The sequence below is a fragment of the Lactuca saligna genome, chromosome 9 (genome assembly GCF_052625555.1).
Source record: "Lactuca saligna cultivar CGN05327 chromosome 9, ASM5262555v1, whole genome shotgun sequence".
Classification (NCBI taxonomy): domain Eukaryota; kingdom Viridiplantae; phylum Streptophyta; class Magnoliopsida; order Asterales; family Asteraceae; genus Lactuca; species Lactuca saligna.
The window spans coordinates 59924989-59997077 of record NC_136425.1 but is presented as its reverse complement, the minus strand read 5'-3'; the positions used below and the strand labels follow the sequence as shown (position 1 = coordinate 59997077).

The 72089-nt window shown below is 35.1% G+C and overlaps 4 protein-coding genes across 5 annotated transcripts; all 4 read right to left on the bottom strand.

Annotated features, from left to right (window-relative positions):
• Positions 1-14591: 14591 nt before the first annotated feature.
• Positions 14592-16414, bottom strand: LOC145015838 (short-chain dehydrogenase TIC 32, chloroplastic-like). The gene is made up of 7 exons (XM_078974314.1): positions 16104-16414; positions 15750-15981; positions 15436-15669; positions 15275-15353; positions 15089-15185; positions 14953-14999; positions 14592-14870 (listed from the first exon to the last, which is right to left on the bottom strand). The coding sequence occupies exons 1-7, from the start codon at positions 16225-16227 to the stop codon at positions 14697-14699; spliced, it is 987 nt and encodes a 328-aa protein (XP_078830440.1). The 5' UTR covers positions 16228-16414; the 3' UTR covers positions 14592-14696.
• A 1869-nt stretch (positions 16415-18283) lies between these two features.
• LOC145018415 (uncharacterized) lies at positions 18284-19206 on the bottom strand. Its single transcript, XM_078976305.1, has one exon. It carries the CDS (start codon positions 19170-19172, stop codon positions 18432-18434), a length of 741 nt encoding a protein of 246 aa, XP_078832431.1. The 5' UTR covers positions 19173-19206; the 3' UTR covers positions 18284-18431.
• A 12202-nt stretch (positions 19207-31408) lies between these two features.
• Positions 31409-35931, bottom strand: LOC145017369 (C2H2-like zinc finger protein). The gene is made up of 10 exons (XM_078975412.1): positions 35756-35931; positions 34529-34709; positions 34299-34435; positions 34100-34144; positions 33961-34014; positions 33741-33845; positions 33449-33661; positions 33285-33370; positions 32353-33209; positions 31409-32224 (listed from the first exon to the last, which is right to left on the bottom strand). Exons 2-10 carry the CDS (start codon positions 34707-34709, stop codon positions 31962-31964), a joined length of 1941 nt encoding a protein of 646 aa, XP_078831538.1. The 5' UTR covers positions 35756-35931; the 3' UTR covers positions 31409-31961.
• A 6869-nt stretch (positions 35932-42800) lies between these two features.
• LOC145015332 (U-box domain-containing protein 32-like) lies at positions 42801-46445 on the bottom strand. 2 transcript variants are annotated; one of them, XM_078973797.1, is made up of 8 exons: positions 45872-46445; positions 45574-45695; positions 45312-45433; positions 44900-45209; positions 44686-44832; positions 44078-44608; positions 43268-43990; positions 42801-43176 (listed from the first exon to the last, which is right to left on the bottom strand). In XM_078973797.1, the coding sequence occupies exons 1-8, from the start codon at positions 46059-46061 to the stop codon at positions 42994-42996; spliced, it is 2328 nt and encodes a 775-aa protein (XP_078829923.1). In that variant the 5' UTR covers positions 46062-46445; the 3' UTR covers positions 42801-42993. The 2 variants fall into 2 exon arrangements, with proteins under 2 accessions (XP_078829923.1, XP_078829924.1); XM_078973798.1 differs by lacking the exon at positions 45872-46445 and having other exon boundaries at positions 44900-45216; positions 45574-45694.
• Positions 46446-72089: the final 25644 nt, after the last annotated feature.

Sequence of the window (72089 nt, the reverse complement as noted above, 5' to 3'; positions counted from 1 at the left end):
GTGCCAAAGTCACCTTCTGAGATCAGGAGCTTCCTTGGGTTGGCAGGGTATTATCGGAGGTTTATCAAGGATTTCTCCAAGATTGCAGTGCCACTCACCATATTGACCCGGAAGGGTGTTACATTTTTATGGGGTCCCGAGCAGCAGACCTCCTTTGAGACGCTTCGCCAGAGGTTGTGTGAAGCTCCGGTATTAGCTCTTCCGGAAGGGATGGAAGATTTTGTGGTATTATGTGATGCATCGATTTTAGGGTTGGGAGCGGTGCTGATGCAGAAGGGACATGTGATAGCATATGCATCGAGGCAGTTGAAGCCTCATGAGACGAGGTACCCCACACATGATTTGGAGTTGGGGGTAGTGGTGTTCGCCCTCAAGATTTGGCGGCACTACTTGTATGGGGTTCGTTGTACGATATACACGGACCATAAGAGCTTGAAGTACTTGATGGATCAGCCTAACCTAAATATGAGGCAAAGGAGGTGGTTAGATGTGGTCAAGGATTATGATTGCGAGATCTTGTACCACCCGGGCAAGGCTAATGTGGTAGCCGACGCATTAAGTCGCAGGGCGGAGAGCACTCCACTGCGAAATGTATGTTTGAGATTGACCGTGATAGCTCCAGTTCTGGACGCCATTCGTGGGGCACAGGCCGAGGCTGTGCATCCAGAGATGCAGAAGAGAGAACGGGTCGTTGGGTTGGTTTCTGAGTTTGTATCGGATAGTCGAGGGCTTATGACTTATCAGGGCCGGATTTGGGTACCGTTTGTGGGCGGTACGCGTACTACATTGTTGGAGGAAGCTCACAGATCGAAATTTTCGATCCATCCGGGGGCTACAAAGATGTATTTGGATTTGAGGAAGGAGTATTGGTGGCCTTGTATGAAGAGGGACGTCGCATGGTTTGTCGAGAGGTGTTTGACCTGTCGAAGGGTGAAGGCCGAGCACCAGAGACCGCATGGCAAGTTGCAGCCATTGGAGGTTCCCGAGTGGAAGTGGGAACAGATCACCATGGATTTCATCACCAAATTGCCGAGGACTGCCAGAGGAGTCGATGCAATTTGGGTGATTGTGGATAGGTTGACAAAGAGCGCTCATTTTCTTGCCATCAGTGAGAGTTCTTCAGCGGAGAAATTGGCGGAGATTTATGTGTGGGAAGTTGTATCTCGGCATGGGGTGCCGATCTCGATTGTTTCAGACCGCGATGTGCGCTTCACTTCCCGATTCTGGAAGAAATTTCATGAGGAGTTGGGTACTAAGCTGCATTTTAGTACTGCATATCACCCCCAGACAGACGGCCAGAGTGAGCGGACGATTCAGACGCTCGAGGACATGCTTCGAGCATGTGTATTAGATTTTGGGGGTAGTTGGGATACGTATTTGCCCTTGGCAGAGTTTTCCTACAACAACAGCCATCATTCGAGCATCGGTATGCCGCCCTTTGAGCTGTTGTATGGTAGGAGGTGTCGGACTCCCATTTGTTGGGGAGAGGTTGGGCAGAGGGTAATGGGCAGTACAGAGATCGTGATCCAGATGACAGAGCAGATACAACAGGTCAGACAGAGGTTATTGACCGCCCAGAGCCGACAAAAGAGTTATGCGGATAGACGCCGGTCCGAGCTGGAATTTCAGGTCGGCGACTTCGTTCTCCTGAGTGTTTCTCCTTGGAAAGGAGTGATCCGGTTCAGGAAGAGGGGCAAATTGGGGCCCCGGTTTATAGGTCCATTTTGTGTGATTGCAAGGGTAGGCCGGGTAGCCTATCGGTTGGAGTTACCAGCAGAGTTGGGGCAGATTCACAACACTTTTCATGTATCGCAGTTGAGGAAGTGTATAGCCGATGAATCGGCAGTGGTTCCGTTAGAGGATATTCAGGTAGATGCAAGCCTGAATTATGCCGAGAGACCAGTGGCCATTAGGGATCGGAAGATCAAGGTTTTGAGAAACAAGGAGGTACCTCTGGTGTTGGTTCAGTGGCAACATCGGAGGGGATCAGAGATGACCTGGGAGCCAGAGCGTATGATGCAGGAGCAGCACCCGGAGCTTTTTTTAGAGCGAGACTTCGAGGGCGAAGTCTAGTTCTAGTGGGGGAGAGTTGTAACATCCGGACTTTTATCAGGTATCGTGTAAATGGTATTTTTGTTGATTTGTGAGGGGGACTCGGCGAGTTGGAGCTCAAACTCGCCGAGTAGAGATGCGGATTTGGACGAAGAATCGCGCCTGGACTCGGCGAGTCTGCGCTGAGTAATGAAACCCTAAATTCTCGGGTTTGAGACCTATTTAAAGGGCCTTATGGCCGTCATTTGTGCTCACCCAACCCTTAGAGAGAAACCCTTGAGTGCTTGAACGTTTTGAGAGAGAAAGGAAGCATTTCTTGACCTTGTGTGTGTCATTTAGCAAAGAAGGAGGAGATTCTAGGCAAGAGGAAGCAAAGGAGGTTGCTATACTGTGGATTTGAAGCTTATATCATCAATCTAGAGGTATAATTTCGGCTTATCTTCTGTTTTGTGAAGTATAATCGGATTTAGGGTTTTTATGGACATTATTGGGTTGATTTGATGCCAAATAGTTCCCTTCTTGTGTTGAGGCTCTGGATCTGGATCCATAGGGGTCCAGAGAGCCTCACTCATCAAGCTTTATGTATAGCAATGGATTTTATGACCTTGAGTTGTAGTATATGGGTCAAAAGCATCATATATGGTCATATAGAGATTGTATGTGCATCAAGATAGTGACTTTACGTGCTAAATGAGCTTGGAAGGACTGGATCTATGGGTTAATGGACTGGATATGACCTTATGAGCAAGTTTGAGTCATTGCATGGCACGGACTCGCCGAGTCCGAAGAACAGACTCGGCGAGTAGTATGAATGTTGCCCGACCACACAGCGAGTGGTCTTGCCGAGTTGGGGAGGGTTGACTCAGTGAGTCAGGGGGGAGTCAGAGTGGACAGGTGGACTGAGTCAAGCTGGACTCGCCGAGTTGTTCTTGAGACTTGGCGAGTTGAGTCGTGGTGGCCCCACAACTCATGCCAGGTGGAACTCGTCGAGTTAGGAGAATACTCGACGTGTCAAGGGAGGATTCCAGGGAAATCAGTGTATACGCTCAGACTCGCCGAGTCGCTATAGTGCACTCGCCGATTCCGGTCAAAGTTGACCGTTGACCGTTGACCAGCGTTGACCTAAGTTGACTTGTTATAGTGTAGTCAACCTTAGTTAGGAAAGTGTTAATTAGAGATGTATTGTGTTATAGGAGGACTATAGCTCGGCAGATCGAGCGCTAGTGATTTCAGATTTACGACTTACCGAGACACGCGAGGTGAGTCTTCTCACTATACTATATTACCTTGAGTAGGTAACCTGAGTTATGTAATAGAGTATTGTATGCTATGCATGTTATGTGTTGTACTGCATTGTTTCTATGTGATTTATGTAGTGCATGTTTATCAGAGCTAGAACCTGAGGGTTCACAGAGTTTGGGTGCACGGAACCACAGAGTTATAGCCTCGAGTGGCTAATATGTGTTATGGGTGGTATTTTGGGGAACTCACTAAGCCTTGTGCTTACAGTGTTTGTTGTTATTGTTTCAGGTACTGGTGACGACCGCGGGAAGGTGCCGGCTTGATCCGTACACACACACACGCTCGGAGTTTTGACATTATGATCTTGGGATTTTGTATTGACTTATTTGGATAATTAAAATGGTTGTTTGATGAATATTGATGGAATTATGTTTTATAAAAATTGAAATATTTGTTTTGAAATTTACGGTGTTACAGATTGGAATACCAATATATGCATACCTTGGGTCTAAACTCATAACCCGAGATCCAAAGAACCTACCCTTGCAGTCTCCAAAATCTTCTGATTCATGGAAACCCCTCATTAAACTAGGATATAAAGATTGCATTAACCGCCGCTGAGACTATCAGTCTCACACCTGTTCCAGTAACCAGGTTCCCAAGAACCTGGAAGACTAGGACATCCTAACCTAAATATCCTTTTATTACGTCAATCAGATCGACATTACATTTTTACTTGGAACTTGCAGCCCACACCACGGGCCAAAAGACTCTCAACCCCTTTTTACTGCCTCGCAGGGACCTAAATAATGTCCCTCTCAACACTAACTGCACCGCAAGGCAAAGAGTAAACCACACCCAATCCCTTTCATCGAACTTGATGTTACCCCTGCAGAGCCGGTGAAATCCTGCTCGCCCACAACCCAAGTACAGGATAACGGTTGCACCTTTGATCCAAATCAAGGGCTACCATCCAAATGAACCATGCGCATAATTCGAATCAAGCCCTAAATCTAACTTGTCCAGCCCACACACACTCACTGAATTACCACAATGCACATCCTTAGGGAACCCATAACCTCATCCAAAAGAGCTGAAATACCAAAGTCCTATCGAACGACGAACCTTAAACATTAACAGAAAACATCCTCATGATCGATCAAAATAAGATTCCATACTTGATTGAGTCTGAATAGGTTCCACCAATACGCAACCAAGTTGAGAAGACTTTTAATGTCTTCCTGACTACCACCCAACCCAAGCTGGCTATGAACTAAAATTCCATACCATTACTGAGGTTAACCATACCCAGAGACCTCAAGAGCATAAAGCATACTAAATTTGATGATACATTGGCACATCCATAGAAATCCAATTGCCACACTCAAAACATTTCAGAGAACCTTTACTAAATGTCCAAACGATGTGACCAATATCGAAACATATGATATTAAATCAAATGAACCAAAACCCTTGTGGGGCCAAACGCCCCAAATTCTAAAACTGATTCCTTGATCGATCCCTGCCCCAAACTAGACTTTAACTAGAAATTCTTACACCTAGATGACAATTTTTCCCTCTATCACCGATACTCAACCTGAGTAATCCCATCGGTTCTTATCTATTCATTGGCACTCCCAATAGGAATCAATATTTGCAACGAGCTCCTTTATCACTCATTTCCTGATGAGTGACAACACATGTGTCTCCTCCACACATGCATATGATCATTACCTACTATACCATTTCCTTGACCAAAACCTGAACCGATATTCCATATAATCACACCACAGATCCCTAAAAACCAATCCTCAATACCACTAACCCAAACAAATCGAAGATCCTCCAAGCAGAATACCCAGTTCTCCCCCACTTAGGGTTCGAACTACCACCCACGGGTGGTAAAACCAACTAATAACTCACCCAGCCCAACCAGGTACAAGCATCCCCTAACCCCGAAAATGAATAATACACACAGGATGATCTAACAGAATTTCCCAACCATGATCACTTACCACTAAGGATCCCTTACAAGAGTATAACCTAGTACTGACTTCTGATCCCAAAGCATAAACTCCTCGCCTGCACTTCCAACCTCCAGTCCAGTGCCCGTCCTGCTATAACTTAAGAACACAGACTCTTAATCACATCACAAGGCATCCATAACACATCAACCCATATGCACACTACCACGCTGACATCTTATCTCCAAACACCACGACCAACCGACCCCAAGTTGGCCTTACCTCCCAACCTTGAAGATCGCAAGCCTACTCACTTCTTCCATGAACTCGGAAAATAAAAGGGCCAAGTCTCCACCATAGATAGCAACATATCGATCAACCATTCTACTTTCAGCTGCAATCCCTAAACCGATCATAATGATCGATCCATCCTTGAGCCTCGCGTGACTCAAATGCATGGTCTTGAGCAGAACCCTTGAGACCTTAAAGCCAACAAGCTCATATATGCCTGCACCAATAAATCTGAACCAAAATCAATGCTGGGGTCGAACCATTTCTAGACCCAACCTCATGTCGAAGCAACCACAACCAAGATCGACAGATACGGAGTTACCGCCACGAATCATGGTACCAAACCATGCTAATCTCTCATGACCGGTATTTAGAATCCCCAAAACTCTCCTTGATTCGATTATGGATACGGGCCCAATACTACCTTCCACACCTATCCATACTTTCCTCGAGGATCATCTCAGGTCCTCTAAGACCTACTCATGATAATACTCCCAATACCAGCTCAACAACGAAAAAAACGCACTAAAATACTTCCTAGGCTCTCCTAGGATCCCCCATCTCCCTACCATCAGCTGCTGAAGAACTCCTTGTGATGTCAGTTAGCTACTTCATGAACATAATCACATGTAATAAAGCTCAGATAATCCTTCAAGTAAAAGACTCATCCCCAAAACGGTTGGACTCAGACAAGAGTTATGCAATAGGGTCAAACCCATTACTCTGAGATTATTCAAGCTTGCTTACATGTAACATTACAAATTCACTTAACATCTTACTCACATCACTAAAGAGTCCCACAAATCACAAAGCAAGCAACATTCGATCAGTGGAGTCAACAAGCACTAAAACATAATAAAATCAGACAGGTTCCCATACGAAGTTTCGATCTCTAACTCCCAACATCCCGAATACATACTAACATACCCATGCACTCCATCCTCACTCCCTAGATGAAGGCTAAACATATCGAGACTGGACGGCTGACCCCGCATAACTCATCCTACCGCCAACTGCCCCACGACCCTCCATTGGTGCTAGATAACTATCGCATGAACACTATCACATACTACACAAATTAAACAATATTAGGCTAAAAGATTCAATCTTGCAATGATTGGACTCAGACAAGAGCTGTGCAACAGGACCAAATCCCTTAACCTAAGGTCATTTAACTCATGCAGTATGTGACTTAGCGCATTCACTCAATAGTTAGATCACACAAGAAAGAGTCATACAACAATAAATAAGGAAATCTACAATAGATAAGGCATCATATGGTGCACATGCAAACCCTAAAGCTTTGGATCTAGTTTTTCTAATTGTACATGAAATAATCATCCAAATATTGTAAACCCTAATCTAGCATACAAATAATCAAAAAATCATAACTAAAACAAAGTTAAGATGTTGTCTTTCAATTGTAGCTTGATCTTTAACCTTTGAGAGCTTTAGTATCACAAGTGTAATACCTCTAATCAATCACAAACACCAAGAAGCAAGTTGGAGAATATGAGAGAGAGGGAGGAGGCTTACAATCAACTCTAGGATCCGTCTAGTGTTTCATGTAGCCGAAAGTATGATTTTAAGGGGTTCTTTATATAGCTGAAGAATTAGTGTTTCAGTCAAAGACTTAATCCAGTTGCTTAGGCTCTAAGCAACCCATAAGATCCTTCCAGCACATCCTATGGACGAATGCTATGTGGGCTTCCACAAGAATTTCATCCATCCCTTAACTTAAGGATCCACAGTCCATTTTGCAATTATCATATAATTACAATATCAGTCCCCTTAATTTAATTAATCTCTTTTGACTATAGAATTAATTCTAAATTAATTCTTGACCAATATTAATCAAATAATATGATTTCTATTTTAATATATTATTCACATCATATATTAATAAATCATAATTAACCTCTTTCTCCATAATCCATCCAGTCAAGTTGCTTTGGTGAAGGCAACCCAAAAGGACCATGCTACTATCGGGTCAAGTACATACCAAATATAGTTATGGGCTAAAACACCTAATACAACAATTTGGGGTCTACTTATTGGCTCTGGCTGATCGTACACATCGCATCCTCCTTTTTTATTTTGAAAACCATTTGAAAATCTTTTTTTTTCAATCTTTTTCTATAGTTTGAGACTGGATTCAAATGAGTGTTCCTCCAGTTCACTCAAATCAAGAATCTGATACCAACTTGTAACATTCATAAAATTCTCAAAAAATTTCAACTTTTAAAATTTACTTAATACCATCATTGTTTACAAACTGTTTTCAAAATAAGTTCAACATCGAAGAAACCGCAAAATCATGAAATAAAAACACGAGGAGGTGCACGATCACGCCTTCGCCTTCCCGCGATCCTCTGACGTACCTGAAATATAATCCAAAACTATAAGCCCAAAGCTTAGTGAGTTCCCCCAAAATACCAACACAACACAAAACCAGAATAATACAAGAAACAACATGCATACAAAGCCTTCAGTCTGATTCGAACTCCCCACTAGCCTACAGTCTATCTGGTACGCTCATAGAACCTACAACATAACTGATACGCTACCTCGGTCCTTCAACCTTTCTGGAACGTTCTCTGGGCCTTTGGCCTAACTGGTACGCCCCACTGGCCTTCAGTCTATCTGGGATGCTCTAGGTCTGTTCTCCTTCAACACAAAGCAGGACCGCCTTAACCCAACCACACATAACATGTCGACATATACATTAAACATAAACATATAACCAGGCAGCAGACAAACAGACAGATCTTACATATCACTAAGCATTACATCATCCTATCTACCAAGATACATATCTAAAAGATCACAACAATACTAAATCATGCAATAATCAGGATAACAATTCAAAAGGGCCAACCTTGGTGCCTTCGACCCAACAAGTACAGTGAGGAACACTCATCTCTCAAGTAGTGCAGAACTGATAAGGCTTGACTCCGAATCTCAGCTCCCGACTCAAATGTCTACAACCACCATGTGACCAATTCCACCAAAATCCAAATATACCTAAAATACCCTTAGAAGTCAAACTTGGTCAGTCATGGTAAAATCAAAGTCAACGGTCAAGGTCAACAATCCTTGTTGACCCAACACATCGAGTTTACTAATAAACACGTCGTGTTTCAATAGCAATCAGATGGACGGGAAAACCACAACCAACACGCTGAGTTTGCTAATAAACTCGTTGTGTTTGCTCGAGCTTAATACATTCAGCTGTTCCTACGATTCCAGGGCCTCCAAAACTCAGATCTAAGCTTAAATGCTATCAAAAAGGATAAAGCTTCCAACTTTATCCTTTAGGGCTAACCCAAGAGCTCAAAAACTCATCCAAAAGGCTTGAAAGTTCAAGGGCTTAACCAATAAGCATAAAAACCTTGAGATCTGAACCCCAACCTTTCCAGAAGAGATTCTATGTAACATCCCAAAGTCAGAATTAAGAGTTCAGGGGTAAAGTGTAAGTTTGGAAAAGAGGAACTCGGCGAGTAGGAGCTACAACTCGTCGAGTCTAAGCGTGTGCCTGGCACATGCTAAGTGACCGGACTCGCCGAGTCGGAGGCTGGACTCGACGAGTCCGTGCTGGAATGAGAAACCCTAATTCTCGGGGTTTGCACCCTATTTAAGGAGCCTTAAGCCCCTATTTCGGCCCCTTATTACCCCTCTGAGGACCAAAAGCCCTAAAATCATAAGAGAAGAGACTTGGGAGCATTTTGGAGCTTGGATAAGTGATTTAAGAAGGAAATCTTGAAGACTAAGGAGCTTGGATCAAGGAGGCTTGAGGAGATTTGGTTTACTCTTCAGTTGGAGGTTGTTTTGAGGTAAAGATTTGTCATCGTGGCTTTATTACTTCTAGATCCACCTTTTTGGAGCTTTAGGGTTTGTTTGGGAGAATTTATGTTGAGATCTTGATGCATGAGTTAGATCTGGAGTTGAAACTCCAGATCTGAGTTCCATATGGATTCTATGTGAATAAATCCCTTTGATTAGCCATGCAAAAGCCAACCCTAATGAGTTAAGTTCCATTTTAACTTGGTTTTTGATGAATAGTTCATGGAAGCACGTAAAGGTAGCAACTTTATGTTGCTAATGAACCATAGGGACCCTGATCTAGTGTTTGGAGTAAGGGAGTGGCTCTGTGACTCGAGATTATGGAACTTCACGTTGGACTCGGTGAGTCTAGGAGATGACTCGGCGAGTCGGACTAGAGATTATGCATGAGTCGCCTAGTAACTCGGCGAGTCACATTGGTGTACTCGACGAGTTGCATGAAGATAGGCAGGAACTCGATGAGCTGGAAGAACAACTCGACGAGTCTGTTGAAGATTGCCTTGGACTCGGCGAGTCTGGTCATGGAACCCTCACCATTTCTGGTTGAGTCGTGAATCGACGAGTCTTGGGGTGAGTCGGCGAGTTGAGTCGCGATGATATGGGAGTTTTCAGAGCATAGGGACTCGACGAGTCAGCGGGTTGACTCGGCAAGTAGAGTCAGTCAGGGAGTTTGACTTTGACTTTGACCAAGAGTTAACCAGTTGACTTCCAAGGGTATTTTGGTAATTATGGGTATTTATTGAATTCAGTCATTTGGTATTGATCAGTGGTGGAGTTCTTGTCGGAGGTTGGAGCAGCGTGATCTTATCTCTTCAGTTAGCAGTTGCGAGGTGAGTTATCCTCACTATATCGACAGGGTCTAAGGCACTAAGGCCGGCCCTTTATCGGATGGAAATCCGGGTAGTTGTTACGTTATTGCTTTGCTATATGTTTGCATCCTGGTAGTTAGGATGGTATAAGTTAGAGACCTGATTAAGGTCGGTATCCTGGTTTATAGGATGATGCTATGTTAGTGACCGGTTAGGTCGGTACCCTGGTTAGAGTATGTTATGTATGTGATCTGCTAGATCGGTTGATTAGTGATGAATTTCTATATGATTATATGTTTATGTGCGCATGGTTGGTTGACTGGGGTTGGGTTGAGGCGGGTCCTGCTTTGTGCTGTAGGCCAACATACCCAGGGCGCACAAGATATTCTGAAGGCCCAGCGAGCGGTCCGGATAGGTTGTAGGCCCCACGAGGGCAGACAAGACGTGCCGAATTAATACTTATGATGTAGTTCTGGGAAATACTCTGATAATAAATGAATTGAAAACCTTTTTGTAACGAATTAATGAAAATGGGTTGTTTTTGAAAAGTTTAAATTGGTTGAAAATTTTTGGATGTTACATTCTAGCATCAAAATCAACTCAAAGGTTGGTGTTTTATAGACATGCATGTCCAATGCATGTCTTGAACCCAAAATGGGTCAAAAAGGGGAAATATGACCTAAACTCCATGCATGACATCAAAACTTGGCTAAAGACCAGATCCAAGCCACTACAAGATCACCTTGACATGGAAATTTATAAAGTTGCAAACTTTATGAGGTCCATCCATTGCAACATCCAAGAATAAGGAGAAAAAGGGACAAAACTCAAGATCTAGCTACATAGAGGAATAAAAATCGGATCTTGGACACTTAGAAAGGTCTAGAAGAGTGTCAAAGTGAAGATGAAAGCTTTGATTGCTAGATCTTTTCTTCCTTCTTCCAACTTTCTTCTTCTTTTTCTCCAAAATACCACACTAGCTCACAAATGAGAGGGAAAGATGATTAGGGTTCACAAGGGCCAATATGGGGGTTTGGAGGTTGATAAAAGATCAACCCTAGGGACTTAAGGAGAGTAAATAAGGTGCAAAACCCTACAATTCAGGGTTTTTCATCTAGCTGCCAATACGCCGAGTTTCCCCTCACCAACATGTCGTGTTGGTCCATATAAATACGTGACCCAAAAGTCCTTCAACACGCCGTGTTCCAATGGAAAAACATGCTTAAAGAAATAAATCACATACCTGGGAATCGGTATGTTAGACATCTTGCACAAAAACTCATAGTCACTACTTTCCCACTTCATCATTTGTAACTTAATATTACAAAAATCAAAACACACGATTACAAAAAGAAGAACAACCGATTAAGAAAGCAGAACAAACTATTACATAAATCAAAAGTCGATTAATAAGCGATTACCGACTATACCATCGATTGCATTTTTACAGAACATCGGAAGTCTATTTTAGAAGTCGATTTCAGAATCAGAGGTTAATTACAAATATCATAAATCCAAAAATCAAATGTCGCTTACAAAAACGATAGATTAAAAAAAGGAATTAGAAGTCAATTGCATATTTGCGGCATAACATAAATCTATTTTAGAACTCGGTTTCAGAATTCTATTTCAGAATGAGAGGTCGATTACAAAAAGCATAAACAATAATCAGAGGTTGATTATAAAATGATACATTAACAAAAGAAATTAGAAGTCAATTGCATATTTGCAGAACATCAGAAGTCTATTGGAGTCGATTTTAATCAAGGTTCTAAATAACGTAAGACGTGGATTGGCGGCAATGTCAAGCCTCAAGCTTTTCTGAGCCTTGGCGAGCCACGTCGTTTGTAAGGCGTGACATAAAGCGACAATTTTGTATATAACTCATATTTTTATATGTATTTTCAACTATTATTTATTTTTATACACATATATAAGTAAAGACGGTGTTTTGGTAAAACTTGACGGCACATACAAGCCTTGGAGTCATGACGTGTCATGGCAGAGCCATGACGAGCTTTATAGAACCTTGATTTGTAATACATAACACACAATTGGAGTCGATTTCAAAGATTCTAAAGTTGATTATATTAGAATGTTAGAAAAAAAAACTGATTATGAATTGTGGTTTGTCGATCTCTCGATTGCAACCCTTTTCTTCTTGTTCTTGAATCTTGATTGAGGCCATTTTCTTCTTGCTCTTGGGTCTTGATTGTAGAATATCGATTTCACAATCGATTTCAAATATTATAGAGTCGATTATATTGGGACTTAGGAGTCGACTGCAATCAGCTTTGGATTAGGAACTGAAATGAGAAGTTGAAGTGGAACGTCTAACAGCCTAAGTGTCTAACTCCTCAACTTCTGCATGTGTAGCTTGATAATTGATAAAGGTATTATAATTTTATAACTTATAGTTTATAAATAATAAATTTATATTTCAAAATTAGACGGAACGGTCATAAATGGATCAGATCATCCATATCTGACCCTTTTAATAAAAGGGTTAACGGGTAAATATCGTTAATGGGTAAACGGATAGTAAAATATGTTCTAAACTCATTAATTTTATATGAGTTTGAAACGAAACGAACCAAGATCAAAATTCACTCAGGTCTATTAACAAGAAGTGTAACAAACACTTAAATACACTGCCTACTCTTGTTACCCCATCCTTTAGTATTGTACTTTAGGTTTATTATTTGTTGTATTTGATTCATCTAGAACTTCTGGTTACGTTTTTTCTTTTAATTCTTATTAAATCAATAATGCATCTAATCATTACAATCCATTTCATTAATATATAGCCCAAATTGCTTCTTACCTTCACATAATAAAATCGTTTTTTATTTTAACCCCCACCCGCCATATATATATATATATATATATATATATATATATATATATATATATATATATATATATATATATATATATATATATATATATATATATATATATATATATATATATATCGTTTTTCATTTTAACACCTCCCCCACACACACACATATATATATATATATATATATATATATATATATATATATATATATATATATATATATATATATATATATATATATGTGTGTGTGTGTGGGTGGTGAGGGGATATGTAAAATGCATAAAAGTTTTTAGAACCAAATTGATCTGATGGTTGAATAGGTTGACTTGTGATCTGGTCAAAAATTAACTTTTAAAATATTAGGTTTAACTATAAAAATATTTTTTTTTTAGTTTCCTCCTTCACCAATTGTATTTTTTTCATTAATAAGTTGCAAAAAAACAAATGTAAGATTTTTTTTGGTTAAAGGTGGTTTCAAAAAATAAAACTTTGATTAAATTGAGAAGAAAAAATTACTTGAGTGATTAAACTGTATAAATTATAAATTATAGTGGGTTTTTATAGTATTTAAAGTTTTATGCAGTTATTTTGTTTGTAAAAAAACAAATTCACAATAATTTAAATAGAAAATAATTCTTTCAAATTTGATCATACGATTTAACTATATTCAGGACTATTTTTAATAGTTGACTTCAATAAAAATGGCATAGCTAAACCTACATTTTAAACATTATCTTCCATGACCAAAACTCCAACAGGATTTGTAACATAATAGTATTAGGAATTGATGGAAATATGACCCCCAACTAACTTTAATTCGATAGATAAGTGTGTGATATGGTATTATGTATTAAAGATGTCGAATGCCAAAAAGAATGTTACGTATTCGATTATGTTCACCATGCTTTAGTATATTTAGATGAATCGGAATTTGGTAGAATTCGGTCAAAGAAGATACCAAAATCTCTTCAATAATGTAATAGTCATCTTGTATAATTGGTTATTGTTTACATTCCGTAAATTTAAAGTTAGCTAGATGTCATGATTGTGAAACCCATTGATGCCAATAACTATGTAATTTTATGTGTTCTAGCTTCACGTTAGTTTTCTAATAACATCTGCTTATCAATCAATTATTTAATTAGACAATATTTTAATCAAAAATACCAAATCGTACTTTTTATATATCATTTTCTAATAAAAGTAAGGTCGCGATAATCCACAACTCATGTTTCTTAACATAAACATTATATTTCTTGTTCCGAAAATATGGTTTACTTTTCTATGTTGTTCAAAACACATTGGTGGAAACAATATGACATTATAATTTTATATATTTTTCTTAAAAAAATAATAATATATATGGTTTCATGCCATGTGCCTCTTTTCATTTGTTTTGTTTAACCACAATGCCATGTGATGTGTTCATCATGTAATGTATTTTTATTTTATACTCGAAAGATATAAAATTATGTGACTAATAGCATAATAGCAATACAATGTATGGTTTATAAATATTTTTGTTAAAGAGTAAAAGAATGCAACTTTAAAAATTAGTGAAACTATATAATTGACAATCACAAATTAGAATGTATGGTTTATAATTGACAATACAATGTATGGTTTATAAATATTTTTGTATCTTTGAGATTAATTAGTAGAATTTTCGTTGATCAAATGTGTAGTGAAATCCCACAACTTCTTTCCCAATTCTTCATCATTAGCTTCTTTACTTGCTTCCTCTAAATTACAATCACCAAAATACTTGCCACTCATCCCCTCCACTTGCGGATGCAATGCCACGTAGCATGTAGTTGCTGCTCCCTTTAAAAATATAAATAACAACAAACAATCATATATCATATAAAATGAACACTCTTGACTTTCAAATTTCACAAATAATCACCTGTTGCACAGTTTTAAGCACCAATTTTCCAAACACGTTAGTAAGTCCTGCATGAATACCCACAAACAATAACTATTTATACATAAATTCATTATATATTTAAAAGAAAAAATGTTTTTTAGTGTAATTTGGTCACCTCTAAAAAAGGTGTGATGGCGGAAGATATTGGTGGGAATTGCTCCGGGATGAACCGAGTTTGCAGTTATGGGTGCTTCATCTTCATCTTCATCTTCCTGCTTGTGAAACCCTAATTCTCATTATCGATTATTATATTATACCAATTTTAGAAATTGGAGAACAGGTAATCGGTTGCCTAGAGTACCTTTAAGCGACGTGAAAGCTCGTTAGAATGAAGAACATTGGCTAACTTTGATTGACCATATGCAGATAAAGCGTTGTACCTTTTTACAAACACAGTCAAAAGGATAAAAAGATAAAACGAGTCGAATAATGAGAAATTATGAATCGAATTTTGTAATTTACCCAGATTGGGTGTTGATATTGTCGAAGCGAATCCCTTCGCTGTAAGATAACTGGTGTCTACGTGATGAAACGTTAACAATTCTTCCTTCTTTTCTACTTTCAAGTGCAGTTTTTTTCATGGTTTCGAGTAGAAGATTTGTTAGATGAAAATGGCCGACATGATTGGTTGCGAATTGTAGTTCTATGTTGTCTGTGGATAGCATATATGGGGTTCCTAAGATTCCTGCGTTATTTCTGGGAAAACGGAATATAGACTAAAAAGTCTTAGAAATTAACAATTTGAATAGCATTACGATGGGGATTATTGATCTTACATGAGGAGATTGAGCGGAAGACCTGAGGATTTGAAAGCTGATGCGAAGTTGTTTACTGATGCTAAGGAACTGAGATCGAGCTCCATGGTATCGAGTTTGGCAGATGGGGTTTGTTTTAGGATTGCTTCTTTGACCTCTCTTCCTGCTGACGTATTCCTAACAGCCATAACTACATGGACTCCACGAAGTGCAAGAACCCGTGCAGTTTCAGTCCCGAGGCCACTTGAGGCTCCTGAAATAGCACCATGGAAGAATCATAACGAAAATGGAGTTCAGTGAGTACTTTCATCGAACACTTGGAAGGCAAAATTGGAACATTTTCAATTAAAGTGGAAGATGAGGCGAGTTACTTACCTGTAACAATGGCAGTGAGACCCGATCCATCAATTCCCTGGGTAACTTCCTCGGCCGTTGAGAATCTTGAGAACCCAGATGGCCCTTTTAATCCAAACATCGTTCTCTGGAAGAAATGAAGCATCTAATTTTCTAATACTCGATCCAAACAACTATATCCACGTTATCAAATACAAGTTTACTATAATTTTGCTATTAAATTTGTTACGAAATTTTGTGTTAGTTGCTAAATTTCGATTGCCTTTTCCAATATTTAATTGAGAATTGCAAACTCCATTGGCACTTAACATGCAGGTGGAGAATCTACAAGGCAAACAAAATGGATTTGATTATAGGGAAAATGATTTTAGTAAGGTAATTATGTTTTAAAATCTTTAAAAAAATATTATTAAAATTTGTTATTCTAGGTAAGATATGTGTACAAAAACACTAATGAATTATACATTTTGTTCAAATGTTATCTTATGGTAACCAACATTTTTTTTGTGAGGGGTAAAATATTACTGATAAAAATATAATCAAGGAAAAAAATATCTCACGAGGGTAACCATGTTTCAAAATCGTTTAAAAAACAACATTCAATATTTAAAAAATACAATCCACATAACATCTTTGTACAAAAACCTCCAACAAACTTATGTCCTGTTGAAATGTTGCCCACCGGTAACCATCTCCCTGTATTCATCGGTGAAATGACATAACAGTTAATGACATGACATTAATTTATATATTCCTCTTTTGTATATCGATTTAATGCTATTTCATAAACAAATGACTTCTTCTCTTATGATCACTTATTCTTCAACTAAGTCAATGATCTCCAACTCAAGCTCACATAATTCGAAGACACCAAAGATATTTGATGATGCAAATCCTTATATGGCTCTAGGCAACCATCTCAAATTTGCACATCAAACACGAAGACTAATCCTGACAAAAAATTCAGGGTTTGTCCCAACATAATGGTATGTCTAACCAAAAGTTTTATCATGTCATTCTCCTATATATTTTCTTGGTTATGTGATTCATTTTTTTGAATACGAAGACTAATCCTAGAAAAAAGTTAATGGTTTGTCCCAACCAAATAGAATTCGAGATTAAGTAAACTAACTCAACCTATTGCACATTAGGTTCCAAACTAAATGGCCATTACTTATGCCATTTTGCAATATGCACCGATAATTTTGAACAAATTATGCAAATAAAAAATAACATTTGGTTCCGATAAGTTCGAGGTTTTACCAGTAAGTTATAGGTTCCTTTAGTTGTATTTATTTAATGTTTTTTATTAAGTGAAATACAAAAGTCTGAAATGCGAAGTACTTATCTGGAATGTAGTATAAATTAATATGAAAAGCCTTATGTAGGTAGTTATTTGGCCTTAGTAACTCCCCAATACATTAAGTGAAATTTTATTAAGTGAAATACAATAGTCAGGACTCTGAAGAGATTGTCTAGAATGTAGTATGAATTCATATGCAATGCCTTGGGTAGGTAGTTATTTATCCTTAATGTGTAGAACACTCCATTTTGGAACGCCATAAAGAGTGTGGTAAACTCAATCGATCGTCATGTGAGGCTATCTTCCGACAAACATGTTTCGAAAGGTGGTAAGATATCCATTTTAGGTGGAAAGAGACCCTTTGCTTTTGCATGATACATTCTGCAGAGAGGTTACAAATCCTCAAAGTGTTGTAGATGAAATGATTTTTGAGATCGGGGACTTCGCTTTGACCTTTGGGAGGAAGGAATTCTACCTTGTCACTCACTTCCAGTTAGGTGATTTTTTCATAGCCTTAGATGTTTTAAATAGATGATTTGTTTTGCATTGATGTTCTAAATCAAGCCTTGTTGAACATTATAATTTGTGCTTTCAAATGATTTTGAATTTTTGTGCATTTAGGGGCTCCATGAAGTTATCCACCTCATCATGGCGTGGTTTAGTTTGGGTAGTCTCTGGTTCCGTTTGGTTCGGTTTTAATAATGAAAATGAGTATGCATTGTTCACAATTCTATTACTATCGAACCTCCAGGTGAACACCCATGTCCTTGCCCTTGGTTTGAGGGATTCTAAGAACTCAATATTATCATCTTACAATATCACATCTTAACTAAAATTGTCAAAGTAATAAGCACAACTTACACTTATCAATCGGCAAATATCACCGGTCGGCATGACAATTCACAACACCACCTTTGTCTACCTAAAACCACATGCCCCATCAAGTTAAAGGTCTTCTAATTAGTACCCTATATATACATCCTAATAAAATATGAAAATGTATCATATATATGTTTGCAAAAAAAGAACCTTAATTAATGTTTTCCTCATCGATCTTTATCTTTGATCTTCTTGGCATCAGAGTAGTATCTCTTGAAAGCTCGAGGAAGATAAAATGGCAATAGAAACCCAAACAGGTTAAAGCTCCAGTACATCATATTAGCAATCGCCAACACTCTTCCAATTAACAACCTTCTTCTACTACCATGGAAATGCTCATCATCCACCTTTGATATCTCACTTCTCACCCATGACATCACCGTATATATCCTTGTCGAATTATACACCACAGACACCAACGCCCTCATAGGCAAAGAAAACCCATCGGAAAATGCCACCCCCTCCAGAAACAATTGGCTAGCTAACAAGAATACATGTGGAGTTGCTGCTTTGATACCCTCTTTATCTCCTTCAAGAATTCCTTCAAATATGTATCCCACCGGAAGAAACAGCCCGATGACAGCTCCAAGGAAGCAGTAGAGGATGAGGAGGCTGTTGTTATCGTCAAAAACAGATTGGTTGTGGGCCGAAGAGAGGGTGGGAAATGCGACCTTGGACATGAAGTACATGTAGAAAGAGGAGAGGACTACGAAGCTGAAGTCTTCAATGGCGACCATGCCGGAGGCGGAGAGCACCACCACCAGGGCGAGGGAGTTGAGTTGTTGGAAGGAGAAGATGCGACGGAGGAAATTGGATTTTGTTTGCCTTCTGGAGCGTGGTGTTTTTTGTTCGCATTTTGTTTCTTCTCTAACTACGTCATCATTGTTGGGGCCAACCCCACCCGACATTTTTTTTCCGGCGGCTTTTCTTTGTGAAATTGTGAAGAATTTTATTAAAAATGGTGGATGTGACTTGTGAGACAAAAATGAGAGTTTTGGCGTGAGAAAGAGAGTGAAAAATGGGGTTTGTGAGGATGAGAGAGATTGAAGAATGAGGATGGGTGGAGGTGGCTGTGAAACCTTGAGTTATGGCTAAGTATTACACATGGCAAAGAGGAGTTGGAAGTAGGAGGTGACGTGTGAAATATTGTTGTTTGATTTTTGCTGACTGATTTAAATAATCTGACTGATTCATCTAGTACAAGTATATCAACCTAAATTTTGATGATATTTCATTATTCATATGCCTTAATATATATATATATATATATATATATATATATATATATATATATATATATATATATATATATATATATATATATATTCTTGTTTTCTTTCTATTCATATTTATATGAAATCTATTATTTCTTTTAATTTGGACATTTGGATTGATCAAATGAATAGAAAAATAGAAAAAAAAAAATTCTCTATGTATTATAATAAAATCACCTAAAGTTGTTAAAAACATTTTTAAGCTAAATCAAGTTATAAATACTAAAGAAAAACATTTTTAAGTTAAATCAAGTTACAAATACTAAAGAGGTTATTTTTTGTTAATCGTTTTACTGTTAATGTACGTTTAAGTTTTGACAAAATAACATATGATTTCTACTTACACCATTAGTTCATATTTTTCTTTTCCACTGTAGGTTTAATTTTTTGTTTACAATTTTGTCTGTATTTCCTTTATTAAGGGTTGCAAAACAAGCAACGTCAATAACAAAAACCAGTGTATATATCCTAAAATCTTTCAATCAAACGAAGTATATTTGAGATGGTTACTCAAAAAGGCAAACATACGCAAGTAATTGAATTGAAGAAAAAAAAAAGCTTACATATGTATTAAGTGGGATGTATATAAATATAATACACATAAAAAAACTTATGGACCTTAAGTAATCAGTTTATTGGGTTTTAATGACATTAACTATTAATGACTTTATAACCCTTAAGGTCACTATTGTAGTTTTGGTATTTCTTTTTGTATATGCTTCTATTTATAGAAGTTAGAAAATAAGAAATCAGGTGTTATTTTAGTACAAAACTCTTCAAATCGACGACATTTCATCGTTTATGTGTACTGTCGGTGGCACCTAACAAAATTAAACTAAAAATATCAACTACTTAATTAACCGTAATAAAACAAATGTTACATTTAAACATAGGTCAATGAGGGGGATTTTACTAATTTAATTTTAAAATACCTTACAAAAAGAATAGAATAACATGAATCATGTTCTTTTAATAATTGATTGATTTTATTAAAAAGCTGACAAGAAGGTAACACATAATTACAAAGAAATAAACATCAAAAGTTGTTAGAAAACCATAACGGCCAAGGAACCTTAATCTTCTTGTTCCTATTAGAAAACCACTCAAAGTTGTTAGAGTAATCTTATACACGATGCTATTCTTCGGGAACTTAAGATGTTGAAAACTAGCATTGTTTCTAAATCGCCACAACATCTAGATTGTAGCTAGTTAAAATGATAACCTCCGAATCTTTTTTCTTCAACTTGGTAAGTGTCACTTGGATATTTTAGGACCACTAATAACTGTATATAAATAATGTTATCATTAATTTTATATTATTATGGAAATTATATAAAATTGTTGATGGATCGATTTTATTATTAAATAAAGATATACACTTACCATGTTTATCTTGTGGGTTGAGTTCCCGGTTTGACTCAAGATCTCCTAAATCCCTAATATCTCTCACATTCGGTTATATCTCCATCTATATAAATATGTGATGAGAGCAGATTTACAACAATACGAAAATACATACACATGCAAATTCGTTTAGGGTTTGCTGTGGTATTTAGAGAGTGTTCTTGAGATTAACTGGAAAACCTAACCCTATTTCTTCAGATCTGAAGATCATAATAAATCAGGTATGTAATCGTTCTTTATTGTTTAAGTTTTCTTTTAACTAGATTCGAGATTAAAGATCCAAGATTATGTTTCTGCGTTTTATGTTTTGGTTATGAAAATAACCAACGATTGGTATCAGAGCCTACCTGAATCTGTTATTAGAATATACATTTGAATTGTTTACTGTTTAGGATATGAAAAATTTTGGGTTGGTTTTGGATCTGAACATTCAATCTAAAACATACATGAACATTCGATCTAAAACATACATGTTTATGTATATTTGGGTTATTTTTTTGTCAGCATCATATTACTTGAATGTGTATACATAAACATCTTTTATTCTGTTTCCTTTTAACATAAGGAGCAGGATTTCTATTTTTTTTATCCTTGTACTTGAAGCACTTGAAGCAGACAAATACACGGATTTACGCATGACAATTGATAATTGTTACAAGATGCATTGTTCTCTAATTGCTCTTTTTGTTTTCTTAAAGTCAAAGAACTACATACTTTTGTCTTTTGATTTGTCTATTGGTTTATATATTTGGGGCTCATTTTAGAATAATTATTATGGCTTTACAAGTAAAGATTTAATTATTTGGTTTATTTATAGACGATTTGATTATATCAAATGTTTTATTTATTTTGAGCAATTATATGTTATACATATCTTTCAAATTTGAAAGTTATCCTTGAGATAATTAAGGAAGATTAGCTTGAACTGCAACGTATCCTAAGTCATTAGCTCCATAATGTTAATTTGAAGCGAAAAAGGAAGATTTGATCGACTTTCAATCGAACCCCAAACTTGAACTGCAACGTTACAAACATGAAAACATGATTTAAATCTTCTTGATTATTACCACGTGAACGACACAAGGAGGGGGCATCAGTTTCATGGTTGACCAAATTAGCTTGAGTCGAGATTCCATTAAGTAAGATTCTCCACGACTCTTAAAACTTTTATAAGATATATGCTCTTTCACTTGTTTTTTTACAACTCGCCATATTCATGTTTAAATATTTATTTTCATCAAAACCATCATTTTCCAAACTAGGAGTTATGACATTTACTTTAATAAAAATAAATCTGAATTTCATTTAATAAGATTATACCTTCAATGAGTGTCATTTTATCACAAATTCATTTATTTCAATCTTCCTTTTTATATTACACAATTACACATACATCTATACTTCTTATCTGGGTATTCAACTCTTTATAAATCATTTTTATTACATCAATCTCATAACTATGTTATAAATCTCTTTTATTGAAAAAGAAAAAAAAAAAAAAAACTTCACATACTTTTGTTTTATAAAACTAAAAAGATTGCAATTTTTCATATTTTTTTCTGTCATTTTCAAATTTCAACAACATTACTTAGCACATTATCTCATTTATTAGACCTTTTTTCTGGAGTTTCTATATAAAAACCCTAAGGTCACATGATAAGATTTAAACTTATAAATATATGAAGTCCTAGTGATAAACTACACCATCATCTATTACCGAGAAATGGGTTAATTCAAACTTTATTAATATTCTTTTCTTAGCCTAATCTCATATAATAACAAGAGTATAAACTTGATTACCCTCGTATATATATACTTCTTAAAGTTTAGATTTATATCACAGTCACAGGGTCGAAAAAGATTACGTCATTTGAGAATAAACATTATAACGGTATCACAAGGACAAGAAATCAGAAGCTCGTGAATCATTTGGAACATATTTTACAACATCAACAATACCAAGTAGATTAGGCACCAAAAGTCACTCGAATTGTACGTTATGGTTGTCACAGAAAGAGCCATAATATGGAAAAACGACATGAAGAAAAACTTGTGAATCAAGACGGTAGATATTTACTTCAAAATATCTTATAACGAACAAAATCTTTAGTTGTTTCTCCTATGCTTTTGAATTTGGTACTTCCCACTCTTCCTTGAAAAATAACCAATGGCACCAAATCCATGTCAATTACTTATTTAGGTTATGTACTTTCAATGCATAGCTCACTTATACCAATTAAAACCCCCCTCGCTAGGGTAATTTTAAAAAGAATTATAAATCATTGATTTATATCAAAAACGTTATGATCCCAACTTATGCAGAAAATATAGTCCTAATATAAACTTTAAAATAATTCAAAGGGGTTTAGTACGAAATGTAGGTCCTAAAGTTTAAAGCATTATTATTTAAGTAGAGAGAGAGAGAGAGAGAGAGAGGAAGGTAATGATTCATATCATAACATAGTTTTAAAAACCACACATGAAGCGGCCTTATAAAAATCCTTACTACTTCTAGTCTCTCCCTCAATTTGTAACACTCACAAATTCGGTTTGATCAATTAAGATATTATAAGTGTTAAAAATGACTTTTGATAAAAGATAATTTGTGATAAATGATCTTAACCAAAGTTATAGCATATGTGACAAGGGTTTTGTACCTATAGAGAACGCTCAAATATAATTTCATAAGAGGAAGTTATGATTTTCCTGATATTTCAGCGTAGCAGTATACAACTTAGAAACCGAAATTGAAATCGGTCGATTGTTAGGAAAAACAATCTAAATAAGAGTTGAAGATCTCGTCAACACCTATCCATCAATATAAAGACACTCGAGAACGAATATTGTATGAGAGTTATCAATTTTTAACGGGCTTTAACAGTATAATCCTATTAAAAAAATGTAACTTTAAAAAGACAATAAAGTCAAAATTTGTCAACTAAGTCTAAATGAAAGTTGTAGATCTCGTCGATAGCTACAACGCGTCGAAAACTAAACTTATATGAAGGGGATATGAATTTTTGAAGAAATGGAAAAACCTCTCGTGTGCTGGCGCGCAACGACAGAGTGTGCGGCGTGCACTAACACTCCACCCAAAAGATGACACGTGTCACCACTCAACAGCTACCATGTCACCCGGTCCGACTATTTGTGCGGTGTGCACTTGGATTTTGGCTTTAAATACCATTTGAATTTCAATCCATTCCCACACCCTTTAAACGTTTCTATCTCGAGTTCCTCTCAATTTTGAGCCTATTTTCCCTTAGTTTTTAGTCTAGCGAACTGTGAGATCTCTAAGAGCCCGACATCTAGAAGCTAGTAGGCCGGAGTTTTGCCCGTATAATTCCCAGAATTTTGACTTGGGAATCTTTGCCACGTCAGAGGAAAAGTCAAGGAGTTTGCTGGAGCATTGCCGAATTCTCCATTCACTCACCTAAGTCAGATAAGCGCATAGTCCATTTCATGAACATGCTTTTAATACAAGTATCAATTAAAGTATTAAAATACATTTCAAAGAACTTATATGTGAGTTATATGTTTATTACCTGGAATATGTGTTAGAACAGTATTTGATAATATACAACATGTGAACCAGATATGGTTATATATGAGTTAAGATTTATATCAATTATTTCATAATAAGAGTGTTGGGTTATTTATTGTGTTGTGATAAATTTACTATGTATGTATTTAGCCTTTATTAAACGGATTGGGCCTATCCATCCATGTTTATGGTGCTAGGATTAGGCTATAAATATTACATGCATGTATTGTATTAGGGTTAATCGTTCTTGTGATTCCCTACATCGTCTTTACAGAAAAGTTCAAGTCGAACTCTTATAAGGCATTGATTATTAATCATTTAGCACAACTTCGATCATTGCTCTTATTGTTTTGATTCACTTTGTTGTTCTGAATCTATCGATCTATTATTTATTGTTTCATTAATAGGTATCAGAGCATGAGATTGTGTAAATCATACACATATCTTCTGTCAAGTATAATTAGGGTTTTAAGTTTTTGAAGGATCTATTCTTATCATTTTCATCGTTTCCATCGATTGAAGACGTTAGATATGGGTCCTTGTTTAGCCCTAAACTCGATTATAGTTTACACATCTTATTCTAAACATGTATTTGTGAATCGACACCATGCAACCAGAAGATCCTCATAGTCACTCCTTCAATCTGTCCAGCAGCATTGGATCTACTACTAGAATCCCAATCCTTTTTCTGTAGGATTATGAGGTCTGGGCATTGCACTTTGAAAATTACGTTCTTGGTCTTGAAGATCATGGCACATTAATATGGGAAGCCATAACTCAGCAGACATTCACTCACACAGCCACAATGTGGGTTATTAAGACTCAAGTTGAATACAACACTCTTTTTGTTGACGTTAAAGATATTCCTCAAGATGAAAAAGACAAGCTTTTAAGAAATGTCAAGGCGATGAGAATAATCAGATTCGCTCATCCTCCAGACACATTTCGTCTGGTCAGTTCTTGTGATACAGTGAAGGAGATATGGGATAGGTTGAAAGAACTTTACTCAAGCGACGCAGATCTGGAACACTCAGTTCAAACACTACTTATTTCTGAGTTTGGTTCTTTTGCTTAGAAGTCTGATGAAAAGCTTAATCAAACTTTCAATCATTTTAACCATCTTTTGATTAGAATGCTTAAACATAATCTTAAGCGTGAAAGGATTGAGCAAAAGGTTACTTTCATGAATGGATTAAGGCCTGAATAGAAGGCAGTTGTGTCCACAATTAAAGCTCATGAACAGTTTAAGAGCTACACTTTGGCGAAGCTGGTGGGAATTCTTAGATCCCACGAAGATGAATTAACAAAGGAAGGGAAGATTGTGTCTGGAATGGGATCATTGGCCCTGGTTGCGAAGGGAAAAAAGTAGAAGAAGAAGATTTGGAGTCAGATCTCTCAGATTGTGAGCTTACGAAGGAAGAATACGCTCTAATGGTGTCAAATCCCAGAAAGTTCCCTAAAAAGAATTTTGAACGCCTCAAAAACAAGAATTGGCAAGGGAACTACAGTTCAGACAAAGCAAAGGATGAGAGCCTCAACAACTCTCAAAAGGATGAGGTAAAGAAAGAAAAGAAGTTGATGGGAGATTCCGGCTATGACTGCAACCATTGTCATGGCAAGAATCATATGGCCAAGGAGTGTATGTTGAGAAGAATGAGTGGGAAGAAGGATGAAGAAGACAGTGAAGGTAACTATCTTTGAAAGATAGAAGAGATTAGAAATAAAAAGAGTACTGATAGTGCTAAGCCTTTTTTGGTTGTGCAGGAGGATAATGATGTGTTTGTACGTGTTGAAGTTGATTTGGAAGACGAGGAAGTTCGGAAGCCCACGCATGGTCGATGCTTCGTAGTGAAGTTTAAAGTCCCTGAGTACGAGGGAATATGCTTGATGGTTCGTGGTGATGTTTCAGAGCAAAAAGGATACACCGCTGATAGTGCGCATGCCTCGGACAACTATTTTGTTGCATGACCTGTTTCTGAACAGGTCAGTGTATGTGAGAGAGTCATCAGTAAGATACAATCTATTCTCCAGTCTCTTAATATTCATGTCGCTCATTACGAATTTGAATTAGATGATTTGAAATTTATTGTCTCTAGCTTTAGTGATAGCTTAAAAAGAACACGTTTAAGCAATTCTAACCTAACTGATCTGTAACACTCCAAATCAGGTATGACCTTGTCTGTGACAACCCGAAATTTATTCCGTCACTGTAACCCTTTTCCGTTAATAAAATTTATTTTTATTATTAAATTTTTCCGTTAACTTTTAAGTTAAGTAAATCCATTTGGGTTATTGTCGTAATTTCATACGTGTCGGAAAATGATAAATCACGCGAAAAATCTCATTTGCGGTTGATATTTGGTGGACCCCCCACCCTGGCCATAAACTCAACCCTATATATGGGTTGAGTGGTCTTCATTCCAACCTTTTTCACATCTTAGGAACCTCCTCTCTCTACTCTCTCTCTCTCTCTCTCTCTCTACAAATCGGTTTTTGATCAAGAATTGTCCCTTTCAAGCTTCACAACAGTAAGTAAACCCTCCTAGCTTGTTTAGCTTAGCATACATGCAAATCTATGGTTTAAACTCTCAAAAACACCAAGAACATGAGTTTACGGTTTGGGAACATCCCAAAACCGTAAACACCCTAAAAGGGGGTTTTGATGCCCCAAAACCTTTCCAATGATTGTTTAATGACCAAGAAACTTGCATGAATGATCCTAGAACCCCAAAACATGAAATAATAAGAGTAAACATGAGTTTACGGTTGGGGAATATCCCAAAACCGTAAACACCTTCTAAGGGTGTTAAAATGCCCTTAACACCTTCTATGACTTGAATGAGTGGCTAGAACCTTGTATGCTTATCCTAGAAGCACCAAACCATGAAAGAAAGTGAAAAACATGAGTTTACGGCCGTAAAATCATGTGTTTATGACCGTAAACTCCAAATAAGGGCCATTTCAAGCTCCAATCACTTCCATAGCCCTTGATTCGAGTCTAGCATAAGTCCATGAGTAATTTAAGACCTTTGAGCACCCAAACCCATCATTCCCATGAGTTTACGGCCGTAAACTCATGGGGGATATGGTCCCTCAACCGTAAACACCCCTAAGGCCACCACTTGAAGAGTAAACTCCATAATGAGGCCATACACTCCTTAGATGCAACCCGTATCACCCCTAACACTTGAAATAAAGTGTTTTCACGCATTAGAGTGTATTTACTTACTTAATTAGTGATTAAATAACTAATTAGATACAATTATGTATCACTTCATGTTACATAGGATCCTCGCGTGTGTTCAAGTCCTCACTTAACACCTAACATACCTACCCGGCACTTCCATCCATTCACTGCAGGTGAGTTCATACCCCTACACATTTTTTCGAGTTTTTCATGATTTCAGGGGGGGATACAAGCAAAAGTACAAGGGAACTTGTACTCAAAACCTATTATTTCGTATGAAATACTTACATGTCCAGCATGCTTTTAACATAGAACTGATTAAGAAATTAACTTTTAGAGTTAGTTTTCAAAACTAAAACAAGGAAACTCGTGAATCTCATCATAAAACGTTATATTTTATAATTTACAAAGGATTTATGCCAATCATAAAATGGGATTTACAAACATGGAACCACACTCCAGAACCACATTTCGGAGCCACATTCCAGATTTTCTATTTCGGCCCCTCGTTCTGGGCATTGCTTTTCGACCTTAAAATGCACCTATCATGCATTCTCAACGTAGAAAAGAAATTGGAATGAGTTCATCTCAAGATGGTGTTTGCCATTATGAAGAAGAAGATTGTTATGTTTGTTCAGATAATAACTCGTTTCCGTAAGACCCAGATTTCTCACTCCCGGATAAAATGTTTGATAACGTTTTCCAAGCTATACAGGTTGCTGAAGAAGTAAACGAAAAGAACTCTAAAAGAAGTCACCCACTAAATCAATGTGCAAACGATCTAGTAGAGCAAGTAAATGAAAAAAGAAAAATGGGTTTCTAAGGTTGTGAAAGAAGTGAAACAAACTAAGAAGTTGGGTGAAGATGCAAATGCGGAGATAAATAAACTTTGTGCAGAATGGGACCGTCTAACAAATTTTGTTAGAATTAGAGAAGATTTTATCAATTGCGAACAAAATATGTATCCCTTACAATTTCCTAATTTGTGGAAACCAATCTAAATATGTATTATGATTTATAATACTCTTTGCAATAATGTTAATATTTTTTTGTCATTTTGGATTATCATATCGTTCCGTTTACAGAATTCAGTTTCAAAAGACATTACAATATCTGTATTTAAAATTAGATTACATTTTTTGCTGATAATTGGGAACTTGCATCTGATGCAAACTAGTCGTGTTTACATGATTTTCAAAAAATTTCATGTATGTCTCAATTAGTTTCAACCCATTACCAGTCAACTCGATTTGATCTGATTGGAGTTGCCTCGCGTGTTTCTTCGATGATGTTCATTGTGTTCATAAATTGTCATATATCTCCAAACATGGTAATAAGGAGCATTTGCATGTTATACAATGTTGCTTGTATCCGCTCCTTAGTCGCTGAAGGCAGTAATGGGATTCAGTATTACCATTTGTTGTTTCGAATGTCGATAATCACGAATCATTTGTTCGTCTTCAAGATATGGTATAGCATATTCTATAGGAAACTCATCGTCATCGTTCGAATCACTGAATCTTGAAGACTGAAAGTAAAATATACCTAAATTATATTAATATACTCATTTAAAACCAACGTGCATAAAAGTATTTATTAATAATAAAACCAACTTAATGAAACATACCCCTAACAAAAAAATAATAATAAAAAAAAAATGCAACTAGTCTATCATACCATGTTTTTCTGCACTTGCTCAGGTCCTATCTTTCGGAGTTCTATTTGGTTTTAATTTAAGTTTTAACAACCTTTCTGCTTTATTTCTTAATTTTACAGGTGTCTTTGTTGGTTTATTTTTTATTTTATTTTGTAACTCAACATCTTGGTTTTTTATCTACAAAACCAAATTTTCATCAACATTTTAATATATTACCGTAAAAATAAATTAAAATTTTAAATTTTTGTTTTTTGATTTTACCTTTATCGGATGCAATTCTGAAAACTCATGTAAATGAAATACAACTTTGTCGCCCGTAAAACCCACTTTTTTTAACAACATCCACGCAAACTCGTCTTTGGACTAACATGGCTTATTAAACAATATTTAGAAAAAAAAAATGATAAGCATAGTTATTCCGGATTGATATTCTATAAATCATTTTGGAATAGTTCATCGAAATCCGGACCACGTTCTTCGTATTCCGGACTTACAATACCATTTTGTAATCCCTACAATACGTACTTCCGGACTAAAACAAACGATCCGAAACACACTATAAGGTACTTACATGAGATTAATACACATAGAACGACAAAAACATTTTAAAAAAAGGGTAATCTCGGAATCGGTCATAGTATTCCGGACTCGTTCCTCATATTTCGGACCATTTCGAAATACGTAAATCCTTTTATAAAATCAAATGCAAAGTAACTTAAAATTTATTTTGTTTGACGAATCCATGCTGAAAATTAGGTCCGAGATGCGGGTAGATCGTGCTTCGGATTTGCAAATTCCGGAATGCATATTCCGGATTTTTTGTGGTGGGTTTTAATTAGTAACGCATTTGTGGACATGGGAATGAATTCAAAACTTCTGCTTGAATCCCAAGGTTGAAACCCTTCTTTCGTTACTTTATTCCAAAATTCACAAACATGCTGTATGTGGCCCATTTTCGTGTGTAACCCTTTTAGTTTGTTAATGCTAAGTAATCACGAAGATTTTAACAAACTGATTAAGAATTACGTTCTTGACAAATTCTTGGTGAGCCTTTAATGGTCAATAACTAATTGAGTTGTCTAAAGTGATGAAAAAGAAGCTTTTGATTCTTTAAACCGAGGGTATATTGACTTGGTTATGGACTCAATTAGATTCTCTTACAAATAGAGAAGACGGATTAAATTAAAACCACTTTACATTGTGCTCATTCTTCTGTTATAGTCAACATGTCATCCCTTGAAGAACTTAACATCTCAAAGGATCTTTGCCAATATGATCTTTTATATCCCTTTCTTTTTACTCTCACTATGTAGGGTCTTAACGTATAAACCATCGAGGCTAAGCAAAAATGAATCATCAAAGGTGTGAATGTAGCTATTGGTGATTTCGGAATTTCTCACATTATTTTTTTTGCAGACAGTGCAATCTTTATGGTTGAATGGTCTACTGAAAATGTCTTACGTATTAATTTGTGCTTTGATATGTTTTCATTTGGATTTGGGCTTCAAATTTATTCTCCTAAAAGTTTATATATTTGGAGTTGATACTCAATTTAGAGAGGTGGAAGAGTTGACAAGTGAGTTATGAGAAAGGAAGACTGGAATAATCTTCTTCTCAAATTCACTATTGGTGTATTGGCCACGTTTTTAGGATGGTGTTATTTTAATGATCTAGTTCCTTGGAAGAAAATTTTATCCCCAAAGAGATTGGTTGGATTAGAAATTGGAAGGCTCACTGGTTTCTTTACTTTTTTTAATGGCTAAGTCGCACTCCAACCATAGTTTGTCCCAAGTGGGAGTTGAACCCTTAACCTTTGGTTGAGGGAACCTCTCCATCAACTCCTAATATCTTTGGGCCAAATACCCTTTGGTTTGAATGAAGCCTTACTTGCAAAACGGCATTGATGTTTTTCAATAAAATCGTTTTCTATTTTGGACAAAGTTTAAGAAGATGCAATAAAATCGTTTATATCGCCACTACCACCTGTTTTTGGTAAAAAATTTCAAAAAAAAAAAAACTGGTTGAGGGATCTGACAAGCAGCCTCAATAAGCATAATAATTTAAAAATTTTGTACATGTAAAATAATAAAACTCATTACTGCCTTGATGAATCATAATTACATAGAGTCCATCCCAACTCCTTTTGCTACAAATCTCATTTCTCACCTTCAATTTCTTCCAACCAAAAAAAAAACATCAATTGAATTCAACAAACAATCTACCAAAAACAGATGCGAGCGGTTGCATTTGCATTGCGATTATTTCAATAGTGTATCCTATCATCAAAACCAAAAACAAAAACAAGCACCACCTCCAAAAGATTATCCAGATTCATAATCCAAAAAACCCCCACAAGATCAAAACCAAAAAAAAAAAAAAAAAAAAAAAAAAAAAAAAACTAGTATGATACGGATATGGAATCGTTTTTCTTTCTTACCTTGAATTTCGGACAGAAGACCCACTCGTAAAACTGGAACCTCCGGCTAAACAATAATACTTTTAATAAAATGTCTCTCACTCTGTTGTGTTGTGGTTAATAAAAAGCTGCACATATTGTTGTTCCTTCCGTATAACCATCAATCAATCAAAATCAATCAACCTAACCTCACTTCACTTCTCCCCCTCCCCCTCCTAATTAACACCACCTTTCTGTTTTGGAATATACTTTGTCTTCACCCCTCCTCCTCCTCCTCCTTTCTCACCCTTCATTACAAACTTCCCTTTCACTTTCACTTTCACATTATTCGTATTATTAATACTCGCATTATTGTTTGTATTGTTATTCATATTATTATTGCTTGAACTCTCGTTATTCTCGCCAGGTGGCTCCTCTCTTGATGATGATAAAGATAAAATCAACTTCGAATGCTCCCCCGATATCGCCTCCTTCCATCCTACATTACATATTATTATTATTATTACTTACTAAATAAATAAACACTAATTTAAGTTACATTTTATATATATATATATATATATATATATATATATATATAGAGAGAGAGAGAGAGAGAGAGCGTACTTTGTGCAAGAAAAGCTTTTGCAGCATCAAGAGAGAAGAGCTTTGCTTCGGGCTCATTTCCACCGTCACTGTCATCATTTGACTGACACGTAGGCGGAGTTTGACTTTGACCATTCTCACCTTTTACTTTACTATCTCCAGATACACCTCTTGACTCATGACGTGGCCTCCAAATTTTGACAGTGGAACGTTCCCTGCCACTGCCACTGCCAGCCTGGATGCTGTTCTTTTTGACTTCCGTATTTCCATTTTCTTGACCTTGACCTTGACCTTGACCTGGACTTCTAACTGTCACAGATATGGAACCAATCATCAGCTGACTACAGTTGCTCTGGCTCTGGCTCTGACTGGTTGCATCGTTTTGTATTCTAGATTTCACAACTTCCACCCCTCCATTTTCCGGTTTTGGCTTTTTCGTCCATATTTTACTCGTATTGACAACATTAGTCCTTTGTTCTCTATGCTTATTATGTGTTTGTTCCCTTTTGGATCCGTAAAACCCGTTTCGACCTCCTTTTTGTGACTTCGGGACCTGCCATCGAGCCACCATCTGATGCAAATCATTCCCGTGCACCTTTTGGTGCTCCATGGGGTCCACAACATTCGGATCTTCTTCTTCTTCTTCTTCTTCTTCTTCTTCTACATTGTTTGAAAACTGAACGATGACATCATCATCATCTTCATCGTCATCTGGAGAAAACGAATCGACTTCCGCGAAAGTTGGAGAGCTGGATGTTTCTGTGGATGGAGTTGTTGTTTCAAATAAATCCGGTTTGACTTCGTTTGACTGATCTTTCGCTCTTTGTTCCTTTTGTCTTAGCTTTCTTTGTTTTTTCCTTTCCAAAATCTCCGCTTGCCTACATAAAATAAAATAAAAAAGTCAAAAAAAAAAATTGTTAAGAAAGAAACTGTGAATAGTGAAAACTACATACCTCCTTTGAGCAGCTTCTTCTTCCTCAACAAGTAACTTTTGGCATCTTAATGCTTCAGCATCCTTGTCTGCAAGCCATGCTTTGACCTGTATGTATGTAAAGTTTTCTATTTATTATTACCACTTCCAATATATTTTAATAATTTAAATAAGAAAAAAAAATACCAATTTTTGTTCGAAAAGAAAGCTGGTGGCAGCAATTAGGTTTTTGATTTCAAGCCCAATTTTACCAGCTTCTCCATCAAAGACGAATTTTTGTAATGATTCAGCAGTTCCAGCACTTAGAAATGTTGTCTCACTAGCATCATTTAGGATGCTGAATAATTCTTGGGAGGAAACTGGAAGTCTAGAAGTAGAAGGTCTACCTTGGATTATGTCCTATAAGTTATATATAATGATTAATTACAAAATGTTAATTGTTAAAAAAATTAAAAATAACATGTGATTGATTACTTACCACAAGCATAGAGCCAGCTTTGACATAAATTTGTGGGAGAGATAGAAAGATTGGCTTGCGGAGATTTGCTATAATGTTTCTTATTATTGAAGACCCTGGAACTTCCTAAAATGGAAATGGGTTGGATTAATTATTTAACTACTTTGATAACATAGTTTTCGTAAACATAATTAATTATTTACAAAATTTTAAAAAGAATGAATTAGAAAAGAGAAAGTACCTCCAGGTTAACATCCTTGAAAGACATGATTTCCTTGGCTTCATCAAATGAGAGCTATATAAGACACAATAACAATGAGCACAAAAAACTGGTTAAAGAACAAAACTTTCTAAATATAAGTAAAAAATTCGAGTCTTACCTTGTCCCAAAATGCCCCCAATAAATCCCTATACTTCTGGGACTCCTATATAATGAAAGTAGAGACAAGTGTATTAAGGATTTAGTATTAACAAACAGATATCTACATATATGTATAAGAAAAGATAGGATGAATTAGTTTAAACTTTAAAGATGCGTGAAATTGAATTATAAATTTACAATAAAGATATAAAATAAACCTTATGGAACTTTAAAGAGCGACGATGAACTCGTATATGTCTTCGATAATTGACAGGAGAACAGAATTCACGGGCACATTTCTCACATTTCTGCATCTGAATCTTCATAGGAGCCAACAAGGGCCAACCAGGGAGATCTACAGAAAATGGTTAAGAGTTAGATGTAGGGGCATATTTGTCATTTTTCTTTCATGCAGATAATGGTGGAAGAGAAGAAGATAAGTGAATACCTTGTTGATCCAAAGCATGAAGTAACTGTATCCACTGCACAGGGCTATCCCCAGTTCTTGAAAATGAAAATGAAGGTTCTTTTCCAACTGCTTGTTTGATGAAGGTATCCAAGGAATCACTCCCTTCCTCTGCTTTCATTGCATCTGCAGAACTGGTGCCCAAAAGTTTTGCAACTGGCATCTATATTCACATGAGTTAGCATATAATAATTTTAACATTAGTTAAAGAATCATTCATTAACAACTTATATATAGCCTCATTAACCATTCGCATTTGATTAACCCCTCTATGTAATTGTATACTAAAGATATTACATGCAAATTCAACACTCATAGACATACAAACAACATTTCACATGCTGCTTATGCTTTAAGCTCCAAAGATATCATGACATATGTACTCTGATTCTATGGATAACTACAAAAATACACATTCAAGGCCTTTTTCAGGTAAATCAGCCACCATGACCAATAAGGTACAGGAAAAAAGGAGAAGAAACAGAATTGACAAAATAAGTCATATTGGGTGACAAATGTGTTCCAAGAAGAATATAAGTATATAACACCGTCGTCAAGAGTGTCCATTCTTTTTCACCCCAAAAGTTTACTACATTATGATAATAATCTGAATGGAATTTATATGCCAATTTTCCAAGCACCCTTGAGGACACGGATTGAACTAAAAACCTATCTTGTTATGCACGATACGCACTACTACAGAATACAGATTCAATAATGAGGTCAACAAAAAGGAACCCTAATTACAATGCTGAACCGAACTCCCAATTACTAACCTAAAAAATACAAGATCCATATTTCTACGTAATTCTGTATGATGTACAGAAAATATAAACATCAGTAATAATTAATGGAGCTTGCTTAGAGAGTAAAAGGTCACGCAGCAATCCAACAAGTACATATTTCTACAAAAATTCAATAAGAAATCCCATCATACTTGCGTCATTGCCAAAATTTTGTATAAAGTTGAAGAGACATCAATCGGCGAAAACAGAAAATCGCCATACCGTGCATACATAAAAAGAAAAAGAAAGAATCCGCAATGCTAAGACATTAATTAGATCATAGGAAACAGATTAATTTTAAGTGTCAAGAGTCTCCCATAGAAGATCAAACGAGAAGTATCCGAATCAAATTACAATATATATGTTAGGGTTATAATCATGTGATTTATGATTAGCACGAACGTAGTGAAAGAGCTTGACGCACCAGTGTGAGACCGAAGGAGTTAAGAGATCGCCGTAGATCGGATAAGTGGAGGAGATCACCGGAAAGACGGCGATATGATTGCGAAAACCGGTGAAATTGATGTGTGCGAAGCTGGCGAGGAATGAGAGAAGCAGTCGGCGAAACAGAGAACGAAAGAGAGAGAGTGAATTAAAAGAAAAAGGAGCCGGGGAAAATCCTTTATATATATACGGTCAAACCGGAAACCCTTTGAGTAAGAAAACCGGAAAATAAAAAATAAAAAATGAAAATAAAAACCGAAAAATAATTGAAAGGGAAAAGTATGGTGGTGGTCGAGGAGGTTGGGAGAAATATCAAAATGATATTTTTTGTTCCTTAAATAATGTATCTCTTTTACAAAATTCATTTATAATTTACTTTTTGTTGATAGATTTAATGTCATTATTCATTTAAATTAACATGACCATCAAATGAAATGCATAATGTATATTTGTATATTGTATATTAGACAAATTTGTTATATTTGTATATTGTATGTTAGACAAATTTGTTACCAAATCTCTTCACATTTTTTGATATAAATGTAAATATATGTGGAGTCAAGTTTGTTTCTTTAAATGACTCTTATTACAGATGGAAGATTCCAACATATTTAGTCATTTATAAGATGTGTTGGACCGATGTGAAATACACTAACACTCCTTCTCAGAATCGAAGACTTGATGAGAATAGACGTGGATGTGTTAAGTCACAGGGGTGCGAGATGTCGAGTCTAATACCATGTAAATATACGTATAACCAAAATTGTCTTTCCAAAATAGCCCTATGGAAAAATGTAACATCTAGTTTTGATTATGTTTTCTCACTCATTAATCATGGTTTTATAGTCCATAAGAAAGTAGAAGGATGGGATGAAGAAGGGAGCCATTTATCGCATTTGTTGAAAAATCTGAAAATCTGGAATTTATCAAAAGGGACTCGAAGCGAACTTTAAAAGGTGTGGCGCGCCTCCGGCCCAATGGGTCGAACATGTTTTTGGGTTTTAAGGTTATATAAGGTGCATTACCTCGAAGGACATGTCATTTCTTAGCCTCCATTAACCCTAAAACGTCTCCTGAGAGAAACCCTAGCCTTCTTTGAGTGTTGTGAGCTTATCCTCTCTCTGTGAACCATTTTTGTTGCTTATTTGAAAAGTTTTGGTGAAGGAATCAATAAATGTGATTCTTGGGAGTTTGAAGCTTGAAGATCCTTGTATTCTCCATACTTCTGGACCTTTGTAAGTTGCAAAGATCCTTGATTTATTACATTTTACCTTTGGTTCTAAAAGTTTTTTGTGTTTTAGTCCACTTTTATGGTGTTTTGGCCCCTTCATGGCTTGATCTATCAAGTTTGGAAAACTCCATGGTTTTTGGATCATTTTACTTTTTAGACTTAACCTTTTGGGTGGATCTTTGAGTGCTTACATGTTATCTTTTATTTCATGTATAAGAAAAATGAAATCTTAGACATTTAAAGATTAGGGTTTTAGATCTAGTTTGTTTGGGAGATCTTAATGGATAAAGTTGGATACTTTATCCATTCAGACATCAAGGAGATCCAGATTTGAATATTAGAGACTTGGACTTAATGGTTTAAGTCAAAATATATAGGTTGGACAAGGTAGGATGTGACACGCTTATGGGCTTTTCTGGACGCGTTTGGTTTTTAAGCTGAATCCCGATTATTTGTCATGTAGTGGGCGTGAGAACTGAGGCGCCCAATAGAAGGCGTGGCGTGGCGCGCCCGTTGACCAGTGGGTTGACTTTTTGACTTTTGGCTAAGTTTAACATTGTGTCAAATTTTGGGGTTCGGGTTTTAGAATGAAGTTTGACCTATATTTTATGCCTAGGTGGTTCGTGAGACCAACCTTTGCGATTATTCATGCAAATCGGGATTTTCAGATTCTGCAAAGTGAGTCTTCTCGTTATACTATAGAGTATGCTAGTGTTATTGTATGCTAGATTGTCTTTGTGACTTTTATATAAAATATTAAGGGGAACCATAAAAATGGTATAATAGACTATGGGGGGCATAACAATTGTATGAAAGACTATGGTGTGACCATAGCAAAAAAGGGTGTAGGTAGACTACAACAACGAAAGTGATTGTAAAACTATGAGGGACCATAGCATTCACATGGGTTGAAATATACCCATAGGATGGGCCCATTGGTATGTGATGTATGTGGTATTTTGAAGAACTCATTAAATTTTATGTTTACAGTTAGAGATTAAATGTTTTCAAATACTTTTCGAATCGTGAGAATGCATACGCATCCAACGTACAAATATACAACCCATCACTTGACCATCAATCACTTTACATTCAAACGTTTATTATTGGTTTTTTGATTCCTTTTATTCATTGATTAATTATGATTTTTTATTGAACTTTTCGTGTTATTTCCGTATAACGACTTATTAGGATTATACATTGAATATATTTGTATGAATGGGAAACCTTATCTTGATTTTTATTTTAATGCCTGCATATAATTTTCAAAATACATTAGTTTGTCAATGTCTTAACTTAAGAGTTTGGATTTTTCAAACACATTTTAGTTGTTTTCCTTTAAGGAAAAAATAATATCAAAATGTTCGAATAAATATTGTTGCATTTAATTTTTAGGAAATTTTGAGGTTTTAAAGCACGTGGACAAATTTAATTATGAGTGCAACAAACTATAAATGTTGGATGGGGTCATTGGAATATTTTTCTTTATTATAGTTTTACAATTACAATCAGAATCAATCAATTACTTTCATTACAATGATCAAGTAAATTGATAGTTATTTAAAAAAAATCAGCTTTTTAGAATTACTTGTCGTTAATCTCTCTAATTTTTATTACCTTTTACCACAAACATAACAAATTCAAATCGGGTTCTACGAAGCTTAGCACATCCTATATATTATCAATTACTGTTATAAAGGGTTTTTGAATGTAACCGAAAATATATAAATAATTATCAAATAAATGGGCAAAATTCAATATTAACCACGTCTAATCAAGGTAAGTCATCTTATGTGGTCTACTTTTTATAAAATTAAGCATTTAAAAAAAAAAAAAAAAAAAAAAAGACAATGGCTGAAGTATTAGTATACAACCCATTTGTTAACAATAAGTTCTTGTATACGAAATTTGCTTTATAGCATTTTTTAACACATGAATTAGATGGCGTTTACACATACTTTTTATATTTAAAAATGTTAATTTTAAATGTGTGATGCATCAAATATGAATAAAGCTAATTATATATTTGTGTTCATTTAAACCATATAAGAAGTTTTAAATGCATTTCATGCCGAACACATTAATCCAATAAAAAGCATGATTTGTTTTACAAATTTGTATCGTAGATAACTTAACCTCAACGTCATTTAACGTCATTTCACATCTCATGTCTTTCTATTGTTTATTCGTTAGTATTATGTTTTTCATTTAAAACATTTGTAACATAAATTTATTAAATTTACAAACACATATAATGATTGTGTAATTATATAGCCCAAAATACTATGTTTGTATAAATTTATAATGTCCTTAGATATTTGTAACATAAGTTTATTAAATTTACAAACACATATAATGATTATGTAATTATATAGCCCAAAATAATTATTCACTTGTGGATCATTATGTTATAAAGTATTGAAAATCATATGTGAATCTTCTAACATATTACAATATAACTATATAACCATATTAGTGAAGTAGATATTCACATATGAATCATGAATCATTAGTTTGAGAACATTGCAATGATAAATTGCCACTAACCTCAAAGTTTTCTATATTCATGCTCGTCTGATGTATCTACCACTACCAAAAAATATAGATTTTAGACAAGGCTAAATCTCTCGTTAATCCATTACAAATATAGATTAGCAATGTAAATTTATAATTATTGAAGGCTAATAATTTTAGAAAATGAACATGTCATTTCACGATGGAAATATTTGTCGTTAATCTAACACATTTTATCGCTCAAACAACTTTGAAGCCAAGTTTAAACAACCAAAAAGCAACATATTTGTAAAAGATTAGCAACAAATCCTAAGTGATGGAATAACATTAGATGTATTGTGTGATGGATTAATGCCGATTATTTGGAGTCATATTACTGCGACGGAATAGTGATGGACTTTAATTATAAAACGTTTGTTACTTTAACTATTTTTAAAATTATGAAATTACAAAATTTTCATAGTTTCATGCACCATAGAAAAATATAATTATATGATATCAATCGTAATAATAAACATTGCTGATGCATTTGCCTAATGAGTTTGCAAGGTAGTTGAGTTTTCGAGTGATTTTAAAAAAATTTAGCATTAAAAAAAGTCAAACTAAAGAAAAAGTTTCGTTCAAGAATACGAACTTCAAGCTTTTATTTTTATTTTTTGTAAAAAGCTCATAATCTAAAAGTTGCTTCAAATAGCTTTGGAAACTATTAATTTTTACGAAGTTTTAACTTTTTATTTTTATGTAATTTTACATTTTTCAAAATTTTCTTCTAGTTTTCCAAACACTTATACACACAAATAAAAATTATAGTTCTCGCCTCCCATCTAGTTTTGTTAAGCACATCCAATATATCTTTGTTTTAACTATGATCAAATCAAAACCATACCTTTAAGTCATACTACATGAGATGCACTAAGATTTGACTAACTATTTTTTTAAAAAAGGAGCGTGTAAATTAAGATTTAATCTTAAATATTACTAAAAGAGAAACTTTATGACATCATCTTAAATAATCTGGACCATTGATTGTATTTCAATCTTATTTTTTTCACTCTTAAATCAAATTGCTGACATCATCTTTCTCATATGGAATGTATTTAATTCCAATAAATGTTTTCCAATCATCAATCAATAACTTACATTCATTGAAATGGAATGTATTTAATTTCAATAAAAAACTTTCCATATTTTACATCTTGAATTTTCAGTTATGAAGATTTTAATATGATCAATTTTAAAAATATATTATTAACAAATCATTTCAATCAAGGCCTTAATATCAACCATTAATATAAATCCGTTTATATTAGTAAACCAGTAATATAAATTTTTTTTTATTAGGAAATCATTAATACCGAAAAATCATATTCAAATTATCACATACATATACGATTCATCATTGAATCCGCGACTCACATTTATTTTCAATCGTTTCTTTTCTTCAAACCTTCTCCTACAACATCGTTAATATTGCTTATAACTTTCATCATCATTCTCTGCTATCAACATTCGCTCTTGTGCGCTAGAAGGTCAATACCTTCTTTCATTTTTTATATTTTTTTCGATCATTTTTTGTTCCTATATCAAATGTATGTATTCATATATTTCGATTTTCTTTGTCACAAATTACATGAAATCAGTTAACTACTTTTCTGAAACTTTTCAAATAAACATGAAAAGGTATTAGGTACCTTTAACAAAACAAAAATTAACTATCTTGGGAACTGACATTAATTACGAAAATGTTACTTTTATATATTAGAGATGACTATGATTTTTTTTTATGTCATAAGAATCCGGTTAATTTTGGCATGATTTTAAAATATCATTGAAATTATTATGTTTTGTATATCATATCAACCTACTTTTTTTATCTTCGTATAGTAACAATAAAATTTATTAATTTGCACAACAAATATAAATATTTCAAATTTTGTAATATTATTATACCTTACAAAATACAACTCCTTCCAAAATAAATTTTCGCCAGTAATTTCATCCATAATTTCAACAAATTTAAATTTGTATTTTCTTTATATAAATTTTTTTTAATGATCCTGATTTTTTTTCTCCAAAAGTATATCAAACATTTACGTTTTAGATAATGTTGTCCTATTATAATTATTATTTTCCAAAAGTATATCCGTTTAATGAGGAATTTGATATAATAAAGGAAGTGAATGTTAATTAAAATGAGATATATATATTCCATAATTATTACATGCGTTTATTAAAAAAATTAATATCAAGGTGTAAGCATTAAGCATTTTTAAAGTGAAATTTCATATTACATACAAACGATGATGTTGTACAATGAAATATAAAATTGAATAGACTGGAAAAAAAAAAAAAAAAAACACTATTAAAGCAGTCAATCTTGAAAATAAAATAGTTATGAAAAATTATAAAGTAAGATTAAAATTATAAGATATTAGGATATTTGTAAAAAGTACATTTAGTAAAAGCGTTACGGTTATTAGAAAAAATAAGACCGTTAAGATTAGTGAAAATACAATATATAAACTAAATTATCACAATAATAATGAAATTTTATTATTTGATATTTAATATAATTGACAGACATATCAAATTAAATTGATGATATACTAAAATTATTCAAAGTTGCGCCAAAACTAATGCAAAGTTGAACACTAAATAAATAAGAACAAACATAAAAGCTAGCATTTATATTTATAATCAATTTAAAATAAACCAATCATGATTTAGAAAAGAATCTCCATTGATGATATACAAAAATTAAATCTATATAACATTTAAAATTTTATAAATTATATTACATAACTTTATTTGAATAAATGAAATAGTTGTTAATATTTAATGCAATAGAAAAAACGGTATATTGATTATCAATATATATTTAAATTAGGTAGCATTATTATGCAAGGAACGTCTAATTAAAATGCTTATAAATATATAAATATCATAACTATATAAGACGAGGAAAGTCGTTCAACTAATAAAACAAAAAATGATGTCTACAAAGAGATCTTTCAATGATTATATATATTTATCGTTTTCAATGTATTTTCTACACATTTCAATAATACCAATAACCATATATGTTTTTATAATCATTATACAATATCTATAAACGATTATATGTTTTTTTATGCGTTTAACGCGGGCTATAATCTAGTTTATCTTTTATAGTTGAACAAAGTAGTAACTTTTCTCATCATTAGTATCTTTATGAAGAGATCCATTAAGCCTAAAAGAAGTCGAAAGAAACCAAAGCAAACTAACTAAAAAGAAAAAATAATAATAATAATAAATTAAATATAAAATTATTACTGTAACTATACATACATTCAAGAACTTGTGTTAGAAAGCATACTCTATATTAAGCTTTAGTGAATTATATCAACAAACAACAGATGTAATTTTTACTTTGTGCTGCACAAATTATGCACTGATAGATACCACAGTCAAAAGTCAAAAACTAGAAGGGTATTTTAGGAAATTTGTTCCCACTCTTGAATTGCATAGGAAAGGGCATGATTAGGTAGTAAGTCACAGTGTTCAAGTTGAAGGTTAGTCATGGGTGAAGTCTTGTGGCCACTGTTCAACCACCCTTTTATTGCATCTTCTTCATATGTAAAACCATCTGCTGCTATGTATGGATCTTTCATCACTTCCTGAAAATCACCAACAAAATCCTCAATGAATTTGCATATAATACTTTCATACATTGCTGTTTCTTGAGTTTAGGATAGATAATACACGTACCTGAAAAATCGGGCATACAAAATAAGAGGGGATTTTGCGATGACACTCAGGCTCAACAGGTGCTACTGTAAATCGATCTTTCATTTGCTCAAATGTCTTCCAAATATCATTCACAAGATTCGGCCTCTTCAATGGATTCTTCTCACAGCATCTCAAACTCAAATCAGCTAACTCATTCGCATGCTCAATTGGCCAATCCCCAGCCGATAAATCCAAAATCTCACCAAAATTCCCAAATTCCATCGCACATTTCGTGTCATTCACAACACTCGAAGCTGGCCTCCCTGTTAGCATTCTCAACAACACAACTCCGAATGAGTATACATCAGAAGAAGGAGAAAGCGTTCCGGATTCAACAAATTCAGGGTCGATGTAAGCAGAAACCTCGGGATCGTTAATTTTAGAGAAAACGAAACTGATTCCTAAGTCGCTTAGTTTGGATACGTGGTTTGAATCGAGAAGAACGTTGGTTGGGGTTACGTTTCCATGGATGATTTGAGGGTTATTGGAGTGGAGAAAAATTAGGGCGGAAGATATCTCTGAAGCGATTCGTATTCGTGTATGCCATGGAAGAGGTGGAGTTTTCGCTTTAGAATTAGAACTAATGATTCGATCCTCAAGGCTTCCATTTTCGAGGTACTCGTAAATCAACGACCTTGTTGCTGAACAAACTCCGATTAGGGTTACGATATTTGGATGTCTCGTTCTACTCAAAACCTCTGCCTACACAAAACCACAGGGACCCAAACTGTAATTTAGTATTCTTGTAAAAAAATATCAAAACTTATAGGGACCAAAAGTGTAATTTACCTCATGTTCAAATTCTGCATCGCTTTGAGAACCAAGGGAAGGTAACATCTTAATCGCAACCCTTACATGGCGAAGAATACCTTTATAAACACTTCCATTTCTTCCTTCTCCGATCTTCAATGATTGATTGAAATCCTGAGTAGCTTCCATGATTTCCATGAACGAGGGTTTATAAAATTGTGCTTGTGACAAATTCGTTGTGGTGTCCTCTTTTATATATTTTGTAAGCGTTTTAATTTGTCTCCTTGCATTATCGACTTCATCTTGCAACTTGTCTCGACTTTCTTTGAAAGTGATTAACAGATTCACTGCTTGAATGATTCTCTCCTCCAACTCTTTTTCTGTATCACGTGCCTTTGAAATTCGGTCTTCAAGCTCTGGTTTTTGGTTTTTGATTTTCTGAAGCTCCTTTATGAATTCATCTCTTTGGTTCTGCATTGTTTCTATTTCTTCAATTTGTTTCGACAGTTTAGCCTCCATTGCTTTTCTTTCTGTGGTTTCCTCCATACATGTGTTTTCTGATGTTTCCGCCTATAACAAGGTTAAAAAGTTACTCTTAACAAACTATTTAATTCATGTTTTCTAAATATAAAGAAATTCAAATTCACCTTATGCAAAATGTCCTTAGCGTCTTCTTCTGCCCTCCATCTTCTTATTGATTCTTCAAATGCCTTCTGCTTTGAGTTTTCAGCATCTGTTTTAGCATACTCCAGTTTATCATGCAACTCAGAAGATGAAAGCTCTTGAGGTTTCTCCTGGAAAAAAACCATTTTTAATATATATTTTTCCCAAAATGAATTAGCAAAATTTGAGAGATTATACCAGAAACATATCAGAAAGTGATCGAACCAATTGATCTTTTGTATCATCAATCATCAAATGATTTGAAGTTGAAGAGCTACACCCATTTTTCATTGAATTCTCCAAACATCGAAGGGATTTCACTTCCACATCAGCATCAATTGCATCACGAAGTGTCAGCATTGTCTCTTCGCCAGCTGGCAAAGAGGATAACGCCTTAATACTCCTTGTATAGATGAGGTGGCCTTTGCAAGCAAACCATATTTGACACGTGGGTGGGGCATTTTCGCAAACATATATTGATTTATTAGACTTGAGCTCTGACATATCCCTGCAATCTTGAAGAATTTGGTTCATTAACAAAAAAACAAGATAAACTGAATACATTTATATGTGTGTTTCTTTCTGACTTAATGCATATAGAAACTCATACTTTGAATATAGCTTCTCAGCTGCAGCTCCCATAACAAGCCACTTAATCCCATGTTGCTCTATAGTCTGCACAATACCTGTTTCAACGTTATCAGCTTCTATCCACACCTTACCTGCTTCCACCTACGTAAATACCAAACTCCAAATGACTAAAATTTCTTCCATGGATGTTAAAAAGTTACAATATATCTTCAATTGTAATCCAATATGATAAAAATGAAGAAAATGAAGGAGGAGAAAGAGCAAAAACATTGAAAAATTACCCCAGCTTCATCAAGAATGAGGCGATACTGATTTAGGATTTTGTGCATCTTTTGCTTTTCAAGCTCTCGCCAAGCCTTAACCACCTGTTGTTTTAGGCTACTTTCATAGAACTTGCCATCCACTGTAAAATTATGAACATTGGAAACAATCCGGATTATGTAATCGTGACAAAAACATTGCTAGGGCTCCAATCGATTGGCAATAGGTAGGATAATTCGCAAACTTCAAACCAAAATTAACTGACAAATTCATATCATAAAGCAGCAGGAACAGCAGTACGTGAAGTGATCGACTTACCGAGTGTGATTAACGGAGCAGGTTTATGAATATGAAGGAGACAAATCTTCATTCCAGCAAAGCACTGTAGCGCCCACAATATCAGCGATTTACTCTCCTTAACGTTCCTCCCCACCGCCACAATTACGGTGTGTTCGACGTCGTTAAACTCTTCGATTGTCTCGTCGATCAATTCCACCTCACTCCCCATCGATGTTTGAAATTAGTAACGCTTTCAGAAACCCCAAACCAAACACTATTGATACAGATTTACTTGGTTGAATCGAAGAGAATAGGAGTAAATATGGTACAATTTAGGGTAGTGGGGGACTACTGTGGATTATCGCCTATCGGTAGTGATAAAGGTTTCTTAATAGAGAGTATAATTACGTGTGAACAGATCAAAAGGTGCAGACAAGAACACGAACAATTACTGAGAAATTACAGCGCCATTGGCTTCACTTTCACTCCAGAAATATTAAAATTCCTGTTGATTTTTTCGCATTTTTTGAGTTCAATCTCAGTGGACTCGGCCATGGTGTTCTAGAGTCAATGGACTGTGCCAAGATACACATAATTGTCTGCCAGTTTTTCTAACCTAAAAATATGAGAATGTTATTTATGGAAGGTCATCCATCGTTGAAAATGTAACAAGCAAATATTTTATTTAAATTTAATAATATTAAAACTTAAAACTTAACGACCAGATTAATGTAATTTTATTCCTATCAAATTCTATGTAAAATAACTTAAACCAACTCCAATCAACCCGCAAATTGATGATTTGTCGGCCAAATAAGCCCAATCACCCGCTATCTTCAACACTAAAATGGTGAGAATGAACAGTACCCCACAAAATGGTGGGCCACTATTCACGGACGGTAAATGTACTAGTTTTTTTCAGAAAGGAAACTTCTCTATCGAGGGTTTTCGGGTCAGCTTTTGCGCACCGATTAATCCATCGCTGCAAACATAAAGCTTTGTCTCATGCCCTGGAGTCACTGCAGACGAACCTCCATGACCACAAGGGCTGAGTGGTGCCAGGATTTGAACATGGATCAATAAGTTATCCACTATATCTTCCACATGCCTTACCAAATCACCACAACCCAAGTGGTTTAAATGTACAAGTTAATATAATAATTGTGTGTTTGATCTTTCTTTTTACAATTAATTTATTAAATAAATTCTTTTAATGGGATGTTTTAGCATGCAATTGGAATAGAAAAAAGATTTTGTGTGAAAATTACACAAATTGAGTGATTTTTATACGGTCAAGGTTGGAGTTGCTCTTAGAGCTTCTCCAACCGTCCTGCATTTTTCTGTTTTGCAGAGTTAAATTGCTCCAATGCTCCGTTATTTTGGTGAATGCAGGGATTAATTAATTATTTTGATACCGTTAATATTTTATAGTGAACTACTATTCATCCTTGCATTTTAATGATATTAATAAAATATTAATTCTATGAAGAACTTGTGGGTTTAAACTCATTGCTTTTTAGGAAAAATAGTATTTTATTAATAAAATATACGATATATGTTTTTGATATAAAATTTTAACGTATGACTGGAATGGAATCTGTATATTTGTGTTGAAACAACACCACTTTAGGGGGTGTTTGATTTAGCTTTTCAGGGGGTAAAAGTCCTTTTTGGAAAAGTCACAAAAAATCAGGTTTTCCTGACTTTTTCAAAAAGTTCATTTTTACTTGTATCTAAATCCAAAAGTAGCTTTTAAAATACATTTGCCAAACATCTTTTGCTTTCTATATTTTCCTAAAATGATTTTTGGCTTCTAAAAAGCTAAGCCAAACTCCCTCTTAAAGATTTTGGAGGGTCATGGTTGGAGTTACTCTTAGGATGTTAATAAAAAGGGTTACTCTAGCGATCAATAATATATAATTCGTTTTTAAGTTATTCATTTTTAATTATATTTAAGGGAAAACAAAGAAAAATACAACTATTTATTTACCAAGATTTAAAACAAAAATTGTTTATATATAGAAATTTTTTTACATTTTGAGTTAGCTTTTAGATTAACCATATATTTATCACATTTTACCGTAGACAAAGAGTCAACGTCATTTATTTTTGTTTCCATGTTAATCTATCGGGAAAATGACTCCTAAGGTTAACTAACTGTTACGTTTGTTATCATTTGGTTCCTTTTTTTGTACTCAATATATCATCGAACTTGTTACTTATGTTTATAGATGTACAATTTTATAATGCACTTGAATATTTATTAGAGGAATCTTAACTAAGCACGTGCATTTCATGATTACGTTTACATGTCCAATCAAATGATTTATCGTATCATAGATTCTAGACAAATCTACAAACGAGTGGAATCACAAGTGCTGTGATTTTTTAGTTTACTTAGGTTTAAGATTGAATTCATGGAATAAGATACAACATCTATATGTATAATATCAGACAGCTTTTGCAGACACGTCACCATAATATACCTTGAGGTAAACGTTTATATTAATAAATATACCTCTCATGCACAGTTATATCATTTGCAAAGAGATGTTGACAGCTAACCACAGTAAGCATAACATAGACCGTGTTTTAACGAAGTTACCCATCCGAAACGCTCTTCATATACATTATGGCCAAAGAAAGTTGCAATCTTTGATAATTTTGCAACTTTAATTTCATTAAATTTTTGGGGAATAATGACTCAGAATGGTAACCAACTGTTGAGTTTGTTCTCATTTTGTCATTTTTTTGTAGTCAATATACCATCGAACTTGTTGTTTGTGTTCACCATAACCCTTTGACCAATTATCACAGGTCAAAAGTCGATCAAAAGGGTTATGATGAACACAAACAACAACTTTGATGGTATATTAAGTACAAAAAAAGGAAATAAACAAAATGAAAACAAACATAATAGTTAGTTACCCTCAATAGTCATTTTCCCTTAATATGTCACTTATTTTTGTTTTCATGTTCTAAAAACAAAAAAGATAAATAACATATCACAAAACAATCGGATATTTTGGTTAATGTGAAAGGTAACTGAAAATATAAAAAAAAAAATACATATAAATAAAATGTATTTTTTTAATGTTGATAGATAAATTGTTGCGTTTTTTTCCACATTTTGTCAATTATTTAATAAGTCAATAAATTTATTATAAGTTCTCCTTACACCATTAAAATGGATATCAACATACTAAAGTGAAATTAACTTTTGTGTGGCATCCATTGTGACATTCAATATGATAGAATCATTCTTTTAACTTTATTTGGCACTAAGCTTATGTCCACTATAGCATTTAATGTGACAAAATTACTTAATTAACATGTATTTTAATTAGGGGTGGAATTGGTATGGTACCGAGTTTTTTTTTTCTCCAAAACGTGTACCGTACCAACTATAGTTGGTATAAGATTTTAGCTACTAGTACCGTACCAAGTGTACTTGGTACCAATTAATTTGGTTGGTATATATTGGTATTTGGTTTATACCAAAAATTTTAACTAATATATACTATACATGAATATAAGTTGAATTTGTGGACATTTGGTCATTGCTTCACTCGCTTCTGATAGTATTTTTTTTTTTTTTTTGGAAACCACTAAAAGGATTAAAAGAGGTCCACCCCTAGCAAGTTGCTAGAGGTAACAAATGGTAACATTACAAGTACAAGGAATGAGAAGTTAGTATTCCTTTTTAAGTTTTAATGTATGTATTACCGATCTCGTGCACATCAAACAATAAGTATCAAGAAATTTATCGGTCAATGTGTTTGTTTAGTAATTCTAAGATTTGTTGGTTGTTATTCTAATTAAAACATGAAGATATTAGAACTCATATTTCTTTGTACTTATATATATATATATATATATATATATATATATATATATATATATATATATATATATATATATATATATATATATATATATATATATATATATAATGAAAGACCCCAACTTTCGTATTTTTGAAAGACCCAAACTTTCATATTTCACATTATCATTACTCCAAAACATGCTATTTGCATATTCATAAAAGCAATATTTTACATTGATATAAAGGATTTACAAACTATTGGATACAAACCTTCTATTACAAAGTGTTATATATATTACATAACTACCTAGGATATTGTAATTTATACAAACATAAAAGGTAGTACAAAAGTACTATTACAAACTATTTTACATCCTTCAATAGTATGTAAACATACTATTTATTTATCACCTGCAATTGTTAAACATTGATAGGGTAAGCGGTGACGCTTAGTGAGTTTAAAAATATATACAATACAATGTTATGCCATATATATGTACTTCAATGTGGCAAAATTCATTCTCTTACGGGGACATGCTCTACATGGCCAGAGGCTACGTACCAGTACCAATGTGAATCTAAGTCCTTTCACTGATCACATGGTCAAAGGTATTACAATTGCTATAAACATAACGAATAACACGAGAAAATAACTCAGAATGATAATACTGAAAAGCACATAGCACATATAACACATAACATACAATTGTTCCTATATATTAAACTCACCTTAAGTTAACCGGGGGTTAAAATAGTAATTTGGACAGCACTTTGGCTTTAAATATGCCTTTCTATGTTGAAAACCGGGAGTTTGTTTGAAAACCGGGCTCTGCGAAGGTAGGGCTTCAAAACCGAAAAGATAAAATTTTCTGGGCTTCTCGGGGGTCTCGGGACGTGTTTCGGGTGCTAAAATTGATTTCGGGGCTTCGGGGAAAGTTAATATGAAGAAAATATGGAAAAAGGGGCTAAAAGTGTCAAATTTTCAAAGTTAGTCGGCTTAAGAAGCGAAGCTCGGTGGCAGCAGTAGAGCGAAGCAGGTGGCGCGAGAAGGAGGCTCGGCTGCGAAGCTGGTAGGCGCGACGTGGAGGTGCGAGACTCGGACACGAGGGCGAGGCGCGTCGAAAGCCTATTGGCTCGCACTTCGGTCGAATGGCTGATTGGAACGCGTCGAACTTCCAGAAGCAGGCAACGAAGTAGTTCGGTCCGGGCCACGTCTCCGGTGACGCACCTGTTCGTGCGAGGTGATGTGGCCGGTTACTATTCATGCGAAAATTTCCGATTTTCGTGTCCCGAACTTCTTAAATCCATAACTTTCGCATACGGGCTCCGTTTTTGACGTTCTTTATATGCACGCGTAGCTAAAGTCATGCTCTACAACTTTCATTTAGACTTCGTCGGCTAATTTTGATTTAATTTTAATATTATTATTTTTAACAGACCGGGACAAGAAAATCTGTTAAAAATTCATAACTTCTTCATTCGACATCCGTTTTCGTCAGACTTTTTACCGTTGTACTAATATGACGAGACCTTCGATTCTCGTTTAGGATGTATTGGTAAAATATCGCTCGATCTAAAATTCGAGTTTTTAGCTGTCTATTGCTAAGTTGAAACTTCGAAAAATCATAACTTCCTCATACGAAGTCAGATTTTCGCGTTCTTTTTATCGAATTTCTCGGTTTAACGAATAATACAACTTTCATTTAGGTTACTAAGGCTAAAAAGTAGTTTATCAAAAACTCACTTTTTACGTCATTCGGCGCCGTGCCGGTTTTGTCGCGGATAAAGTTAAAAGAATGATTCTATCATATTGAATGTCACAATGGATGCCACACAAAAGTTAATTTCACTTTAGTAGGTTGATATCCATTTTAAGGGTGTAAGGAGAACTTATAATAAATTTACTGACTTATTAAATAATTGATAAAATGTAGAAAAAAACACAATAATTTATCTATCAACATTAAAAAAAAATACATTTTATTTATATGTATTTTTTTTATATATATTTTCAGTTACGTTTCACATTAACCAAAATATCCGAATGTTTTGTGATATGTTATTTATCTTTTTTGTTTTTAGATTAACATGAAAACAAAAATAAGTGATATATTAAGGGAAAATGACTATTGAGGGTAACTAACTATTGTGTGTGTTTTCATTTGGTTTATTTCATTTTTTTGTTTTAATATACCATCAAACTTGTTGTTTGTGTTCATCATAACCCTTTTGATCGGCTTTTGACCTGTGATAGTCAGTCAAAGGGTTATGGTGAACACAAACAACAAGTTCGATGGTATATTAACTACAAAAAAAAATGACAAAATGAGAACAAACTCAACAGTTGGTTACCATTTTGAGTCATTATTCCCCAAAAATTTAATGAAATTAAAGTTGCAAAATTATCAAAGACTGCAACTTTCTTTGGTCATAACGTATATGAAGAGCGTTTCGGATGGTTTCTCAAAATTTTGGGTTGTATATCAGATTTCGTAGTTGTTCTTGCGGTTTTGAAATATATATTTTTTGTCTAGTACTTGAAATTCGAAATATCACTTTGAAATGGATTTTTTTGTCGAAAAAAATAACTTTAATACGTCATAAATTTAGTTTGAAATGATTTCAAAGAAAAATACCAAATTTTCAAAACACAAAACTTCATGAAAAGTCATTTTTATCGATATCCCAAAACTATTACTCACCCAATTAAACATGTATTAAATTTTAATGATTGTCATCCTAAATTTGACATAAACACAACATTTCATGTGTTGTCAATTGTTATAACTTATGATAAACTTATTTCACATAAATTTACCTCAATCAGTAGGGGTGAGCAAAACCGAACCCAAACCGACAAAACCGAAAAACCAAAATCAAAACAAAAACCAATGGGTTGGGTTTGATTTTTTCAAAAACCGAAAATTTTGGTTTGGATCAGTTTTGGAAATGGGAAAAAAAAAAAAACGAACCGATTGTATTAAATTTCTAAAATTAATATATTTTTGTACATGTTATATATGTCAATTTAAGCGAAAGAAGATACAAGTAATCTTTTGGATAGTTTGGTAAGGCGATGGTTCTCTTTATAGGAGGTCTGCAGTTTGATTCCTCCTCAACGCATCATTATCTCAAATTTTTTATTTGATAGGACCCGGTCTAATTGTCCCATATTGATTGTTGTATAGAAATATCTGCCTTTTTCATTGCTTTAAACTCCACATCTCTTCATTGCATTATCTCGAATTTTTTATTTGATAGGACCCAGACTAATTGTCCCACATCGGTTGCTAATTCTACATCTCTTCATTAAGTTACCTCGAGTTTTTTATTTGATAGGACCCACACTAATTATCCCACATCGGTTGCTGTATAGAAACATCTGTCCTCTTCATTGCTTTAAACTCCACATCTCTTCATTGCATTAAACATTCATCTCACATCGGTTTGTAAAAGAAACATCCATCCACTACGCCTCTGTATATTGATTTCCCACATTGGTTGCTGTATAGAAACATCAGGCATCTTATTGCTTTAAACTCCACATCTCTTCATTGCATTAAAGCTTCATCCCACATTTGTTGTAAAAGAAACATTCATCCTACTAAGCCTCTTTATATTGATTTCTCAAGGTTTAGAAACTTAGGTTGGGATGGGTTTTGGGTTAGGGTTTGGGTTTAAACCCAAAACTAAACTGCTAATAATCGGAAATCGGCGGACCAAACCGATTGGTTTGGGTAGTGGGTTCGGTTTGTATTTCTTAAAATTCGATTATAACGGGTTGGGTTCGGTTTTAGGTCAAAACCATGGTTCTAAAAAGCGCGCCATGGCGCAAGGCGTGGTGTAGCTGTTACGAAAACGTCAAATGCGGGTTTGTTAAGCTTGGCGCCCAAATAACGTGTCAAGGCGTGTCATATCGCGTTATGGCGCGAGTTTTTTTCAAGGCGCGGATTTTTCGATTTTTTTTTTTTTTTTTTTTTGTCGGGCCTAAAATAATTGAGTTTTTGTTAACTTTTTTATATTAAATATTAATATAACACTTCTAAAAAGTTTACATATTTGATACAATTCAATAATTATATGATTTATCTCTTTCAATGTATATAAAATAGTCACGCCTTGAAAAACGTGATGGCTCGCCAAGGCTTGGCATAACTTAATTTTGATCTCGCCGCCAAGTCACGCCTTACGTTATTTAGAACCTTGGTCAAAACTGACCCAAAGCGACCATGTTTGCCCCTATCAATTGGGGTTTTATAACATTTTAAAAAACTACCATCCTTAAAATATCTTGTCCGGATCAACTAGTTTTCTTAATTATTGTTTAGACTTTAGACCCAAAATCGCTCAACTATTTGGCTTAAAAGGCATGTCAAGTACATCACTCAACCATAATATCGTTGTTTTTTTATTAAATTTAACGAGAATCCATAGATTATTATCATAACAGGTAGAAAATAAATTCTTTTTCAAAAGAAAAAAATTGATGCCTCATAAGTATTCGTGCAAAAAAAAAAAAAAAAAAAAAAAAAAAAAAAAAAAAACCCGGTATAAGTATCACTTTTGAAGAAATTGACCAATGGCCATAAAAGCCAAAGGAGTTCTTTTGGTTAACGCATTTGCAATTCATAAAATTATATATGGGGTATTAAATTTTACCACGAAACAAATATATAATCAAATAATCAATGATATTTTACTGTTTGCAGCTTTGACCAAATTTGCCCACAAAAACGTCTACCAACACGAAAATCCATTTACAAATCTACTTGTTTTATTGAATAAAAAGTAATAACAATAGAAAAACATTAATGTCACTTTACTAATGATTCCATGACAAAATCTTCCATTATATATTGCAATTGTGATTATTTTACTTTCATAGAAATGGCATGTCCAACTTTCAATTACTCAAAAGCTACTTTCGTAGAAATGACATGTCCAACTTTACTTTGTTGTTTTCTTCAATATGGCCAATGCTTTTCTTTTCACTTGTTATTTTTTATTTAATTTGATCTTGGAGTTTCATTGATTATAACACTTATAATCTAAGGTGTAAATTAATATATTTCTTATAATACTAGTGGTCAAATATGTAATTTTAATATGATTTATACTATGATAGAGAATGAAGATTCATTTTCATTGACAAATTTAAATAAAATTTTCATTAATAAGCTTAAACAAAAATCACATTTTTAACCTTAAAAAATATTAGATTTTGTTTTTATATTTTTCTTGAGTTTTCCTCTTTATGGCTAATATCACTTTGAGGTTCTCATATGTAACATCAGCATTGAAGGACATCTTCAATATTTTCATATCACTTAAGGGTACTTGTGTATGTCCAATTCCATTTCAAGCTCTAGCTTTTGTTTTTGCAATTGAAGATGTTCATCAAAATTTTCCATAACAAAGTTTAAATTACTTATTTAGGATACGTTGTTACCCGAAAACGATGCAGCTTTCGAGGAGTATTGCGGGCATCAGTCCATCATCGCCAGTCAGCCTCCACCTTTTGCATCAGAAGACGGTAATGTTTTTTTAATTTTGAAATTTGATGCAAACATATCAGATGTCATGTGTTAACCAGATCATATACTATGTATGATGTTACTTTATTATTTGCTATGTGTTAATCAGATCATATATGCTATGTACGATTTGAAATTGGAAATTCAGTAGTTGTTATTTGTGTTATATAAATCAGATTACATGTATATGTGTTAAATTATAGCTAAAATGACATGTTATTTGTTATGTGTGATTTGAAATCAGAACTTTATCGGTTGTTATTTATGTTCTAAAAATCATATTACATGTATATGTGTTGAAGTATTGTTGAACATGTTAATTGCTATGTATGTTCTCAAATCAGAAATTTACATGCATATATATTGGAAGTATTGTTGAAATTACATGTTATAGAAGTAATCAATTTAAATTTTGAATTAATATGCTGAAATCAGAATTATATGTTAAAGTATTGCTAATTTTTTTTTTTTTTTTTTTTTTTGAAGTTTATATATGTTAAAATCAGAATTTTCATGTTGAACTTTGTATGTTGGAATTATAAACTTGTATGATAAAATTTGTTTTCTTGAACTTGTACGTTGAAATTTTATATTTTTATCATTTACTTTCTACTAGACATGTCCTAAAAGAGTCCTATAATAGTTTGGAAGCAAGACAGTGTCGATAAAAATTTTCTTGATGCATGTATACATGAAATTGCAAGTAATGGTTGAAAGCAAATTCATGGATGGTAGTAGTGGACAAACTTAAAAACGAACACAATTTTGTAGTCGATCAAAGGCAAACAAAGAACCAATATGACTATTTAAAATCAAAGTACATGGCTTGAGTGAAACTTAAGAACAAAACAGAAAATGTTTATAATTCTGTCACAAACACTTTTTATATGACGATGAAGAATGGAAAACACTTTTGAATTAATATGTTGAAATCATAATTGCTGAAATCATTTTTTTAAGTCTCTCTCTCTCTCTCTCTCTCTCTCTCTCTCTCTCTATATATATATATATATATATATATATATATATATATATATATATATATATATGGCTATTATGTACATACGCTTATATATAGAACCCTCTAAACTATGTAGTTTTGATCAATATATATATATATATATATATATATATATATATATATACAAACTAATCATGACATCTCGTTTACTATTCTTCGTTCTGAGTAGTTTAGTTACAAAATTCATAGTGATGTCTTCTCATTTACCCATGGGTACAGGTAAAGGTTCTAAAGTCGCATATGGTTTCTAATGTTGTGCCTTAACCCTTGCACAAGTTACACAGTCGGCCGCATACTTTGCAACATCGAGCTTCATCGTCGGCCAATAGTAGGGTTTTAGATCCCTATACATTTTAGTGTTGTCGGGATGAATCGAGTACATGGTCTTGCGAGCTTCTTCCATCAGAAGATCTCTTACTCCTCCCGTCTTAGGTACCCAAATCCTGTCTTGGAATACCTTCAACCTTGATTGTTTGTACCGAACTCCAATGTTTTGCCTAAACGTTCTTCCTTTCGGTCATTTTTTCTCTGAAGCTTCCTCCTGAGCTTTCTTTATGCTTTCCACAATTTGTCGAGACAACTTCAATTCTCAACACTCTTGGCCTTTTTCTTTCAAGATTGACTATTCGACATAGAGCATCGGCGACAATATTTGCTTTACCGGGGTGGTAAAGTATCTCATAGTCATAGTCCTTGAGTAACTCTAGCCAGTTTCATTGCCTCATGTTCAATTCCTTCTGATTAAAGAGATATTGAAGACTCTTATGATCAGTGAAAAGTTTGCACTTTGTGCCATAGAGGTAATGCCGCCATATCTTTAGGGCAAATACTACCGTTGCCAACTCCAAATCATGAGTGGGGTAGTTCTTTTATTGTTCTTTCAATTTTCGAGATGCATATGCTATCACCTTTTCTCTTTGAGTTAGAATACATCCTAACCCAACACCAGATGCATCACTATAGACGGTGAAGTCTTCAACTCCTTTAGGTAAACAAAGAATTGGTGCTTCACATAACTTCTTCTTTAGCTTCTCGAGTGCTTCTTCGTGCTTCTCACTCCATGTATATGTAGCTCCTTTATGGGTCAAAGCTATCAATGGAGTAGCTATCGAGGAAAAGCCTTGGATAAACCTTCGGTAATATCCAACTAATCCCAGAAAGCTTCAAATCTCCGTGGGACTTTTCGGTCGTTCGCACTTTATCACAACTTCGATCTTTGTTGGGTCAACCATTATCACTTCTTGGTTAACCACATGACCCAAGAATTGGACTTCTCGGATCTAAAAATCACATTTGGAGAACTTTGCATATAGCTTCTCCCTCTTCAACACTTCCAACATTCCTCGTAGATGCTTGCCCTGCTCCTCCTGGATTTTTGAGTAAATCATAATGTCATCAATGAACATGATCACAAATTTATCGAAGAATGGTTTACAAACCCTGTTCATCAAATCCATGAAAGCTGCTGGAGCATTGGTTAGTCCAAATGACATAACCCAAGAACTCATAGTGTCCATATCTTGTTCTGAATGCAGTATTCTCAATATCATGCTCTTTCACCTTTAGCTGATGATATCCTGACCTAATATCGATCTTTGAGAAATAGCTCGAGCCTTGCAGCTAATCGAATAAGTCATCAATCCTTGGCAATGGATACTTGTTCTTCACCGTTGCCTTGTTCAGCTCTCAGTAGTCTATACACATTCTCGTGCTTTCGTCCTTCTTTTTCACAAATAACATCGGAGCTCCCCAGGGTGATGAAATAGGTCGAATGAAACTGTTGTCCAACAACTCCTGAAGTTGCGTCATAAGCTCCTTCATCTCCTTCGGTGCTAATCGGTACGGTGCTTTTGCTATCGGTGTCGATCTCAATAACAAGTCTATTCGGAACTTTACTTGTCTATCAAGCGGTAATCCATGAAGATCTTCAGGAAAGACTTCCAGATAATCACACACCACTGGTATACTTTGCATTTCCTTTTTTTCCTTCTTAACATCGATCACGAATGCCAAGTATAATGTGCATCCTTTAGACAAACATTTTTTGGCTTTCATTAGGGAAATATTCCAGAGTTTATTTTGTGTTTATCCCCGTACACCATAAATGACTATTTTCCGGGTGGGTTTACCCTTACTATCTTCTTCCAGCAAAGTTCTCGGCATCGTTGGCGCTAAGCCAATCCATTCCCATAACGATGTCGAAACCGTTCAACTCTATGGGTAATAGCTCTTTGTGGAATTCGTTTCAATTTAAGTCGGTGACGATGTTCTTAATATGATCACTAACATGTACGAACTTGTCACCGACAACTTCCACGACCAGGGCATTATCAAGTTTTTCTACAAGCAAATGCTAGTTTCCCACCAAATTTACGCAATACAAAGGAATAGTTTGCTTACGAATCAAATAGTATATTGGCAGGTAATCCATTTACAAGAAAGGTACCTGAAGCAACATCTGTTGCCTCCTTCACCGCTTCTAGCGTCATCTAGAAGGCTCTCGCATTCGACTTTGGTGGAATGTTGGGTCTTACTACCTCTTTCTTCTTCGGGTAGTCCCTCTAGATGTGCCCTTCCTCATTGCACCTATAATAAACCTTCTTATTGAACGTGCACTCATTGACATATTGCTCGGGCTTTCCACACTTAAAACAAGTGACTTCTCCGTCACATTTCCCAAAGTGCTTCTTCTTGCACTTGTCGTACCACTTCGTTTCGCCTCCTCCTCTTACAAACTTCCTTGAACCAGACTTCATTTTCTTATTGGGCCTTGCAGACCCTTCAAGTTTCCTCTTCTCGCCAACCTCGACCTTCCTGGCGGCTCTTCCCTTGATCATATCCTGCACATACTTGGCAGCCTAGATAGCTGCCTCTAAAGTAGATGCCCGACGTATTGGTACCACATACTCCCATGGAAATCCCTTTGCGTACTTGTCAATTTTCGTCAGCTCGTCTGAGACAAGGCGCAAGGCAAACTCCATCTTTTCTGGGAAAATATTGTTGTATTCATTAATGAACATGCTCCCTTTCTTCAAAGTTAGGAATTGGTTCTCTAGCTCGAGCAGGTTTTGGGCTGAGCAGTACTTGCTCTTGAATTGCACCAGAAACTCTACCCATGTTAGTTTCACGGGCTCGTTGGGGCTCAAAGTCTTCCCCAAGGTGTTCCACCAACGAACCGCACCTCCCCTGAACTGGCGTACCGCATATGTGGTATGTAACTTGCCTCTGCAACCATACGTCATGAAGGCCAACTCCATCTCCGAAATCCAATCCATAACTCCAATTGGATCTTCCTTCCTAGTGAAGGTCGATGGATTGCAAATTAGAAAATCTTTTTACTTGCATCCATTTCTTTCGTCTCTATCATCTTGGTTGTTTCGTCGAACTATTGGTGGGTTGTTTCGTCCCTATCCTGTAGCAGTAATCATCGTGTCTCCTCTATTTGACGATCTAACATCATCTGGATCATCGCTTGTACCCTGACCATCGTGATTAGCTCAGGTGTGGCAGCTACAGTAGGTACTTGTTCAATCACTTGAGGTTGCAACCATTGATTCCTATTTCCGTTTATGTTTCTACTCCGGGATATTGATATCTTGATCTGTACACCGAATATGGTGAATTTAGATCTTTATTTAGGATAAACGTTTAAATCATCCTTATCTCTCCGAAACATTTACATGCTAGTTCTAATATCATAGTCGTATGTTTAGAATTCTAAACACATAAGGTTTCTAGATCCGGTCGGCAACAGACCGTAGATCCGAACAAATAATAGCATATAGCACATAAAAGCATTTTAGGCATCTTTCCTAAAATAAACTAGTGCTTGTGTCTAAAATATAGTATACCCTCATCTCACAATCATCGCTTAGCATTCTAAGTTTAAGTCTAGAAATCCTACAAATTCCTAGTTCGCTTAAACTAATGCTCTGATACCAACGGTGACATCCCTATCTTCACGGCCAGAAAATACCAATTTTTTTATACTTGTTTAAAAATCATAGTAACATTTTAAAGAAAAGTGTTGGGAATTTGTTCCCAATAGAAAATATGATAAAGATTTATCAAAGCATTTACGAAGAAATGTATTTCATTAAAAACCTCGAGATGTCATGTTTGATACAAATTAAAAGCATAAACAATACAGTATAAGTCTTACAACATTTATTCATATCTATAGACCTATAATCTATAATCCATCATCCAAACATCACATCTATGCTCGAGTGCAACTACCTGTAATACAAGAAACTGAGTGGGTCAGGCTTGGGAGTATGGTGATCACATAGGGTTTTCAACCCACAATAAATAAGTTTATTAATCTCATCAACCAACAATCACCCGATTACTCGTTCCCGTTATCCTCACTTTACGTCCCTAAAACACTTATCATAAGGGACCTAGCCTAAGGATCATCATTGGTATGGACACTACTACTAAGGGGATTCCTCAACAATAAATTTCCTTAAGGCAACCATGAGGGGGATGGAGTACACCGGTGAACACATCGTTCACAAACACCTACAGGTTGCAAGTCTGCTAGCATTCCACTGGACTGTCTAGAAAAGTATGCGGTCGTCATCTATACTCCGCTAGATGACTGGAAACATCGTCAACATCGAGGCCTCTCATCATTTTATTTCATCACACCCAAAAATTACATCTAACCATGTTTTACCTAACACATTTTGTAGGTATAAAATACATATACAGTTTAAATCATTTAAAACATGTATAAAATCTTTCTTTCAGCATAGACAACAAGTATTCAGACAATATGCACACGTAGCACATAATTTATATAAAATATTTCATATCTATGTGTAAGATGAAAGTAACTATGCTGTAACAACCCAATTTTTTTTTAAGTCCAAAAAATTCATTTTTAATTAAACACCTTGGAAAACATTTGAAAATAAACAACATTCGATCATATTGCTTCTTAAATCATGTTACGTGTCTGAAAACCAATACATGGAATCAATCATAGTGTTAGAGTACAAATCCCGAAACAATATTATAATGCGGAAAACAAGGGGTGTGTATGATGTGTCGCTACCGTGCCAGTTCCTTCGCTTTCGCTGAAGAGGTACCTGAAACAAAAACTCTAAACTGTAAGCACGAAGCTTAGTAAGTTCCCCCATAATACCACATACCATACAATCATATAATGAACAGCTAAGATATACGGGCCTCGCCGACACTCCGCTAACTAGGAGGTACGGGCCTCGCCCACACTCCGCTATCTAGGAGATACGGGCCTGGCCCACACTCCGCTATCTGGGAGATACGAGCCTCGCCCACACTCCGCTACTAAACCGTAACATACAAGTATCACACAGACAACAAGTATAAACAATTCTACCGCACTAGCATATATCATCATCAAACTCAACTATGAGATACGGGCTTTGCCCACACTCCGATACTATCATATCGTCTATACGGGCCGATCTTGGTGCCTTAGACCCATTCCTACTAGTAGGAAACTCACCTCGAAAAGTAGCTACCAAAAGTCTGACTGTCGGACGTCTGACTGCTGCACCGGAAATACTTCGGCTACAAATCCATAAACATATATTAACCACTCATAAATACCCTCAGATCAAATGACTGACCTACCCCTGGTCCAAGATCCCTCTTCCCACTCACTGAGTCACCCTTAACTCACTACGTGGGACTATATGTTATAACTAGAAATTTTTGGTGCCTTGTAACTACAACACTTATGTCAATTATGAATCAAAAACATGAAAGTATGCATGATACTTACTCTATGACAACAAAATTTCAATCAAACACTTCATACATGCACTACAAATAGTCAACAAATAATTGGAAACCCTAGAAGTCCTTGTTTAAGTCCATTTTGGACTAGGGCTTCCTTATTGGGCCCAATGGACCAATAAGCTTCCAATTGGAATATCATGGGCTTAGACCTCTTAAATGGGCTCTAATTGGATCCACTTTCATTTATTTCAATATTTTGGGCCATATTGGGCCTAGAATGAAATAAATTATTTAAATGGACCATATTGGGTCATAATTAACCTAATTTAGCCCTAATAGGTTATAAAAATCATATTTATATTTATTTGGGCCAAACATCACTTAACATAACCATGAAATAGGCTTAAGCATACAAGGCCCAATCCTTTTCTTTTTCCCTCTCCAAATCTCGGACCAAGCCCAAATGAAGGGAGGAGTTGACTTTTCCTATGTCACCTTACAATTTCCTAAAGGATTTCTATGCAAAAATTGTTGGATTAGTGTCTAAGTCCATAACTATTTTGGTATGTACTTGACCCGATGGTGCATGGTCCTTTTGGGTTGCCTTCACCAAAGCAACTTGATGGGATGAATTATGGAGAGAAAGGATTAAATATGATTTATTAATATATTATGAGAATAATATATTAAAGGAGAAATCATATTATTTAATTAATATTAGTCAATAGTTAACTGGTAATTAGTTTTGTGACTAAAAGAGATTAATTAAACTTAAGGGACTGGAATTATAATTATAAGATAATTGCAATTTGGGCTATGGATTGCCTTATATTAAGGAGTGGACAAATTCTATGGGAAAGCCCATGAGGAAATCGTCCAAGGCCTTAAAGAAAGGAATCTATGGGTTGCTTAGGGCTTAAGCATCCAATTTAGGGTTTCCTTGTTAGATAACCCTAATAGCCTAACTATATATACATCCCTTATGACCTAAAAACGTGGCTAAGCATCCTTCTAGGGTTTCACACGTTTTTGGGCAGCCTCCATCCTCTCTCCTCTTCATCCTCTTGCTCTTGGTGTTTGTGAACCATTAGCGGAGTAACATTTGTGACTCTAAGCTTTCTAAAGTCAATACAAGGAGGAATTGAGATTGTTATTGCTACAGAACAATCAAGGTATGATCTTAAACCTAATTGCATGTTAATATGATTACTTATATGCTAGAATCAGGGTTTATAGTCTTGGATAACTTGCATGTACAATAGAGAAACCTAGATCCAAGCATTAGGGTTTGTATGAGCACATAGGATGTTCTTATGATCAAAACCCTTCAGTGGTATCAGAGCCTAGACTGGTTTCTATTGTATTGATGCATTATATGTTTGAAAAATTCGTTTTTTGTGTTTATGGGGGCTGGACTCGCCGAGTCCATAGCTGAACTCGCCGAGTCCATGCTTGACTCGACGAGTCAACTCGTCAGAAGAGCAAACTTCGGGATTTCTTGCTGTTTTTGCTTAAGGATAGCTGCTTTATCATATTAGATCAATATAAATCCGATTTTATGATATATTTGACTATATTCTTGATCTAACTGAATATATTTATCAATTAATAAAATATTTGTTTCCTTATGTGATAATTGATTAATTATTTTGATTAAATTGGTAAATTGTTTTGGAAGAAATCATTAAATAAATCAAATATGCATAATTATGTGATTAAATGTTAATTTAGATTATTTGTTATTTGATACTTGTGCTTTGAAAAGTTTCACATTTTCCCCTTTAGGTTTTATAGTTTAAATTTGAACCCAAAAGTTTTGTTGTTTTGAAATTTAAATAGTTGAAACCCTAATGTTTTGAAAAAGGTTTCAAAACTTGCCCTCAAGTTTTGGAGTTTAAATTTTGATTAATAATTTAATTTTGATGTATATTTAAATTCTAAATCCTAATGTTTTGAAATGTTTCAAAAATTGCCCTCAAATTTAATAGTTGATTAAAAGTTTAATTAGGAATGTTAAACTTGCCCTCGACGAGTCAACTCGTCAGAAGAGCAAACTTCGGGATTTCTTGCTGTTTTTGCTTAAGGATAGTTGCCTTATCATATTAGATCAATATAAATCCGATTTTATGATATCTTTGACTATATTCTTGATCTAATTGAATATATTTATCAATTAATAAAATATTTGTTTCCTTATGTGATAATTGATTAATTATTTTGATTAAATTGGTAAATTGTTTTGGAAGAAATCATTAAATAAATCAAATATGGATAATTATGTGATTAAATGTTAATTTAGATTATTTGTTATTTGATACTTGTGCTTTGAAAAGTTTCACATTTTCCCCTTTAGTTTTTATAGTTTAAATTTGAACCCAAAAGTTTTGTTGTTTTGAAATTTAAATAGTTGAAACCCTAATGTTTTGAAAAAGGTTTCAAAACTTGCCCTCAAGTTTTGGAGTTTAAATTTTGATTAATAATTTAATTTTGATGTATATTTAAATTCTAAATCCTAATGTTTTGAAATGTTTCAAAACTTGCCCTCAAATTTAATAGTTGATTAAAAGTTTAATTAGGAATGTTAAATTCTAAGACCCTAGTATTGTTTTGAAAAAGTTCAAATCACACCCTTATGGTTTTATTAATTAATTAAGGAGTATAATTAAAAGAGGTTTAATAAATCCATAATAGTTTTGGTTTACAATTTAATTGAATTAAAGGTATAATTATTAAATTTGACCACCTAGTATTTTCAAAGTGTAAAATACACCCTATACTATATATAACATTAAAAATCTAACATTATATATATATATATATATATATATATATATATATATATATATGTATGAGTAAAAGTCAGTCTTACCGTTAGTAGGCCTCATTCACGAAGTTGGTCTATAAGGGGTGTTTAAGGAAATTGCCTATAAAATGGCGATTGAATGGGTATCCATTTTTACCCACCGCACTCTTGACTAGTGGAGGGTCGTTAGCCGAACGGGTAGGATAGGACGAAACCTTCCATTATAAGTATAATGAAATACAAAAGTAACTAGATGTTTTTACAAATTCTCAATCTTAGTTACTTAGGCAAAGTGAATTGATGCAATTCCATGAAATTACACTTTGTGCCCTTGAGAAGACGTTAGTGGAGCGTGTGTGGTTAATCGGCACACTAAATGGTTCTAAGCAAAGGTAGCAAAGGGTGACTCAATGTTTGTCATAGTTCGGTGGAGCGTGTGTGGTTTACCGACACATCGAATAGGTGACTGTAACATGTGAGGGCACCATGTAAGTTTGCATGGTTATTCACACCCGATTTGTGATCCTCGGCATCCTAGTCACAAACAATAGGGGCGTATCGAGATTTAAACATGCCATTGAAATGTTCAATGAATCTCAAAGGATCTAGGAGTTTTCATAGGTTTAAAACTTAAATTTATTTTTCGTTTTCATGGTGGAAATTAGTGAATCGTCATTCACTTACCTTCAAATATTCTGCAATTAGGGTTACGGCATCCCTCTCCTGAGTTATGGAATATTGTGTTGGGTCCTAGCCTTAGTATCTCATTCGGGTGGCTTACTAAGGACTCAATCAATCAACTAACTTGAATTTGTTTCTCCCGTTTTGTAGATGTCTAAGTTCGACAACTATGGTCTTCCCAAATCCCGTGGAACAAGCATTCCACATGAAGATGGTATTCCACGATTCGATCGAGGAACAAGAAATCATGCTTCACTTCCTCCACCTCCTCCAATTGTTCTCCCTAACCCACAAGATCAAACAAATTGAAAGGTTCAATATCACTAAAGCCCTATTGGAAATGAAACATGAAGATGGTAAACCCGTGTGTGCCCACGTTCTAGGAATGAAATCACACATTGATAGGTTGATAATGTTGGGTGTGTCATTCCCAGATGAGTTGGTTGTGAATTGGGTTTTGCAGTCACTTCCTGAATCATATAATGAGTTCAAAAGAAAGTATTATATGATGGATCATGAAGACAACCTCATTGACCGAACTTACATGCTCATTGCTGCTGAATCAGAAATGATTTAGCGAAACAATGGAGTGTATTTGTTGGGAAAGTCAATCGACTATGCTTCCGAGGACGTTCTAGGAGAACCGACCTGCATTTGCTGCCAAAAGAAAGGGCATTGGATAGAAATCTGCCCCAAGAGCCTGAAGATTCCAAAGATGGGAGAGTCAAAGAGTATGGTTGTGCTTCAGGTAAAATGCACTATCTAAATTAAGTTCCTATTCGTTGATTCTTAATACATGATGTGATAAGATTGCATTTGAATGTTTTGTAGGATCGGTGAAAAGAAAGGAAGCTTGATGAAAGAGCAAGATGAGTCTAATTACAAAGAAATGGATCTCGATCGCATGAACTTGAAAATTAGATTTTGAGCTTAGATAGTTATGATAGAGTTGTTAGAAATTTTCTTTTTGAAATACATAGTTTTCAATAGATTTTGCATTGTAAGGACAAATGTTTTCCGCTGTTTTTATAAATAAAATAAATTTTGGTTTGACTTATTTATTTATTTGTTTATTTCCTTGCAATGAAATCGTTATGAAAATTGATGTTTGCATATTTCTACAACGAATGGATATGATTCTTGTTTATCTTATTTATGGAAATGTCAAGAATTTACCAAATAGGGAGAGTTTCTCATCCGCCAAATTTCAATTGGACAGAAATTTGGAATCACGCAACTTGGTTGCATGATGAATGAGAAATTTCATATTTGGAAATTAGACTAATTCGTTGACAAAGTTTCAAGTGAAAGGACTAGGAGATCGAGCACACAAAGTTGTGTGTTGATCAAAGTCCACCACAAGAATAACAAAGATATTCGTCATGATTTACTAAAGGTTTAGTAAATATGATTATACTTATAAGATTAAGTGTAATTATGAATTGATTGAAAAAAGTTTAAATCAATAGCAGCACGAATAAGAAGAATCAAGTAGGCAGAAAGATAAAAGTTTCTCCATTCTAAGAGGAAGGGAGAGTACCTTTTATGCTTTATGATAGGTCTTAATGATTAAGAACCATATCTCAATTGATCCTTTAAGTGAGTCTTAGTACAATTGTATGTTTAAGAAGAGGAATCAAGAATTGAAGAAATGGTTAAATCAAAAGGTCAATCATACTTCGTTCCAATAACAAGCCTTAAAGTTAAGATTGTGACAATGAGTGAAAAGTATTAAGAAAGTTTATAACATTCATCAAATGTGGAAAGTTGTGATGTCTTGGATAAGACAAAGGCCAACTAGGACCAATTTATGAAGTGTTTTGATAAAAGCTACACTAACTCTTGAATATTTGTTTTGTCAAGCAATGGTTATTAACAAGAGAATCTTATATGTCAAGGAGTCAGTGGGAGTCTTAATGGTCGTGAAAGGTTTCAAGAACAAATCAAATAAACCTTATCGATCATCACTAGCACAAGAGTTGAGGTTTACAACCTATCGTGTTGACATTATTTTGTTTTTGTGTTGTTTCTAATTGAGTTAATTATGCATGTGAGTTCTATGAGTTCTCATTTTGAACGCATAAAAGGCAAGGCACCTTAATCAATGAAAGGTACATTGATAGGAAAAGGTGAGCTGCTTAACTACTTGGAAGACGTGGTTGGCAGCTGTGCTACCATAAGGCAAGAAATCAAGATTATGAAAGTTCGGTCCATATGAGTTTGAATTTGTCGTAAACTTTGGTTTTAACAAATTCACATGGATAGGAACACATACACCGTTTAAATCTAAGTGTCATAAGATTTCCTCCTTCATAAAAATGATTGTGAGGAAATGCTTTCACTAAGAAAGATTTTAAGAAGATAGTGATTGTAAAATTGCATTCTCGAATTTGATTATGGTTACGGTATCCCTTTTCATGATTTGAATTGTGAGGTTTGGAAACTAGTCTTAATTGTTTAGACACACATATGAGCTATCTAAGGAAAAGGTGTATAAGTTTAAGAGGCCTTGATAAAAGATTATCAAAGCATTAAGTATTAGAAACATGGACTTAAGAAATTCAATAGGTATTGTTTTTCTGAAAGTTAATATGTTTATGAATACATGTCGAAGTTAGTGGGAGCATAAGTGTTATGTTTTATAATAATCATCATGATAGTGGGAGCATAAATGTTATGATTGTATGATATTAAGGCACGTATTGCAAGTTAGCAATATTAATTATAGAAAACAAGAGTTATACCTTGCAAAGTCGTAAGGGTTGTAAAGTTGGTTTGCTGTAATTAAGGGAGAGAATATTATGTTTCATTTCAAATCTAAAGGCTTAGGTTGAGAAATGTTAATAAATTTAGTCCAAGGTACATAGTGTGTTCTTAAAATTTCGATTATGATTACGGCATTCCTCTTCACAATTCGAATTTTGAGAACATAGCAAATAAAACATTGTGCATCGTGTCCCATACGCTTCGGGTATAGTGTCGATTGCAAATGCTTTAATATTTGACCATTCTAAAATTTTCCAAATGTCTAGCGCATTTAGAGGGAAAAGGTACTAGAATTGGTTTTGACTAAAATAATTAAACAATTATCAAAGGACAATCCAAAGTTCGACGAGGATTGGTTGCTTGTGAGTAGTTGGAAGCATGGTATTGGATGGACCATATCGACATTATTATGAATAGAAAAGATTCTATTAAGAATGTGTAACGACCCAATTTTCACGTTTGAAAATTTCATTTTAAGATATTACTTTAGAAAACATTAATAAATAAAAACATTGTTTGATCACACCATAACACATCGTAAACCATGTTTTTTAAAAAGTCAAACCATACATCCCATCAAAATATCAGAGTACAATCCCAGTGAATCTCGTAAATGCGGAAACCAGAGTGTGTGCATGATGTGCCGCTACCGCGCCGGCTCCTTCCCCTTCGGTGAAGAGGTACCTGAAAACAAAACTGTAAACGTAAGCACAAAGCTTAGTGAGTTCCCCCAACGTACCACATACCATACAAACACATAACATACGTACTTCCAGGATATTCTGGGGTGCCTGACTACCCGGTACGGCCATTCTGGGGTGCCGACCTACCCATACGGCCATTCTGGGGTGCCGTCCTACCCGTGTCGGTCTGGGGTGCTGACTACCCATCGGTCCTAACAACCGATCCTCGGGGACTGGTCCCCTCCTGCTATCTCTATCGCATAACATAACAAGCCAACACACAAACATATCATCACATACTGTCAGACGTTTCTGGGGTGTCTGACTACCCCGCGGTCCTAACAACCGAACTCTACTACTATCGCATATAACGTATCATGATAGCATATAACATATCAGGTAATAGCAAACCTAGATGATATCACAAAGACAATCATCTATCATACGTCTCCTACTGGTGGGCCGGCATTGTGGCCTTATACCCACCACTACTGGAAGGTAACTCACCTCAAAGTAGCTGCTGAACTGATCGGGAACTAACTGACTGCTGCTGCTCCGGAAATCCTCCGGCTGTAATTCCCACAACATACTCAATCAAACACTGCTAACTGTCCTTTAGGTAAAATGACCATTTTACCCCTGGTCTAGCTCTGAGTCAAAGTCAGAGTCAAATTTTAGTTGACCCGACTCGCCGAGTTGGCTCTCCAACTCGTCGAGTCCCTATTAGACGATTGTCCTGAGTCCCTGTTTCTACTCGTCGAGTTAGGCTATGACTCGACGAGTTCATCTTCTAAACTGACGTTCAACCTCTTCATCCTACTCGCCGAGTTGTATGAACAACTCGTCGATTTCATCTTCATCCGAAGAACACTTATGCTAAGACTCGCCGAGTTGTATGAACAACTCACCGAGTCTGTTCTTGATCTATGAAGATTGCCTTGGACTTGCCGAGTCCTATCATGGGTGAGTTCAGCTTCCAACTCACCGAGTCACCCCCTATGACTCACAGCTCAACTCGATACATCATAAAGGGACCAATTCAGTGACTCGCGACCAGACTCGTCGAGTCACATATAAGACTCGCCGAGTCGCAGCCATGCATCCATCAAATACACCGATTTGCTCGATTCCAGTCCATGTCATTCACAGATCTGGGCTTCTAGGACACAAATCACACGTAAAGTTTCTAACTTTACGTGTAGATATTCACCAATATGAATTTTAGGGCTCAAAGTGCACCAAAAGAGGTAGATCTAGGGCTTTCATGCAATATGACCCCATAAAGGCATTAGATCCAAGCTCCAGGGACTAAATCATGCCTAGATCTAAAGGCTAACAACTTATTACAACCCACAAAGCACAAACAAGCTTGGGGAAAAGCTCAAGAAGGACTTCCATGAAGCTAAAAGAGATTACAAGCTTGAAAACAGAGGGGAACCGAGCTATACCTCAAGGAAAACGTTGAGATGACACAAAGATGCCTGGCCTCCTTCTCTTCTTCTTGATCTACTCTTCTTTCTCCTCAAAATCTTCAAGAACACACCAAAACACTTCAATCTCTCAAGGAAATAAGGGTATAACGATGTTGGGAGTTCTGGGGGTGAATGGGGGCGAGTTTGGGGTGGAATGAGGGTTTAAATAGAGTGCAAACCCTTGAAATTTAGGGTTTCATCCAGCAGCGGTGACTCGCCGAGTCCGGGATATGGACTCGCCGATTCGCCAACTTAAACGTGTCCTGAGTCTCGTCCCTACTCGGCGATTCAGACCTATGACTCGCCGAGTCCAAGGCTAAAATAGGGAAATACTCAAATAAAATTCACATACCGGAAACCAGGTGCTACAAATCTCCCCCACTTATTTTAGACTTCGTCCTCGAAGTCTGCTGCTCGATTCTGAAACAGCTCGGGGTAATGCTCCATCATCTCGTCCATCGGCTCCCAAGTCCATTCCGAACCCTTGCGGTGCTGCCATTGCACCTTCACTAGTTCTACCCTCTTGTTCCTCAAAGCCTTCGACTTCCTGACGAGTATTGCGACTGGGCGCTCAATGTAATTCAAGCTGTCATCAACCTAAATATCCTCCAACGGTACTACCGCTGAATCGTCCACTAGGCACTTCCGCAGCTGCGAAACATGGAAAGTGCTGTGGATTTGACTGAGCTCGACTGGCAGATCCAGCCTATACGCCACCTTGCCCACCCGGGCTACAACCCTGAACGGCCCGATGAATCTTGGGCCCAACTTGCCTCGCTTCCTGAATCAGATGACGCCTTTCCAAGGCGACACCTTAAGGAGAACCATATCCCTGGTGGTTGTCGAGGCCAACACAAATAATAACCCTAAATGTTACACACTAAAATAGTGTATAGTGGTAAAGGGATCGAATCCACGGAGATTGGTTCAATTTCTAACTCTATGAAAAATCTCTTTGTAAAAATACTTGTAAAATAACGATAAAAATAAAATAGGGGGGGGGGGTTGGTGTTTTGAAATACTTGAAGCTAACTAGAATTAACTATGATTTAAATATACAATTGCAACAAAAATAAGAATTTGATGTAAAATCAATAAGGGAAAGATGGTTGACTTAAGGTTTTTTCTCACTTTGACTTTTGATGAACATATCATTAGAATTCAATGGTGCAATACTTGTTTTTAATCCTCAATTTGGCTATAGTAATCCAAGGAGCTTGAGATTACCTAGACTTTTCTTAATTGTTGAAATGGCTAGAGAAGCTCATAACAATTTCCTTAGTCAAAGTCACTAATTCCAAATAGCATGTAATTAGTGAAAGTCAACTAGCATTAAGAACCAAAAAGTCACCAAATCCAAGAGGGGTCAAATGCTTTCACCACCATGTTGGAGGAAATGTTTTTATGATTGTGTGAAGCAAAAACAACACAAAAATCATTTGTTTCTTGCTAATTTGAGGATCCTTTACTTAATCAAGAAATTAACCAACTAATCACCACAAACACATTTAAACTCATGAACTAAAACATACAAGTAATGATAAGATGTTAAAACACAAAACATTCCCATAAAGATTCAAGAACATGTTCATGGATTCTTCAACATTCAACAAAATTTCAAAGGATTAACCAAAAGTCAACCAAGATTAGTTTAGCCAAGCATGGCTAAACACAAAGAAACAAAGTTAGAGAAATTTGTACCAAACATTAAGCAAGAATCAAGAGGTAAAAATATGAT

Bases quoted from the DNA above. Each gene is read 5' to 3' on its own strand.
- LOC145015332 (XM_078973797.1), bottom strand. From the start codon at position 46,061: ATGGGGAGTGAGGTGGAATTGATCGACGAGACAATCGAAGAGTTTAAC. The intron at 45,434-45,573 runs GTAATTTTTCAA...GTATTTACGTAG, and splicing joins TCATTCTTGATGAAGCTGGG to GTGGAAGCAGGTAAGGTGTG. The intron at 43,177-43,267 runs GTACGTGTATTA...GGTGATTTTCAG, and splicing joins TTGTATGCCCGATTTTTCAG to GAAGTGATGAAAGATCCATA.
- LOC145015838 (XM_078974314.1), bottom strand. From the start codon at position 16,227: ATGCTTCATTTCTTCCAGAGAACGATGTTTGGATTAAAAGGGCCATCT. The intron at 15,186-15,274 runs GTACTCTAGGCA...TTTCACAAGCAG, and splicing joins AGCTTTCACGTCGCTTAAAG to GAAGATGAAGATGAAGATGA. The intron at 14,871-14,952 runs GTGATTATTTGT...ATATTTTTAAAG, and splicing joins TGCTTAAAACTGTGCAACAG to GGAGCAGCAACTACATGCTA.
- LOC145018415 (XM_078976305.1), bottom strand. From the start codon at position 19,172: ATGTCGGGTGGGGTTGGCCCCAACAATGATGACGTAGTTAGAGAAGAA.
- LOC145017369 (XM_078975412.1), bottom strand. From the start codon at position 34,709: ATGCCAGTTGCAAAACTTTTGGGCACCAGTTCTGCAGATGCAATGAAA. The intron at 34,436-34,528 runs GTATTCACTTAT...CATTTTCTGTAG, and splicing joins TCATGCTTTGGATCAACAAG to ATCTCCCTGGTTGGCCCTTG. The intron at 34,145-34,298 runs GTTTATTTTATA...TTCATTATATAG, and splicing joins GCTCTTTAAAGTTCCATAAG to GAGTCCCAGAAGTATAGGGA.